The sequence below is a fragment of the Ylistrum balloti genome, unplaced genomic scaffold (assembly GCF_031769215.1).
Source record: "Ylistrum balloti isolate Yb309-2 unplaced genomic scaffold, AGI_CSIRO_Ybal_v1 Utg370510, whole genome shotgun sequence".
In the NCBI taxonomy this organism is placed as follows: Eukaryota; Metazoa; Mollusca; class Bivalvia; order Pectinida; family Pectinidae; genus Ylistrum; species Ylistrum balloti.
Window position 1 is genome coordinate 1,133,255 of NW_026782329.1, and position 59,358 is coordinate 1,192,612.

General features: G+C 36.4%; 2 protein-coding genes across 2 annotated transcripts; one reads left to right on the forward strand and one right to left on the reverse strand.

The window, feature by feature from the left end:
- Positions 1-5,606: 5,606 nt before the first annotated feature.
- LOC132555680 (uncharacterized) lies at positions 5,607-7,226 on the reverse strand. Its single transcript, XM_060220035.1, has one exon. It carries the CDS (start codon positions 7,224-7,226, stop codon positions 5,607-5,609), a length of 1,620 nt encoding a protein of 539 aa, XP_060076018.1.
- A 6,304-nt stretch (positions 7,227-13,530) lies between these two features.
- On the forward strand, positions 13,531-56,746 carry LOC132555681 (putative neural-cadherin 2). The gene is made up of 35 exons (XM_060220036.1): positions 13,531-14,599; positions 21,923-22,105; positions 22,834-23,065; positions 23,982-24,216; positions 24,511-24,619; positions 25,074-25,179; positions 25,998-26,275; positions 26,659-26,936; positions 27,990-28,445; positions 29,493-29,852; positions 31,059-31,271; positions 32,115-32,295; positions 34,458-34,601; positions 34,817-34,941; positions 35,699-35,866; positions 36,500-36,821; positions 37,213-37,661; positions 39,039-39,277; positions 40,000-40,145; positions 41,876-42,127; positions 42,939-43,142; positions 44,182-44,296; positions 44,680-44,876; positions 46,651-46,880; positions 47,166-47,428; positions 47,735-48,083; positions 49,065-49,280; positions 49,798-49,981; positions 52,964-53,142; positions 53,555-53,855; positions 54,072-54,261; positions 54,635-54,867; positions 55,318-55,455; positions 55,821-55,928; positions 56,490-56,746. Exons 1-35 carry the CDS (start codon positions 13,531-13,533, stop codon positions 56,744-56,746), a joined length of 8,709 nt encoding a protein of 2,902 aa, XP_060076019.1.
- Positions 56,747-59,358: the final 2,612 nt, after the last annotated feature.

Below are 59,358 nucleotides of genomic sequence, written 5' to 3' on the forward strand. Positions count from 1 at the left end.
CAAAAGTATTTTTTGATCATGAAAAATTCTTAAACAGATAATACATCTCCATCGCTGACATGAAACTGAAGTACATGTACATTGGATGACAAATGTTAATCCGAATGTTCCACAAATTCGGACCGAGGTAATTTCTCTCCAAATTTTTCACATGGAAAAAAATGCCGTAAATAAAACTTTCTACGATCCAGAACACAAAGTTGTACATGGCCAGTAACAGTAGCAAAGACCTGAGGGACGATAGCTTCTGCGGCGCATTTTTTCTTCTACAACGCTTTGCATGAAGTATGAACACGGTTTGTGTGTACGAGATAACTCCAACGATTACACGTGAGATTATGTGCAACTCATAATAAGGGGGCTTAAAGTGCGAAAATGTTAAAACAGTTAAAGTACATGAAAATAATGAACCGATTGACGATAAAATGAAAATGTATTCGCTCCCGGTGATGGGGACTGCTTCAGTCATTGGTAGCGTGTTTTTCGATAAGAGATAATAACCAAAATGTACATAGATGGACATAAGCAATGTACCGATTGTCTCGCACACATCTCGTACTTTTAATGTACTTTGGTCGGTACTTTCACTATTGATTTGTACTAAGTAAGTTATCAAAGTAGCAACGCCAATCATCCAAGAGAATAGCATGTTAATGTAGAATAGGAACGATGGCCTGAAGTCATCTTTGTGAGGCTGGACAGTAGTATGCGAGTTTATAGATGCGTGAGAATTTCGTAACAAAGGGGTCCGTTGATTAATTTCGAGTAAACATGTACTATTCGCATGATCATTTGTGCATTCCTGTGATCCCGATGAGACAGAGGATCTCCGTCTTTCAAGAAGACAAGGGCTCGTACCATTGCTTTCCACTTCAGTGTCGCTTGCTACAGTCACAGTAAGATTATCCCATACATTGGTTTTGTTGACTGTGTTCCAGTAAGAAGACATATTCTGGATTAATGTTATCGCTAGGAAGGAATATTCTAAAAAAGCTTGGATAAGGAATTTATCAGAAACATTAAGCAGTTGTGAAAATGTTTGATTAGTACAATTCAAAACGATCCATGTGTTATTTCCAGTATATAAAGTTTCGTTGTCCTGGTCTTGGAAAGCATAGGCGCATATCGTCAGATTTGCAGCTATTATCATCAGAGTCCAATATTGAAGTCGCAGCGAGTTTTTCAGCTGGAAATGTTTTAAAAAAGTCAGCCATAGCATCTGTATGATTAGGAATAATGTGATGATAATGTAATATAGACAATCAATTAGGGCAATAGTTGTACCGATACTGGACTCGGACACCGAAAGTTCACACTCAATCAGCCGCCCGGTCTTCAGTGAACAAATGACGACGGCTGCAACCCCAAAAATCCAGAGGAAGATGATTTGAAGGTTAGGTGAATTTCTTCTATGTTTACGCTCCAAAAGACTATTGAAGCCTCTGGTTTTAAGGACAGTTATAAAAACCGTATACAAGATTAAGCCAATTAAAGCAATACTTGTCAAAAACACATGGAACCAGCGACAATGAAACATAACTTCGGAAGGACTCATCATCGATTCCGCCAGCAAAAGGATGTAAGAGAAAAGGAACGTGCTAAATACTAAAAATGATGTTTCCCCGCCGATATGGCTTGGTTCATTTTGCGTTCCTTTCGTATTCCCGGCAGTGAACGGGAGCAAGAATGCAGACTGTAAAACCTCTGACCACGTCATTTTCTTGTTGTTCTGTATGTAATAAAAACAAAGGTTCGTTTAACAGTCATAAGAAATAGCTCCCAGACTACCACAATTTCTGCCAATCCAATACTAAAATGTCTTCTTTTGAACATGTAGTACTTGACGAATTAATAGACATACAATCGTTGTAAGAAATAAAACAACTGAAATGACGGACAAGAAACCAGTAAATGAGTTGCATATTAGAAAACATTCACTTTGATCAACGAAATCAAAGAGTTAACATGTATTTACAACTGAATAGATGTACTGTACCATGTTTGACATTAAATTATTTCATCGAATATAATTCCATGTCTTGTACTCAAAATATAATCACTAATCACACAGTCAGACATCTCCAAAATAATAATTCAAATCTTCAAAAGCTGATATTTCAATTTCTACTCAGGTTGGATTCCATGACACTAATAATTTCATTTGCCCATGAAAATGACAATATTAACATTAATCTTAACGTATGAATACATCCATTACAGATGTAAGTGGAGAACCCTATTTGATGCTAAATTTCAGTCAAAGTAATCAGATTTTGCAGAATATATATCGATAAAGATAAATATATAGTTATTATCAAATAAATCAAAATAAGACATAACAATTTTTAACAGAACGGCTTTGTTTTCCATGTTTTAATATCTGGTTGAGATCTTCCAAATAACTGCAGTAATTTTTTTAACTTTCCGCTGCATGAAAATGAAAATCTCCCAACGCTACTACAAGCGTCCATTTAGCAGTTTTCATACAATAAAATTACTGAGAAATGCCACCAAACACACCCCTTGACAATTGAAGAATGACTTTGGAAGTCGGTTCAGACGTTCTTCTTCCTCGTAGTTGTCGGATAATTTTTTTGTGATTTCTAAAATATGTTGCCAAAACTTTGCAGTTAATTAAACTTGCCTTAAGAGCAACTCAAGCATCAAACCATGAAATCGACAAAAGCAAGATTCAATGCTTAAAGATAAAAATTGTTGTATAATGATTTTCTTATATACTATTATAATACTTACGGTCTCTGCTGTTCAGATAATCAAAGCAACGTTTATCATACACACGGTAGCGAGAGAGTGGGAACACCTTCCGAGTTTGTGACGTTGATATAGGTTTGAATTGTCACTGGCAAATCCTTCCTTATTATCTGGTGGAAAATAAACAGTTTTCAAGTGAATCATGAAATAAAATGAACGTATTCTATTCATGTTGAAAAATGTTTATCTGGGTCGTCATGTGTAAAATGAGATGCTATCGAATTTGGGTTTTAATCTTAAGATGCCATTGACATGTCAGTACTTTGTTTTGTCTTGTTTCCCTACCCAAATATATTGAACAAATAAAGTTACCTGTGGGTTGGTGTTCAAAAACATGTATATTTACTTAAATGTTCCTTAAGCAGATACTGGAAGGAGATACAAAGCGTAACAAATATAATTGTTGTATATCACAGAAGCTCGTCTTCTTTGGTGTAAATATATTGTTACGTTTCTATATTCACAATAACATTAGGAAAATGGAATTAGCTTTTAAATCAATGCTAATATAGGTATAAACTATGGTCATGAACGATTAGTAAAAACAATCAACCGATGCCGTCAAATTATGGCTAATTCTTGGGCAGAAATTGACTCAAATATTGGAGATTTCGATTGACTTGCTGATGTAAAGTTTGAATAACTTTCCCGCTATCATGTCATTCATTATACCGTATAAGTCCGTCGTATATACCCACAAGAATTAGAAATCAAAGACACGACAGACTCTTCTGCATCACTAGTTTATCTCGATCTTTACCTCCAACACGGACAGCTTTCCAGCAAGCTTTATGATAACCTTGACGATTTCAATTTCCCTATGTGAATTTAGATTTTTGGACGTGTTTGATGCTCGTTAGTTTGCCTGTTGGTTCCGTTCCTATGTACCTTGTTTTCATTTGAGAACGTGACATTACTTGCTTGGATTGACCAAGGTTTGTATGACGGGTGTCTTCCGGAACACCTGGTCTTATTAACTTTTAAGGAGTCTCCTTGTAACTCTTTCGTTTGTTGATATTTTAACCCTTGTTTTATTGAATTCGAGTTTAGATTATGATCATGTTGACATGCTGGTATTTTCCTAATGCCTACAAGGAGGTCTCGTTTGGTGGCGTTTTACACATTGATTTAAGATCTCATTGAAGTTTTAATAAAAGATAAAAACGTGATCTATTTTGTTTCTTTTACTAAAAATGATAATTCAGTTTACAATGCTGTGCGAAAAGGCCGTAAGAAATTTTGAAGTTAAAATCATATGAGAAGTTACATCGATTTAAACCCAAGCAAATATTGTACAAAACACAGACAAGTGAACAGCACTTTTCAGTACTTTAAGTTAGATACAGTAGAGCCAAACAATGAATTAAACTGCACCATACAGCTGTTTCGTCCGTATAGGACTCGTCAGCGATACTTAGAGCCTAAGCCTAGCAGGCGATTGAGGAAAATCCAAAGTCATCGAACGAAAGGTCAAAATCCAGTTTGGGAGGTGCACTAGCCCCATAATTAATTAAAGCTGGTAATTTAAAAGTTCATTTACAATGTAAGATGGAAACGAAATATGGGTCTTCTGGTTGGTCAAAGGTTGATATTGTGAGTTTTTCTTCAAGATTGGTCAGTTATTAGACTTCTTGAAACACTACAAACTTCCTGTCTAAAACCGTCATCATTGAATGACTTACATGTATATAAAAAGTGATTTCAATCGCAAAAAAAAAGACATTTTATTTTTATCAACATATTTTCGTTTTGTTTTTGTCGTTGTTTTCATTCTATATTTTACTTGGTTTAGTCCTTTTTATCTTGTGACCTTTTGTTGAAAGACGGTGAGAAGAGGAAATAATCAAATTTATACTGTTGTAGACTAATGTATTCATTATTTTTTTTATCAATTCTACTCAATATAATTCAATCATTTACAAATAAGAAGGAAGTTAAGGTGACCCCAGGGGTCTCCATAACAACAAACCCTTTTTAAAGAGAAATATACTGTAGAGATTCGGTGCATTAACCAACAAATTTTGACATGTTATAGACTGAACGTTCTCACTGACTACAGTTTTGTTGCATGTATTGAAATGTGCAAGTATATAATTCATTGAATACTTCGACTGATATTCGGCATAATTAAGCAGAGTTGGAACGTGATATTTCTTTTTCTTTCCTTTCTTTTTTGTTTTCGTCTTTGCATCTTTGAACTGTATGGTATCAATTATTCACATGACCTAAAAGCAGAGCATTTACTAAGTGATAAGTAGAATTATTTCATCATTAGTTCTGTTGTCAAAAATCTTTTGTTCAATAAATCTAAAAATCATATTTATCGAAAAGACAATGTTAAGAACTTCTGGGTTTTCAAGATTTGTCAACTAATACTTGTACCTCAAGGTATTCCAATTAAACATGAGCTAGTGTTTGCCTTTCTGTGCTGCCTAAAACACGGTGAAACTAATTTGCACGATGAATTCTATAAATATAAGTGGAAGTCATTAAAATGTGATGATTTATTTGAAATTGTGATCATTTAAATATTCAGTTATCACAATCTTTCCTTCATCATTTGTCTATATTAGTCTACTTATCGATCTGACGTTCTTTGCAAAAGTTACAATCCCACAGACTACAGAATCATCTTAACTGTAATGTAAGTGTGATATATATTCATGAATATATCCGATTAAACAGATATTATAAAACAGGTATTGTCTCAGTACATGGATTTCATATGTATTCAGTATAATTAAATATTATAGCAAGTGTTGTCTTTTTTTTGTACAAAAAATCATAATTTACGAAAAATGAAATAAAAATGTGCCCCATGTGTGTATATGTCTTTATTTTCCGAATTTCTTAAACAACTCGTACAGTTCCAGTGCTGAGGCGAATCTGAAGAATACATTCAAGGGATGACAAACTTGGGTACTTAATTCCAACAAGCTTGAACCTAGTAGTTGTTTTTCCTCATGGTCTAGTTCAGGAAAACTGCCTATGATAAAACTCTCAACGACCCAACATCCACAGTTATACAGAGACAACAACAGCAATACACCTCTCAGGGACGCAGTGTAGCCGTGACGCTTAGGTCTGCAGCGACTTACATGAAGGATCAGGACAGTCTGTAGGTAGGATGTGGCACAAAAAATCACACGTGAAGGTATAATTAGATACATGTAATTGTTATGATTTATTTTTAGGGCAGGTATGATACGAAGCACACTTCCCATTAGGGATCCAACCGATGAAATGATAAAGACGTATTCTCCCGTAGAAATGGGAGCAGACTTGAAGGGAGGATCTGTGTCTCTGGTCGCAAGATAATATGCAACAAATGTACATAAACTCATGATCACAGCAAGGACCAACTCTAAACCGATGAGCCAGTCTTGTGACGTTTGGATGTGGCCGGTAATTCGGACAATATATCCGATAAAAATACTAATTGCTAGCAAACAAGCCAATAATAGAATGATGTAAAACAGGAAAGATTGTTTTCGTTTTCTCTGACTTGATCCTGTGGTCAATTCGGGAGACAATAATGGAGTTTCGGCATTGGGGCCGACGGCTGTGTTGAAGGAAGATTCAACTTCATTTTCATCAAAGGTTCTTGCAGTGGTTTCTGTCGAACTTTGAATTTCCAACAATTGATTTTCATCACTGCTATTGTTTGTTTCCCATTCCACTGATAAATTTTGTGTCAAAGTTATTGCTAGCAAGGAATATTCCAGAAATATCGGGAGGAGAATTTTATCTGTTACATAAAGCATACGTGTAATTGTCAAGTTTGTACAGTTGTTGTGCCAAGTGTCGTTTCCATGGGTAACCTTCGAGAAATACTGATTATGTTCTACAAGACCGTAAACCCACATTGTCATATTGGAAGCCACGACCAATAGTACCATATACTGAATCCGTAGGAAGCTTTTAAAACGATACGGCGTAAAGTAGGTAACAGATAGCATCTGGACAGGCAGGAACACGAAAATGATGACGTAGTAAACACATTCCATGATTGGGATGTCGCCGATGAAATTGTGTTTTACGGTGTAAATGCATTCAATTATATGGCCACTCTTCAGAAAACAAAACATAACAGACAGAATTCCAAATATCCACATCACAATCATTTGAAGACGAGAGGTGGTGACCTTCTGTCGTCGCACCATGATGGAGTTGAATCCCTTGACCTTGATGACAATGACAGCGGTCATACACGACAGCAAACCAAGGAGGACAACGATGGATAAAATAATTTGTATCCCGGTAAATTCAATCAAAGTGCCTTCTTGCTCTGTTGTAGTTTTCACCAGCAGAAAAATTAAGGACAAAAATAGTATTCTGATAACAACAATAGACGTGGTTCCGTCTAAATGAACTGTTCGATTCCGGACATTCCTTGAATTTCCTGCGGTGAATGGCAGTACAAAGACAGCTTGCAGTACGTCTGACCACACCATGTTGGACTATTATTGTAGTTGCTTTTGTTACGGCATCTAAAGAACAAATAACAATAATATTGTATGTTTTCCCCAATCCATTACCTATTAATTAGTCTAAGAGTGACAATCACTTGTTTTAGTGATTGAAACATTTTCATTTGATAAATATTAGTATATATAAGTCTTTAACGAGCTCTTAGTCAATTTTCAAGTTTATAATTGTTTCCATCCGGGAGGATGCTACATGTTATTGAGTTCATCAATAGAATGTTCTTATCATACCAATTCTTTTATTATCATTATTTTGACATACACTGTAAAATTAAAGAAGAAACATGCGTAATAGATAGATAATTATAACAAACTTAATTCCAACATACCTATTTTGTAGCGCCGAAATCTCGTAAAAACTAACTACGTGCAGGGCACGTGGTTACAGAAACCAATACTAACGATTTCCTTATGAGCTTCTCTACATTCTTCCGTGTGTTCGAGGTCCTTGTGATTAGATAACAACCATTTCAATAGCAGGTAAATTGGGCCTATCGGTAAGGAAATTGTGCAAGTGTAGAGACACTCAGTGTTAAGATTCTTGGAAATCTCGTGATAGGGTCATTATGCACCAGCGATTAATGCACCAGCGATATTAAGAAAAAGAATACTATCAAGGATAAAATTCAGAAAATCTTCCGTCTACAGTTAGATAGTCTTCAGATTACTCAGAGTGTGGCAGTACAACTGACAATGTTTGTTCTCAATGATGAACTTTCCGGGTTCATTACGCAAGTCAAGTCGTGCCAAGAACACAAAACTTCATCGAACAGTAAAAAAATGTTTCAACAGCAGGTATTTTTTCTAAACGACTCGATGTTTCGAAGCTAATTACTGTATATAAAGATTCAAGGGTAGGACCGTTTCGTTTACGGTCCAGTACCTCTCCTGAAATAGGAGAGTATTGTTCTGAACACCTTTGGCTAGTGGAGATGGGGATATAATGGCGAGGAGGGAAGTACCTCAAGGTGGAACGCCCCGCTATCCTTTTCATATATAATATGGAAGTTGGCGAAACAGTTTCTGCGAACATCTATCAATGTTGGGCATTCACACAAATAACAAATATGACATAATAAAGGGTACAGAGCTTATCTTATAAGTCCGTTTAATGAAATAAAGAAATTCTGAAAAATGCATTCCGAGGAATGTAAGTCAAGTCGCCCCTAATATGTAGGGGGCGACCTGTATTGAGATAATAGGGGGGCGACTTGTCTTGGGGGCGACTTGACTTGATACCATTCCGAGATGTGAAGCGACAAGCCTCTGATGTATGTAATCATTTTTAGCAGATAACGCTGGTGGTGCTTTACTGTGCGAACCGGTGTAGAAATTTTGTAAACGAAATTACCGACATTACTTTTGTTTTTGCCACATTGCTTTACTAAATTCGTCCGTGTAACAAATCACTCTAAAATCTTTAGTCATGTCAGTCTTGTCAGTCTTTTAGTGACTTTTCTGGTATTACCAAACAACATGCCCAACAAGCCGGAATCTCTCACCTGGTCTCTAGCTTACAGGGAAGATTTTGTAAAATTGTCAGGTAAATTTGAAAGGAACGAAATGCAAAGAACATTTCCCAAGAATGATCAACACTCAATACTTAGCTAATGGGTTAACAGCTCGCTCGAAGATTTTAACACATTTTACCTCTGTGACCTTATAAGTGATAAAGATCCCATCTGTATATATTTGACAGTCCTGCCTTCTATCATGGAACTGGTGTGACGTCATAACAATAGACCACTCGGTTATTGAGAATTTGTCTAAAAATTAATCACACTTGACCCCTGTGATCTTGAGGTTGGGTTAAGTTCATTTCTTTGAACAACGTAGTAACTCTTCATCCAAGCATGCAACAAGACTAATATCAGTACACTACGCGTTTCGGTTTTTAGGTTGTTAAAGATTTAATTATATTAAACCCCTGTGACCTTGAAAGAGGTTCAAAATTGTTAATTTGAATAATCTTGGTAGCCCTACATCTTGGTATGCGACAGGCCCACGGTATCAATACTTTGTGCCGTTTGCTTACTGAGAATAAGTTACATTTATTTGAAGATTTTAACACATTTGAAAGAGAGTCATGGTCAGTTGACTGAAAAATGTGATAGACCTTAATCCCACCAGGCCACAGTATCAGCGCCCTGTATCTTTTAGTCATTAAGGAAAGAAGTATAGTACAGTGCAATTTGAAGACTTTAACACGTTTGATATATTGAACTACATCTGAAAGTATAATAATACATACTATGTTTAGGAATTACGACAAGCTTTTTGAGTTCAGACAACGTGGTGACTGTTGTACCTCGCATATAATAACTGTGTTGCAAGGGAAACAACTCGTCCGGTTTTGCGTTTATCTATAACTAGACTAGTGTTCGGGACGAAGTTGACCATGGGTCATCAACGGGAGTTAAGCCTCAATTGTTGGTTTGAAATAGAGTTGAACAGGGAAAAAGATTCCATATCACGGTGGGTTGATTGTAATAAAACGGGAAATATTACTTGTTAACCTATGGGATGCAATTTCATTTCATATCTGGAAATATTAATGAAATAGGATAACTTACAGCCGATCTTAGCACAGTGGTGACAAGAATTATATTATCAAAATTTTAACTAAAAACCAAGCAATGCTCAGCGGACAACCACGATACAGGATAACATTGTAAGTAAGGGGGTTCTAATCTCACACAGACATACACCTCTACTGTAATCAATCACAGGTGGTTTACAGGTGAGTCAGCAGACGACATATGTAAGTCTGTGCCTCCGTTCTGTTAGGTCAGCATCACACAAAGACCTTTATCATTTCCGGTTGATGTCTACATTGGTTTTATATCACGTGTCTAAAAGTTTTCTTCGTGATTCACGCCAGGACTAGAAGAGATTTACCGTGAAATACCTACAGTTACTTCCGTAATAAATTAGAGTTTTATTAACAAGTTAATGATAGCTACGCCTAATATAATGTTTAATGTCCGTGGGTTTTGAGGATCTCACTGAAATCTCCACATATAACAACAGCACTGGGTCCTATAACAATGTTTCGAAGGGCGAGGGCTGCTAGTTCGTTGGTCTCCTTTACTAGTTATAGTACACTATAATACAGGTCCCTCCCACAGTGTTGGAGTTATAGGTCTGATAACACTGGATTATGTTATTAGTCTGATAACACTGGATTATGTTATAAGTCTGATAACACCGGATTACGTTATTATCCTGACAACACCGGATTATGTTATTAGTCTGATAACACTGGGTTAAGTTATAAGTATGATAACACCGGGTTACGTTATAAGTCTGATAACACTGGATTATGTTATTAGTCTGATAACACCGGGTTACGTTATAGGTCTGATAACACCGGAATACGTTATCAGTTAAATAGTTATAATTATTTTGGGGAAAAGTTCGTTATTTACATTTTGTATATCATTTCTACTGACAGTGACGGTATATAGGAAATGTCCCTATGACACAACTTTCATTTCTACTGACAGTGACGATATATAGGAAATGTCCCTATGACACAACTTTCATTTCTACTGACAGTGACGGTATATAGGAAATGTCCCTATGACACAACTTTCATTTCTACTGACAGTGACGGTATATAGGAAATGTCCCTATGACACAACTTTCATTTCTACTGACAGTGACGGTATATAGGAAATGTCCCTATGACACAACTTTCATTTCTACTGACAGTGACGGTATATAGGAAATGTCCCTATGACACAACTTTCATTTCTACTGACAGTGACGGTATATAGGAAATGTCCCTATGACACAACTTTCATTTCTACTGACAGTGACGGTATATAGGAAATGTCCCTATGACACAACTTTCATTTCTACTGACAGTGACGGTATATAGGAAATGTCCCTATGACACAACTTTCATTTCTACTGACAGTGACGGTATATAGGAAATGTCCCTATGACACAACTATCATTTCTACTGACAGTGACGGTATATAGGAAATGTCCATATGACACAACTTTCATTTCTACTGACAGTGACGGTATATAGGAAATGTCCCTATGACACAACTTTCATTTCTACTGACAGTGACGGTATATAGGAAATGTCCCTATGACACAACTTTCATTTCTACTGACAGTGACGGTATATAGGAAATGTCCCTATGACACAACTTTCATTTCTACTAACAGTGACGGTATATAGGAAATGTCCCTATGACACAACTTTCATTTCTACTGACAGTGACGGTATATAGGAAATGTCCCTATGACACAACTTTCGTTTCTATTGACAGTGACGGTATATAGGAAATGCCCCTATGACACAACTTTCATTTCTACTGACAGTGACGGTATATAGGAAATGTCCCTATGACACAACTTTCATTTCTACTGACAGTGACGGTATATAGGAAATGTCCCTATGACATACAACTTTCGTTTCTATTGACAGTGACGGTATATAGGAAATGTCCCTATGATACAACTTTCATTTCTACTGACAGTGACGGTATATAGGAAGTGTCCCTATGATACAACTTTCATTTCTACTGACAGTGACGATATATAGGAAATGTCCCTATGACACAACTTTCATTTTTACTGACAGTGACGATATATAGGAAATGTCCCTATGACACAACTAGACCGCCTTCTGTATTAACCAGGTATAACGTTGACAACGGAGAATGGAAAAAGTAGGCAATTTAATGGTTGTCCTGATCGACTTCTATTAAAAGTTAAAAGGAGAAATAAGTAGAGGGCTTTATAATACATATATATACAGTTACTGTATAGTTACCTTATAACTACTGTATATTTATGTTACCCGTCAGTGATCCTGGCTGGTAAGAAAACCATTTACAACGTATTTTATTTCAATTTGTGTTGTTTCTTTGTTTCAGAAAGGTACCACGTGATCTCAACACGTTGCCGCTCTTATTTTGTTACATTTTAATGATCACGTGATAATGACATAACTATGTAGATTGATTGCTGTTGTCATCGTCGTGTTATTACTCAGTATACTATAATTGGGATACAAGCTCGCGATCGGTGTGTACCAGTGGACCGTTTAACACCCACGAGTTCGTCACACAGGGACATGGTAGTTGTTACAATCAATACAAACATGTATATATGTACATTTTAGGTGAATTTTTGCATATTCCGGTAGATATGATATACCTACATTTTACGTGATTGAGGGGTGTATGTTACCGATTATGAATAGAACACCCTAAAACATTCATAAACGTCTAATTAAAGCAGAGAAGATTGTTCCATATTCACATATAGACTGACTCTTCACATATCACATATAGACTGTCTCTTCACATATCACATATAGACTGTCTCTTCACATATCACATATAGACTGACTCTTCACATATCATATATAGACTGACTCTTCACATATCACATATAGACTTCCTCAAATTATTATGTCCCTGTAGTAAGATTTTTCAAAACAACTTTTTTCATTTTTTAAACACTGCATTAGCTTACTACTCTTATCTCAAATAGTCACAAAGCGCATACTTCTTCAGGAATTTATAAACAATAACAACTCTATCTACAGTATACATTGTTTACACACACATACAGGTAATATGCCCCTCAGGTAAAATCTACACAGGTAAAACTACAGGTACGCTCCTTCTCTTGATTCACCTGTATTAGTCATCAGAACTTTTGGAGAATGTTCACCCGGATCGATTCGTTAGACATGCGTCCTAAGGCCCTTTAGTATTTATGGCATTTCTATAAATAGATAACGTCCGCTACCCTCACACACCTTTATGGTATACACATACACATGTAAAAGAGACTGTCATACCGCTAGTGTGCGCCGGATCGGAAGTTTAAACGTTAACAATCTTAATACCCGGATTAAGTATAAGGAGAAGGTGAAATTATACCGATGTGATCGAATGATTAGTCATTCGAATATTTGAGCAGAGGGACCGATTTCTAACACCTGAGCGGTGACGCGCTGTAGTGCATACCTGGAATACATCAATACGGCACACGTTTCCGCCATAAGCCCCGAAGTCAACAACACAGCGATATATCGACTATAGGCGTGGGCAAACCATGGCACAGAAACCGCGTCCAGACGTTTATATTCAGTTTCGATGGATCTAAACACCACAATGTAGATTCTGTGATACATTTTTATTGAAGTTTTCGTGGTGCGGATTACTTATCTGGAGATACAAGGTGTGAGTTTGTATACAAATTTTTAAATTTGATTGGTTCACCTTTAAAGAATTCCAAGATGGCGACCGCCATACAGGTAACTTTGTGTCTAATCATTAATGTCTGTATCTCCGTCTCTCTTGGTCGGTCCACTGGAGTATCAGCCGTTTTAGTAGAGATGGAGATACCCAGCAATGCACCGAAAGGTTTTAAAGTGACAAAGTTAGGCTGTAATGGAAGGGACTTCTTTCTAAACGTCCCTGAAAATGAAATCCAACTGTTTACTGTATCGGGATCCGGTGATTTGGTTTTAAAAGAAAGTGTGAAAGGTTATGAAAATAGACAGTTGACCGTTCATGTGACAAGGTTGGCTATTACCGACTGTCCACAATGTACGGACATACCAGAAATCTCAAGACTGACCGTAACGGTTAAACCCCCGTCGCATTTTATAAGATTCCCAAATGAAATCCGAGGTCATGCAGACGTAACGGGATCCTCCCAGGTGCTGGGAGAGGACATGAACGCCCTATTCAAAGCTTCCCATGCCCTATACTCTCTCTATACACTCATCGGAAGTGAGAAATCAGTGGGCTTATTTGAATTTCAAAAAGACACGAACGGAAACCTCCAGTTACACCTAGCCGATGTCCCATCTTGTCGGGTTTACTATCTTCTGTGTAAGGTGGTCAGTTCAGACCACCAAGTGTTGTTTACTAACCTCCGTATAGATATACGTAATGGACAAAACACCACGACAACTGTCAAATCTGACGTTTCCGGCGCGCGAGAACCGTCAGTATACATTAATACTGACCAGAAACATGACCTCCGGAGACAAGGCCATGATTTAACTGTCAACTTTCGCCAGGACAAGAAACAGACCATCTTCCACCACAGATACAGACGACAGGTGAAAACAGCTGCTGTCACCAAAACCATCGACGAAGGTTCAACGGGAGTGCTCTACCAATTCACCAGACAAGGTACCGGAACTTTTTTCGACTTAAAACAGGCGGTACCGGATGTAGTGACGGTGGACCAAAATGGTCAAGTTGAGCCCAAGCCAGGCTCGGTTTTAGATGCTGATAACGGGACAACATCGATCCTGGTGGAGGTGTACGAGAGAACCGGAAATTCTGAACCAGGTAAATAACAAGACTCGTTTGTGTTGTCAACTGATGGTAATTGTTGACGGTCACTGGTCATGCGTATGTAGAGTTACAAACAGAACAAATCTCTTTTAATTTTTGAGATTCAAAAATTTGAGTTCTGGACTCATGGTTTTCCTGTGGCATTCGCTTAAATTTTAACTCGCCATACCTCTTAACTCATCAGAATTGGTATTTTGGACTCGCATAAAAAATTGCACGAATTACTGGGTACAAAACTAGATACTGGTACACATAGGTAATATATATATACAGGTATACAAATAGATACAGGTACACATAGGTAATATATATATACAGGTATACAAATAGATACAGGTACACATAGGTAATACATTAAAGGCAAACGAAAAATACACTTAGTTATGTAATATATACAGGTACGTGTAGGTATTAAATTCAGGTACAAGTAGGTAATATTTACAGGTACATGTAGGTAATATATACAGTTACACGTAGGTAATATTTACAGGTATATGTAGGTAATATTTACAGGTATATGTAGGTAAAATATACAGGTACATGTAGGTATTATATACAGGTACGTGTAGGTATTATATACAGGTACGTGTAGGTGTTATATACAGGTACGTGTAGGTGTTATATACAGGTACATGTAGGTAATATTTACAGGTACATGTAGGCAATATATACAGGTACATATAGGTAATATTTACAGGTAGATGTAGGTGATGTATACAGGTATACATACGTAATAAAATCATGTAACTCTTATTATAATTTGTGCCTTCTATTGTATAATGGCGAAAAATGAACGTGTTCCAAAGTTGAAGATACGCTCTCTTCTGCATATGTTTGCCGTTTGGTACATTGCGCTACACCAGTTGTAATCCTGTTAAACACAATATAACACGAGAATGTGCTTTACCAACCACTTTTTCAGTTAAAATTAAACTATATTAAAAGTTACTGCTGAAAGCGAACATCGCACATAATATTAATAGCAGGCCTGTACGATAGGACTAGTGCCAGTTACACGGGTACTTAAAATCTGAACATTTAGCATCACCTGTCGACACGGAAATATTGTTAAAAGTTTACGTTGTACTGTTGCGCGATAGAACACCGACAACAATGAGGGATTATATGCTGGGATCTTGAAAAGGGGCAAGATATGTATGTAAAGTAAGACATAAATCTGATGGGCGGAAGGAGGGGGTATTTTTATAAGTGTGGGAACTGAGATATTTTTGTACGGGATGTTGAGGGGGATCACAAGGAGAAACTGGGATTATGTAGTAGGTAACGTTGAGGGGTTCACCAGGAAAACCAGAGATATTGTAGTGGGTAACGATGAGGGTCATTAGGCGATTCAGGAATGGTATGGTATTTACGTATCATATACTCTCCCCAGTACAATTCATATAATATAAGACAACATTTTTGACGGTTACCATAAGCTACAGGTAATCGGGACCAAAACAAAATTGATCAAAAATGACTGGATTTGTCTGTTTTCATTCCATTAACAGACATGCATTTTAAACAATGGTGACATTATGTAACCTGTTATGTCACAATTTCAGACAGGAGAACCCTCAGTATTACAACACAATTGACATGATACTAACCATATATGAAAGCTGACAGTTAAATATTCACATGCGATGAACGTGACTATTGAAACGGTAAATATATTTAAAATTGATATTTCATGTTAATAGCAGTTAAGTGTGTGTGAAATCGAGACTTCAGGTCACGTGATCATAAATTATGTAGTAAACGCGAGTGTCATAATGTATTTTATACTTAACCGCGAAGTCGTGTCGCTATATCATTTACAATTACCTCGAATGCCATTTACAATTACAGTGAAGTCGCGTCATAACCTCATTCATAATTACAGTGAAGTCGCGTCACAATGCCATTTACAATTACAGTGAAGTCGCGTCACAATGCCATTTACCATTACCGTGAAGTCGCGTCACAATGCCATTTACAATTACAATGAAGTCGCGTCACAATGCCATTTACCATTACCGTGAAGTCGCGTCACAATGCCATAAACATTTACAGGGAAGTTGCGTCACAATGCCATTTACTATTACGGTGAAGTCGCGTCACAATGCCATTTACCATTACCGTGAAGTCGCGTCACAATGCCATTTACAATTACAGTGAAGTCGCGTCACAATGCCATTTACATTTACAGTGAAGTCGCGTCCCAATGCCATTTACATTTACAGTGAAGTCGCGTCACAATGCCATTTACATTTACAGTGAAGTCGCGTCACAATGCCATTTAAAAATACAATGAAGTCGCGTCACAATGCCATTGGCATTTACAGTGAAGTCGCGTCACCATGCCTTTTACAATTACAGTGAAGTTGCAACAGAATATCATTCATACGCAACCACAAAGTCGCGTCACAATGTCATGTTTTACACGTTAAACCACGAAGTCGCGTCACAATGTCATGTTTTACACGTTAAACCACGAAGTCGCGTCACAATGTCATGTTTTACACGTTAAACCACGAAGTCGCGTCACAATGTCATGTTTTACACGTTAAACCACACAGCGCGTCACAATGTCATGTTTTACACGTTAAACCACGAAGTCGCGTCACAATGTCATGTTTTACACGTTAAACCACAAAGTCGCGTCACAATGTCATGTTTTACACGTTAAACCACAAAGTCGCGTCACAATGTCATGTTTTACACGTTAAACCACGAAGTCGTGTCACAATGTCATGTTTTACACGTTAAACCACAAAGTCGCGTCACAATGTCATGTTTTACACGTTAAACCACAAAGTCGCGTCACAATGTCATGTTTTACACGTTAAACCACACAGTCGCGTCACAATGTCATGTTTTACACGTTAAACCACGAAGTCGCGTCACAATGTCATCTTTTACACGTCAAACCACAAAGTCGCGTCACAATGTCATCTTTTACACGTTAAACCACAAAGTCGCGATTTATGTTGTAATTGTGACATCATGTATTTTACACTTAGAGACTTACTTGTGTTTTGAATAACATGCCGTTACACGATTGCAGCACACGGCTTCTGAAGTTTATTTATTTCAACTATGTATAATATTACATCACATGCATGTAATTTAGCAGAAAGTTTGTCTGGTTGTGGTCAAGTTATGCTATATATGCACAAGGCCTTGCGTAACACCTGGGGCTATGTCCATAGTTATGTGACGCAGTATACGGTCTCAAATCCCCTCTGTTGACACGATAACGAATCGCCAGCTGACTAACCAGTGCCTTTAAGGTCATCATATCCCTTCAAGGTTTACGCATGTTCAGATTTATCCAAACTTCCCTAATGGTCAGAAATTATAGATCAGGTTCCTAAACAGTGTTATTGTGCTGAGAACTTTGGGATATAACATTGAAAACCTTCGTTTCCTGTAAAGGTTTACTGGGATATATGCACAATAGATAAGAAAAATCGCACAGCCTTTCCAGATGGTGTAGAGCTGTGATGTGTGCATATATCGTACGCAATATATGTTACACAGAAAAGTCGTTATTTGTACATTTTTATATGGTTTATTGTCATGATTTTACTGACAAAAGGAATTTGGCAACAGGCAAAGCCTATAAATGCTCCCACCCACCCCCGCCTCTCTTTGCTGTTACAAACAGATTTGTAGAAGATCTTAAATATTTTGGAACATATGTCATTTTGGGTGTAAAATAAATACCCTATACTTAGAGCTTCGGAAGTTTTATTGTAACTATTGGTTTGGTATTTACTCACATCCCTGCCGAATGATTTAGTTTTAAAAATAATTTTATTATCTTAATTTTTTGTAAATTTATCCGCTGAATTACTTTTGTTAAATTTTCTTTAGATAGTAATAAAGTGTTATGATTTTAGGGTCTAATTTTTTGGTCTATTAGCGTTTGATCGTGTACACATACCAGACCAGGGATAATTGACTTATATATAATAGGATCAGGGGTGTAGCGTTATGTCTAACAATGTGTCGGCGATCATTGTCGACAATTCTCAGGACTAGAGATATACATTCCTTTGTAAGTTTCCGGTCAGTGCTGTTTATTTCTTGTCATACAGGTTTAAAACCTGACATATATAAGTACACAATGGAAGGATGTACAGGTATATATACATTGTATCATTACCATTCCACAGGTAATATACGCCTGTATATCATAATGTACAGGTGTACAGAATAATAAAATGTAAATTAAACACAGGTACATTGTATATGTACACAAATGTACATGTACGCACGTGACATAACCGCCTACTCGTACAAATAAGACGATCATTCAGGAATTCATTATATAACTGTACAGCCTTTATAATATCTACTATTACCAATGTCAAGTCAATCTTAATTCAATATGTTCTTTACCACTGCGATGAGCCGTTAGTAAAGGTCAGGTATAATATCTGTGTACACGTGTAAGTTAGGTCAGGTATAATACATATGTACAATTTGTACTAGAAATGGTTTTAAAATGATCATAGCGGTAATTTATATAAATTTATATTTTAATATGATATGTGATTATATCTTGGCACGGTTCTTAACTTCATGCAAACTCAGTTCCAGTGGCCGAAATATAGGTGTCACATCAGGACACATCAGAAAAAAGTTAGACACGCCTACAGAATAAACATTATAAAGTGAAATATATTGTTTAAAGCATTGTTAACGTAGAATACAGAAGGAAGTATTATCAAACTCATTCTTAATTATTGCCAATTAATACACAATCAATTGTTTTTTAAAACCATGAGACAACAATCGAATGACGTGTGCCAATTCAGTGTGTCGTAGCTATCAGACATCTTTGATCACACAAGGTGTTTTAAATATATATTCAAATACTAACTATTGGCTTTATAATAATGACTGGGTTATCCGTTATCTGGAATTACGTCATTTTCCCTATGTAGCCTTTAGACATTCCGCACATTCCGCCCCTAGATATTGCACCGTGTCGTTTATTAGTTTAGACTTTTCCTTTGTCAGTCTGCTTAGAAAAAACTGTTCCCGTGTATCCCAAATATAACACCGTCCGTGGGAACACTTAATATGAAGTAGAGAACTTATTTTCTGTGAGACTGGTACCTGTATAGAACTTGTTTGTGGGAGAGGTGTTATCAATAAGTCGTGACTATAAAGCTGTAAATTTTGTTTTAAGTAGACTCAACCAGGCAGTTGTAGGAGATGTGACGACCGTCTAAATTCTGACACTTGCATTAAACATATAGATTATCCGGTTCTACATTGCCCTGTCGACTAGCGAGAATCATACACACTTACACACATAACGACAGTACGGGCAAGTGAATGGTCAGATAATCGAGGCACTCTGTCCCTTTATCAAGACACAAATATTACATCAATTACATCACATACTGAAAACAAAAAGCAAATACAAAGTTATAAGTAAAATCGAGAGCGGTAGAGAAAAAATAGGTCTCTCGATAATCCCATTCGGCCGATGACAGCACCAGCGCATTCCAATGTGAGGTCGTTATTACTTCATTGATCATATATCTATTCCAGTATGTTAGGATCCAGTACCAATATTGGACCATACCGTCGATATCACTTACTAGATTATATGTAAATTAAAAAACAAAAATTAAGGAGTGTCCCGTTTAAAAACAATATAAATTCGAGCTATATTTTGTACAAATCAGATTTAGGTTATGTGTACAATAACAGACATTTGTATTTAATATAAATCATTTAAAACATTAGATTTAGAAGTGATTACAGGTATTTTCGAATACCTGAACTTTACATTTAAAAAAAAACCTGGTATTGGTTTGTTTCGCTGGATTCGTCGCCTCGTGAACAATCGGGGTCATCCTGACGCGGAGACTTTGAAATAGTGATAGTGTTGTAAATAACGTCTAAAAAGGATAAGATTTTTACGAGAGGAAAATCCACTGGATGTTTAAGCATAGCATTATCACGATATGGCGTTTATTATCGTTATAAATGACAATTCTTTGCAAGCAAATAGGTAAATATAACAAATAACAATGCTGTTTCTATGTGTAATGTAATGATGTTAGACGTCGACTTACATTTTAAACTATAATTGATAACGAGAACACGGAATGATTTCCCCAATGAGCTGTGTGTGATTTCCCCCGCTCTGGTCGTGTAGACTCTGTCCCACAAGGTTTCTTTTCATATCCAGTTTGCATTGAAACATAATGATAAATATTTCTATGTAATATTTTGTTAATCGCTTCAATTTATTATGAAATCAATCTAGACTAAGTGAAAATCCCAGTAATTTCAGAGCTAAATTATTTTAGTGGTGTTGCACATGTTAAGTATTAATTTAAATGCCAATAGCGGGACTACCGATTTAAACACGTGTGATGTATGTTGACATAAAGCTAACGCCGTAGCGAAAACTGTACGATGAACAGACTAATGATGAGGATAGTAATATTAATGAGGGGGGATGGTCGCCACCCGTGACGGGGCGCTAAATAGCGGATCTGTATAGACTTGTCCCAACATACGAAACATAAAGCTACCCATAGACTATCAGCTGCTCCAGGTAAATCTTAACAAGCGTTTAGTACACTGGTTCCATACAAGTACCTAACACGTATCAAAATGAAAGGACATTTATGTTCAGTTTACATTTATATGTTCTGCTAGAAAACTCGCAATAAACTGGGAATTTGTTTTAACATGTAAACCTTTGGAGATAAAATTATTGGTAAATAACTAGGCACATGAAAAGCATGAAATCTTGACAGTTGTAAAACGTAACACACATATGCAGACACGCCACGACCTGTGAGTAACTCGGATCAGTGCCATTAAATAGCCAGTTTTGCAGAAGTTGCGAGAGCGGGAAAATTAACCCACTGACGTCATTCACTGCGTCACGGGTCTTTATACATACATTGTACTTTTATCTTCAGTATATATTTCGTCTTCCTGTCTCCCTTGACACCTCCTCTATGTTTTTGGCCTAGGATGAAACCTGTGGGTTCTGTCCGTTGGGCGAGACATATCCGGGTTTTACATAGTAACGACTACTCCCTGCTGAACGTTCATCGTGTAACGACTGGTCCACCTAATTTAAATGTCCTGTCGGGGATCTTCAAAGTAAACTACACTACACAATGCTTCCACCACGTATACACAAGGGAGGTTGTCCGCCATTGATATAATTAAAACCAAACTATTGAATATAAAAGCTCACTTAATTTGAGATTACGTTACTCATTAATCAAACCTTAGTTGCTGTGTTGAACACATATATGATTGTTTATTTTCTCCCATTTTTTTCAGCTGAATATGAACACACATTAACTTTGGTATTAAATAATATCAACGATGAAGTCCCGAGGTTCACGAATATACCGAGGCCGATGCTTGCCACCGTAGATGCTTGGGCCTCTAATTGGACCACGTGTTACACACTGACCGCGCTCGACCCAGACCCCGGCAGTCTGGTCGGCTTCTACATGAAAGGTAAGAACCACAGCTGATGAAGGTAAAAAAACCCAGCTGATAAAGGTATGAACCACAGCTGATAAAGGTAAGAACCACAGCTGATAAAGGTAAGAACCACAGCTGATAAAGGTATGAACCACAGCTGATAAAGGTAAGAACCACAGCTGATAAAGGTATGAACCACAGCTGATAAGGTAAGAACCACAGCTGATAAAGGTAAGAACCACAGCTGATAAAGGTATGAACCACAGCTGATAAAGTTAAGAACCACAGCTGATAAAGGTAAAAAAAAAACCAGCTGATAAAGGTATGAACCACAGCTGATAAAGGTAAGAACCACAGCTGATAAAGGTATGAACCACACCTGATAAAGTTAAGAACCACAGCTGATAAAGTTAAGAACCACAGCAGATTAAGGTAAGAACCACAGCTGAAAAAGTTAAGAACCACAGCTGATGAACGTAAGAACCACAGTTGATGAAGATAAGAACCATAGCTGATTTTTGTCTAGCAATAGTTTTATGGCACATTCTCTTTTTTAAAACCTTTTGACAATGCTAAGAACAGGGGATTACGTAATGACCATGAATATGATAATTACCGGTCACGTAAATATATATTGTCATGATAAAGTGAATGTGTTATCGGAATGGCCATCTCACTTATCTCTGGGAAATGGTAAGCAGCTTGATGAATTGGCATCAAATTAAGACTGAGATTAAACTTCTTATGTATTAACTTCACAGGAACCAGCTCGAAATTTGAGGTTGTTGAGCTGACAGGAGAGATCAAAACAAAAGCACCTCTGTTACAGAATTACGATGAGGAAATTACTGTATTCTGTAAGGATAAAAATGCACCAACGGAACAAATCAGTAGCGAAGAAAAAGTTTTCATCACCACAAAATATCGTGCTCCTCAATTTTATCTTCCTGAATACAAAGCGAGTGTTCCTGAGAATGCTCAAAGCGGACAAATGTAAGTTTCTTATTTATTGTTTATGTAGAAATAAACCATATGTGCCCGGTACTGATAAGTACTAGGTACATTTCGGTATAATAGGGTATATAATTGATGTACATGTGCTATTTTCACTCTGAACCTTAAAAGTATGAAATACACAGCTTTAGGTAAACAACATACAGGTACTAAACATTATACAAATAGTTATATGTACAGGTAAAATACTATGTACAGGAAATATTCTATGTACAGGTAAAATAATATGTACAGGTAAAATACTATGTACTGGAAAATACTACATACAGGAAATATTCTATGTACAGGTAAAATAATATGTACAGGTAAAATACTACATACAGGAAATATTCTATGTACAGGTAAAATAATATGTACAGGTAAAATACTACATACAGGAAATATTCTATGTACAGGTAAAATAATATGTACAGGTAAAATACTACATACAGGAAATATTCTATGTACAGGTAAAATAATATGTACAGGTAAAATACTACATACAGGAAATATTCTATGTACAGGTAAAATAATATGTACAGGTAAAATACTACATACAGGAAATATTCTATGTACAGGTAAAATAACATGTACAGGTAAAATACTACATACAGGAAATATTCTATGTACAGGTAAAATAACATGTACAGGTAAAATACTACATACAGGAAATATTCTATGTACAGGTAAAATAACATGTACAGGTAAAATACTACATACAGGAAATATTCTATGTACAGGTAAAATAATATGTACAGGTAAAATACTACATACAGGAAATATTCTATGTATATGTAACATACTATGTACATGACGTATGAAATGTATTTATGTTTTGTAAGGTCAGTCCAAAATGATTTATTACAATGAACAGAGTATGGACATGGACATGACTTTTACAACTTGATGTTTTCAGCTTCAGTCTTCAGAACTCTGATTTCAATGATGTAGATCTTCAGAGTGTCAACTTTCAAAACGGAATGACAGTTTATTCTGTAATCAATCCAAGGACAAGAGGACATAGTTCATTATTTGATATCAAAGATGGAAAACTGTTAACTTTGGGAACTTACGATCACGAGAAGATGTCTGAGTATCCACTGCTTCTACAGGCCAAAGATAGTACTTCTGAACTCACCAGTTCTGTCAGTGTAAGTCAGGAATAGTGGCACAGTCAGTCATCACTCACGTTTCATTCAGTTCCATGTTCACTTAACATTTGTAATATTATTCACTTCCTTGTCAGCTTATCATCAGTCCAATAGCACCTAGTATTCTACCACTTATTAGATTTGTCATTGTTTGAATATTCGATACATGTATATAGTACTGTACTATAGCTAAGATGACTTATTTATGGTCCATTAATGATAAATAGAATTATTTTTCTAACTGTATTTGAATTATCTCTTTAATTTGAACTATTTATCTCTATATTTTGACAGCTGATGGTACGAATCACGGATGTGAATGAGTTTGATCCAGTTTTTGATGTGTCCCCAGACTTTGCTGAAGTTAGCGAGTCCCTGAGGGTTGGAGAAACAGCAATGCAAGGTAACAAAGACATATGACATATTTGTTTTATCATTTAAAGTGTGTCATTGAAAAAAAAGATACATAGATAAACAAATGATGAGTTTTGATAAAACAGAGAAATCAACATGATTGCAACCCCCTGTTTCAATAGAAACTGTAAACAAAAATTGAAAACCTGAAGAAAAACCTTACGAACCAACTTCCAATCAGTGCAGATAAGGGAAAGTTCATCTTCTAGGTCCAAGCAGCATACCATACGGTATGCAGGGCACTCTTAAAGGGACATTTAAAGGAACAGATTTTAAGAAGAAGATTAAAATCAGGGTGTAAAAAAGAGCAGCGACTCCTGAAAAACACCTTGAATGATTAAAAAACAAAAGTTTATACATTGTTGGTCTGAAAAGTTCCCACCTTTTGTTTTTTCTTATGGAAAGTTTGATACTGTTAATGGTGATTCCTCTGCCAATTTTAGTGACTGTTACGGACAAGGACACCAGTTCAACCATTAACTACCTACTGAACGATGAATATTTTGACGTTGAGAGCGTCAATAACATCGGTAATATCCGCGTCAAAAAGTAAGTATGATGCTTGAAATATCCTCATCATTTAGTATGTTGTCCCTTCAATAAAGAGAGTCAGCTTGTCTATGTTCATTGGTCATTTGATAAAACAGGATTTTTTAATATTGCTGGATAAAGCTGCAGATTTTATGGGGAAAAAAACATGTGGTTCCATCAGTTTTATCATTAAATTCTACTTTTTTAATTGCAGTCTAGCTATTTTTATGGTTATTTTCAAAATTATCACCTAATCCTAGTGTGGGTGATTCCCCTTATAGGTTTTGTCCTTCTATGACCGTGTATACTCACATGTTTTATTGAAGTTTTGTTGTGTGTATTATTATAAAAAAAGTATCAACATTTTATTTGCTTCATAGAAATTTAAAAAAAAACCCAAAAATTCTGATAAAGAAATCATATCTAGTAGAATTCTCACAAAAACAAATAAACTTGTTGTTTGACTTAGGTACAAAAATTAATGGATATCCTCTAGATATTTATTTTACAATGACTATGACACATAGCAAGTACCACATATTTGGTATAAATTATACTTAAATTCAGATGGTTTCACACACTTGATAAGGATATAATTATTTCACATATAATGCAGATGTCTATTCAAATGCAATTAAAGAATTTTTGCTGAATTATATTATCGTAAATAATGTTAAAGAAAGTATTTGCTGCAAATAGAATATGTTTACTCCAAGAACCAATATCAGTGATTTAGAACACTTTCAGTTAACTTGGGGCTGTTGATTGGTTTCTTTGGTTTTTAGGCAACATACAATGCTGCATACGTAGTGTCATGTTTTTATATTTTTACGTAGGGCTCTTGACTATGAAACAGCTCCAGATCACATGCACAGCTTCACCGTGTTTGCAGTGGATGATGGCGGGGTTCTAAACATGAAAAGGACCAGTTCAGCCTCAGTCATCATAAAGCTTGACAATGTTAACGATCTAGAACCAGTGTTTGTTGATTCGTCTATATCGATGAAAGTTCTAGATAATGCTGACGCTCCAGGTGCTGATGTGGATCAGAAGCTTGTCCTCGATATGACAGCTTACGATGCAGATGGTGATGTAGTCACGTACAGCTTGGGAGGTATACCAATATTGAAACATCTTATTTATCATGTCTAATAGACAGTAGGGGGTTGAATAGCTGTTACTCAGATTGGCCATCTTAGATTTAGAATTTCATGGCTTTAACCTCCATGCATCATCAGAAATTAATTTGACAAAAATCAGAAAACAAAACATGAAAGATTTTTAACTTAAAATCTCATTATTAATGTAATAAATAAACTACATGTTGAAATTATTGGGCTTTCCAACTGCAACTCTTTGCATTATAAGTCAAGAAAGACAACTCAATATTATATACAATGCATTTATTAAAACATACAGAAAAAAAAATTGAGAAAATTATTCATTTTAATAAAAAGTATTTGTTTCATATACAATCATGCTTTTGTTCTTTTTAAGGAGGCAGTCATGAGATTTTTGAAATAAACGCAGACACAGGTATTATAAGATTAAAGTCTGGCGCCAACATTATTCCTGATGATGTCAGTGAGTACAATTTTGATGTTTTGGCTGTGGATGATAACAGCTGCTGTAGTGACAAGACAGTTCCTCTCCATACAAGCACTGCTTCTGTGACAGTCTACATTGTGGATGCTGTGAACCGGAAACCACGGTTCACATGTAATTACAAGCCAAGCGTGTTGGAAGAACAACCTGTAGGAACCGATGTTGTTACAGTAAGTAGCTTGTATTGGTGTATTATTAGGAATGCTTTCACGTAAGTGACTGGAATGGCTGGATCAGCTGAACTAGCAAAAAATAAAAAAATGACAAGCCCAGATCAGGACCGAAGCAGCACTTTTGAATATTTTGTGTATAAAATTTGAGAGGTCTAACCTTACCTGTCCAAAACTAAGTGACTGAAGGTTATTAGTTAGGCTCAAAACAAGGGTCTATGTGCATGCATATTTTTGGATTTGTTATATTATATAGCTAAATAAAATAGAAGAAATCATATTGGACATGAATTGTTGAAACTACATTGTAACGTCACATTATAACATTTCCAACATCCAATATTAGTATGTTCATTTATGTCAAGGATTAATTCTGTGCTGCCTCAACCAGTTCAGCCAGGGTAAGTGAAAGCTGTCAAGGAGAACTAATGTCAGTGGATAATTACCAATTGTCGTAGTATTGTTGAATTTTCTGAAACAAAAGCAAACTGTTACCTGGATCCAACATCTAACCAATACTGTTAGAGTCCATAGCCACAATGAAAACTTAATTGAATGAAAGTTACTGAAAAATCACATATTTCTGTTCAATTTTTTTTCATTTCTTTATGAATAGCCTGTTTTACATTGTAATTTTAACTGATAATAGGTGATTGCCTAGCAAATATATAAGAACCTGTCTCTATTCTAAATTTACATTATTCTTCATATTCTGTTATTCTATACTGTAATGCTGACAGTTATCTCCCTTTCGGAGCAACAATGCATTCTTTTTCTGGGGAAACAACTTGCTGTTTACAAGTATTATTGAAAACAAAAACAAAAAAATTGAAAACTTAAAAACATACATCAACACTTTGTTCTTGAATAACTGAAAACAAAACTTTATTAGGGCAACGTTAATAAAGTAAAACCATCTAATTGACATCACAACTCAAACGAACAGTAGATTTTACTGGTATTAAGTGACATGATGATCAAAGTTTTGTGGTAAATTTGTTATGTTTGGTGAAGAATGAAACACTGTATGGTCCTCTATTATGTTGCATTTAGGTTGAAGCAGTGGACACCAGCCGCGGGGAGAAAAGTGAAGTAGAATACTCATTAAGAAGGGACAGAAACTTTGACTCTTCAAAGTATTTCAGTATTGATAAGAAGACTGGTAAGATAACAACAACAGCACGTCTTGATAGGGAGCTGTTTTCTGATATAATGTTTATCACAGTGCAGGCGACGGACCGAGGAGACCCACCCCTTAGTGATCTTTGTACCTTTGTTGTGAATCTGGCCGATACAAATGACCACTCTCCTGTGTTTACATCCACTACCTACTCTCAAACTTTATATAGAGATTCTCCAATTGGAACTGTCGGCATTGTTGTTCTAGCGGAGGATGATGACAGTGGTGTGAATGCTGATGTTAAGTATAGTTTCATTCAGAATCCAGGCAATTATTTCAACATCAACAATAATGGAGTGATAAAAACTGCTGCGAATCTTGGTAATGCTGTAAGTACTTTTATGCTGAAATTTATAGAGCCCAAAATCTCTCTTTATTTTCATTAAAAAGATACCTAGGATTGGCAGTTTAATGGTATAGAAATCAAGAATTGACAAATTAGTCTGCAAGATGGGAATTATTTTCTTAGATATAGTTCATAAAATACAAATGTGTATTAGCGAAAAAAAAAATTATTTCCTGTACCTTAAACTTTGCCTGAATGTTTTTGTTTTGTGGATGAACATTTTTACTGTTTCCACACTTTTACAATTTACAATCCAACCCAGTTATGATGAATTCTTGAGGACTGCTCAAATGCTTTCATCCTATACAGGTTTCATACTATGTGACAATGTTAAGAAAGCTAATCTGTGTCACACATCACAATTTGCTGACTCTGAATTGGATAGTTTGTATTATGTTGATTTAAAACCTCGCAGTGTTCAAGAGACTTAAATATAGTTGTGTATTACTCTGGTTTTGTTTGTAACCAATAAGCAGGAAAACAATACTGAAGACATTTTGCAAGGAATTTAATTTTCATTGGTATTGAGCGAGTTTTTATATTATCAGGATTTGTATATGTTTTGTGATAGAATAGACAACACCACAAAGCTTTAGACCACACATGTAATGATGTAAAGGCCACAGCCTATATTTTTAATGAGACACACAAGTGAAAGGCACCTTTCATTGAAAATTAAGCATAGATATACTAAAAACAAATAATGTATTTAACTGCATCATACAGCTGTTTTGTCCTTTTAGAATTCTTCGGTGATGTTAATATTCTTAATCTTGAAGCTTAGAAAGCAATTGAGGAAAATCACAATAGGTAAAATCTAAAGGGGAGGTGCACTAACCCAAACATCAATCAATTTAGTAACGTATCAATATTGAATAATTTAAATAGAATGCCCAGTACATGTGTGTATTCTGAACTGTGCCAATAGGAGATAGAATTTAGTTTAATTAAGATGTCAGCTCATTTTCTAGGTACATTGATATAAGAATTACATACTTTGAATGAGTGTGTGATGTTCTTTCAATTACAGCCACCCTCTATTGTGTTGGAAGTGATGGCTACAGACAGTGGAAGTTCTCCGCGGTCCAGCTCTACGACCATTACCATGACATTGCAGTCAGACTACCGTCCACCCAGCACATCTCAAGCTGAATACACCTTTGGCATGTCAGAAGTGGATGACATCGGAACTGTTGTAGGAAATATAGTAGTTTCCTCCAATGCTGATCAGGCTGCCGTCAGTCTTCAGATTGTTAATAACGTTGACGGCCTGATTATTATACGTGAAGTAGATCCCACCACAAATATTGGACAATTTGAGCTGGTGATTGCCAAAGAAAGGATCAGATATGAAAAGTATCCGGAGATGAAGCTAGTGCTGCGAGCCTCCGTAAGTTTTTATGTTACATTTTAGAACATCTCATTTAGACTGCAGGGTGATTCTGAGGCTTCTCTCATTTCACGGTTTGTGAGTCTGGGTCGTCATTTCGTTATTTTCTGTTCATTAACTCTTTAACAGGAAGATTAGAACTTGTATTTGGTAAGTAGTTCTATAATGATATTTAAGTCAAGAAGTGATTTGGTTATGATCAAATACATTTTCTAGAGCTATGACCATTTTCAGAATTTGAATTAAAATTTTCAGTAAGATTGATATTGGAGAGCCTTGCACTACTACAGTGGGAGCTTAAAATAATCTGCCAGAAGAACTTCAGTTTTATCTTATAAGTCCTGAATATACATCTTAATATAAAGTCAATAACACTGAAGGTGCCCACTTCTCCCTGGTTACCGGGGCATTCATGTCTCTCCGACAAAACCAGTTTTAAAAGTTGGTCCTGTTTTATATCTTACACAGATAATAATTCAAGCAGTTCCTTTAAAATTGTTTTTTGTAACCCCATATTATTTAAGCTATAACCCGATGTCAGTTTTATTGCAAATTCAGGAAAAATGCGGATGGTATATCATTGTGCTGTGTTAGTCAGATTTTTGAATTGAAGGTCCCTGTATATATTTTAGTTGTAATTCTATTGAAGTGTTTTTCATGCTGAACATATTTCACTAAAATATAATTGCACCAATAGCAGTGTCTTGTACAGCAAACCTGGCATGTCTTTAAATGATCCTGGCTGTTAATAGGACATAAAGCAATAATGAACAATATTTGTATAGCAGTTATTGTTGATACGCAAATTTATCATTGCCCTAATTTGTCAAAAGTTGATGATATGCCAAAATTTAATAATAGTTGTGCTGTACTTAAGTATGTTTACACTATGTGTTCAGCCTCTATCAAGATAGCCTTTCAAGCACAGTATGCTTCTCTCATTATTACATCGACTGCAAAGTAAAATTTGACATTTCAAACGACATACTAATAACTGTTAGATGATTCAGATTTTAACATGACAAAATATTTACATCTAAGTTGAAGAATGAAGCAAATATCTTAAGTGGTTTACGTAATTTCTCTAATGACGTGGTTCTTTCTGTAGATGTAATTCCAGGAACTCTACAAGTTTTGGTCATCCACTTTATAACATGGAAATATATTTTCTTTGTGTATTTTAATCTTTTGGTTCTTCCAAAACAGAACGAGCAACCAGAACCACAAAATACATATATTTTTGCGAAAATCGAAAATGAAGACAAAAACATGCTGAACCCGGAATATATTGGAGAACCGTTTATCAGTGCTGATAACTACAATATCAAGCTTGATGTATTGGAAGGACTTGATCCTCAAGAGCCTGTTGGTTTTGTTGTGGCCATAGATGGTGATACCTTCACTCCAGCCTACAGCAATGTAAGTATCATCGACAGCAGGGAAACTTTATATTTAGATTTTATCAACAGTTGAATGTTTTAAGAAGCTGAATTACAATCTCTTTTCATTTTGTATCCTCTTAAATCTTCTCTTTAAAAACATTTTTCTGAAGGACTGTTGCATAAGCATAATTTTGTCGATATTCAACTAAGATATTTATAGTTATGTGATAGGTTAGTCAGTAGATCATCAGACAAACTAAGGTGAAGATCAAGAGGAAAATCTATACTCATGACAGATTCTGTTTCTCAGGAAGCTGAGAATGTAACAGGCCTCCGACATGATGTTCAGTGAGGTAATATCAGGTGTTTTGTTCAGCCTCTACCTATGACAGATTCTGTTTCTCAGGAAGCTGAGAATGTAACAGGCCTCCGGCATGATGTTCAGTGAGGTTATATCAGGTGTTTTGTTCAGCCTCTACCTATGACAGATTCTGTTTCTCAGGAAGCTGAGAATGTAACAGGCCTCCGACATGATGTTCAGTGAGGTTATATCAGGTGTTTTGTTCAGCCTCTACCTATGACAGATTCTGTTTCTCAGGAAGCTGAGAATATAACAGGCCTCCCACATGATGTTCAGTGGGGTAAGCACAAGCATCTTGAACACAAATATTGATAAGGTTCCCTGAGGGTCTCAGATCTGTATAGACCAATGATTGTCAACTCACAACCAGCATAAGCTGATCAGAGTCACACAAGATGTATCACATTCTGTGTCACCTGACTGCAGCCTCTAGTGTCATATTTCCCGGATACAGCTTACACCTAAAAAGGTAAAGATTTGTTGTTCATTATAATGCAGTTTTTTTTGTATTCTTTACAGGTAACTTACTATGAACAAAGCAGCAGTGCCTTCTTTAGTATTGACAGTGTGTCAGGAGAAATCAGAACCAAGAAGGTGTTTGATGCAGAGGAGGAACAAATTTACTACTTCAGTCTTATTGCAAAAGATGGAGCACCTTCTGCAACACCAAACCATCAGCCTCCAGGAACATCAAATAGTGGTGGGTACTTTGTATACTACTGAGACAGTTAGCTGGCTAGCAGTCTGTGGTGGTTGTTAGTCAGCTGGCCAGTCTGTGGTGGTTGTTAGTCAGCTGGCCAGTCTTTGGTGGTAGTTGGTCAGCTGGCCAGCCTGTGTTGGTAGTTGGTCAGCTGGCCAGTCTGTGGTGGTTGTTGGTCAGCTGGGCAGTCTGTGGTGGTAGTTGGTAAACTGGCCAGTCTGTGTTGGTAGTTGGTCAGCTGGCCAGTCTGTGGTGGTATTTGGTCAAAAGCCAGTCTGTGGTGGTAGTTGGTCAGCTGGCCAGTCTGTGTTGGTAGTTGGTCAGCTGGGCAGTCTGTGTTGGTAGTTGGTTAGCTGGCCAGTCTGTGGTGGTAGTGGGTCAGCTGGCCAGTCTGTGTTGGTAGTTGGTCAGCTGGTCAGTCTGTGGTGGTAGTTGGTAAACTGGCCAGTCTGTGTTGGTTGTTGGTCAGCTGGTCAGTCTGTGGTGGTAGTTGGTAAACTGGCCAGTCTGTGTTGGTTGTTGGTCAGCTGGCCAGTCTGTGGTGGTAGTTGGTCAGCTGGTCAGTCTGTGGTGGTAGTTGGTAAACTGGCCAGTCTGTGTTGGTTGTTGGTCAGCTGGCCAGTCTGTGGTTGTAGATGGTCAGCTGGCCAGTCTGTGGTGGTAGTTGGTCAGCTGGGCAGTCTGTGGTGGTAGTTGGTAAACTGGCCAGTCTGTGTTGGTAGTTGGTCAGCTGGCCAGTCTGTGGTGGTATTTGGTCAAAAGCCAGTCTGTGGTGGTAGTTGGTCAGCTGGCCAGTCTGTGTTGGTAGTTGGTCAGCTGGGCAGTCTGTGTTGGTAGTTGGTTAGCTGGCCAGTCTGTGGTGGTAGTGGGTCAGCTGGCCAGTCTGTGTTGGTAGTTGGTCAGCTGGGCAGTCTGTTGGTAGTTGGTCAGCTGGCCAGTCTGTGTTGGTAGTTGGTCAGCTGGCCAGTCTGTGGTGGTAGTTGGTCAGCTGGCCAGTCTGTGTTGGTAGTTGGTTAGCTGGCCAGTCTGTGTTGGTAGTTGGTCAGCTGGCCAGTCTGTTGGTAGTTGGTCAGCTGGCCAGTCTGTGTTGGTAGTTGGTCAGCTGGCCAGTCTATGTTGGTAGTTGGTTAGCTGGGCAGTCTGTGTTGGTAGTTGGTCAGCTGGCCAGTCTGTGGTGGTAGTTGGTCAGCTGGCCAGTCTGTGGTGGTAGTTGGTCAGCTGGGCAGTCTGTGTTGGTAGTTGGTCAGCTGGCCAGTCTGTGGTGGTGGTTGGTCAGCTGTCCAGTCTGTGGTGGTAGTTGGTCAGCTGGCCAGTCTGTGGTTGTAGTTGGTCAGCTGGCCAGTCTGTGGTGGTAGTTGGTCAGCTGGGCAGTCTGTGTTGGTAGTTGGTTAGCTGGCCAGTCTGTGTTGGTAGTTGGTTAGCTGGCTTCTTCAGTTATAGTTAGACAGCCTGTGTATCATGTTTCCTCTCTATAGAATGATTAAATAATTAAGATAACTCGCTGTTCATTGCATTGATATCATAGATATTGTTCAGGTTTTTACTTTGTTTTGGGTTTTGCTGGAATGTTGGAATTCTGTGTAAAACTTTTATCATATCTATAGGGAGGTTAGTGTGTCATGGTGAGATGATGAACAGAATGTTTCATGGCTGTATTCCATGGACAGGTATATTTCAACTCTGACTGGTATAGTTTGGCTATTCAGCATAAGGCTTGCGAATGCTGAATAGAAAAAAAATACTTACATGAGGACAATTCTTATGCTTACTTGCCAAACTCTTAAACTCTGGTTGAAATATCCCTGTCCACAGAACAGACCCATGTTTTATAATTTTTCTTACATACTGTAAAGAATATAAGTAGAAAATCTGAAGTTATTCTGAAATCTATTTACCATTCCATCATCAATATTCCATTATATGTGCATCGAAATTGATGATATCAGGTTGCACCATGGTTATGCTTCATAAAATAATGATGCTACCTTGATGTGAGTAGTGTTATGGTGCATGCTGGCCATCATACCTTAAAGAGTGACAAAGACATCATGAACTGGTAAAACTGTGAATGATGGGAGTGCTGTAGATTATTACAGCTCCCTTAGTCAGGTATACTACAATAAACTCAATGATATAGATAAAATGTTTTAATCTCACTTCAGCTACTGCCACTGTACAGATACAAATCAGTGATGCCAATGACAACACACCAACATTTGACTTACAGCAATACGCATTCACTGTCCCCGAGGATGCAGCTCTGGAATCATCTGTCGGGGAACTCAAGGCAACAGACCTAGACTCAGGTTTGTAGACCCTAACTCAAACTTAACACTTATGCTGAGTTCAGACTTGTACATAAAATTTAGATCAGTATCAGCTGTTTAGGGAGTTGAAATCAAATATGATACATAAATAGTTTAAACCAAGTTTAATAACCTGTTAATTTGAAATTAGTTTTATAAGGAGTTAAATTTTTTTAAATGTTTTTATATCTATTTATGTTATAATTGCTCAACAGGTCATGTGTTTCGATTTACCCTGGACTGCAATATACCAACTGGAGCTGTGATACCATTTTCTGCTAATTGGACCACTGGAGTGATCTATGTTTCTGGTTACCTTGACTTTGAATCAACAGCTAGTGTAAGTGTTAAACCTGAAAGGAACAAATCAAAAGCTGACCAGTTTCACTAGCTTATTAGGGAGGACAATTCAACATTAATTTGTTTGTCCCAGCCCATTAGTGACCTATCTACCATTAATCTTGTTGTCCCTATATCCTGCATTAGTGACCTAGCTACAATTAATCTAGCTATGCAACTCTCCTGTGTTGTAAATCCATCCCCCATTAACCTAGCTCTCCGTATATCAACCTAAAGTGAAGGTCTGAGGTTCATGGTTCAAAACTCTCCATCCTTGGTGAAGCGTTTCTTAGGAAGCTGAGAGACAGACCGGTCTGTGCTGTTGTGTGTGTGTCCTAGGGCGAAATACTTTATGGTAGTTTCTCAGAATGGCATATGAAAGACCTCCAGTATGTTGTTCAGTGAAACAGCCACCAGCTATGAGGAGAATTTATCTGAAAAATACCCAGCATTCAAATATTCTAATTATTGAAAACTTGATAATGATGCAATTTCATTTGAGGGTCAATCAATGCTTAAAGTTTGGTTGATAAGTTATGAAGTGTAATTTCATGGCATAATCATCATATTTTCAAAATTTTTTTATTTATTTTAAGATCATATTTTTTTAAAAAAATTTATTAATTTTAAGATTTTTTGCTAAATTTTCAGTCAAAATTGATTAAATCTTATTCTTTTACAACTATTCACCACTGTAAGAAGTCTATCATGAATGAGTCAGTTGATTTGTAAATAAATATGTGTTTTCTTTATTGTAGTATTCATGTACAGCAAAAGTTTTTGATGGGAAATTCATCGCACAAACCAATGTTGATATAACGGTATTGGATGTAAATGACATGCCTCCTGTTTTCTCCCAATCTACGTACAATTTCGACAATGTCAACGAGGGAGACTATAGCAGTAATCCCTATTTGTTTGGTCGGGTAAGTGTAGAGTATACATGTATGAGCAGTACGATCTTACTCAAAGCAAAATATTACATGTACACAATTAACATAGACTTGATAACGTTGTTAGCACAGGTTCCGTTGTTGTAGATAGTTGTTACATAGGAAACACTCTGAAGTTTATAGATTGTACTTTCGTGGTGCTTACAGCTCAAAATAATGCTCGTGTATTTTCCTAGCAATCATGTTCTTCAAACTGTTTGATTACTAGTCTTATGTCATCAAAATGTTTACTTTATACCATTGTCAAGTGTTTTGAGTTGATGTACACATGATACTGATTTCTAATCTTATATCACCAGAATGTAGCTTCTTATCGTTCCTTCTGAACAGCTTCTGGTAACTTGTTCGGAAATTATAGGAGATAAAAAAGTGATATTAATAACTGCTTTCTAGATATTTGATGTTTGTGCTGTAAGAGATAATTTCTGATTGTTATTTGTTGAACTTATTTACCTTAATTACTGAAATATCTTTTTGACTCATTTATTTTATGTTTATTTGTGTATTGTCTTACTTAAGTGAATGAAGTGAAAACAACTTTAGAGGTATTTTGTATTGTCTTTATCCAAATTTCGTTTTTGAAAGAAAAACTCTTGGTAATTATAGGTGCTGGCTGCTGATGGGGACACAGGCAGGGTAACACAGACAAATATTAGGTACAGCATTCTAACAGACCCTGGGGACACGTCCATCAGCAGCAAATTTGAGCTTGATGCAACCACTGGCAACCTAACAGTGAAGGGAGAGTTAGATAGAGACACTCAGCCTGTCGTTACTTTTATTGTGAGTGCAATAGACGAACCTTCCTCTAGCAACCCGAGGACAGGTTATGCAACGGTCAAAATTAATTTGCAGGACATGAATGACAACGACCCAATCTTTGTTGAAGGAACTCTGGTAGGCAGTGTAGTGGAGGAGCAGCCTGTCGGTAAGATATTATTTAACCCTAAATCTGAAGTCTGAGTCATGGCCATTCCTAGGTCAACAAAAATGTCTAGGCATTTCAGGTCTTTTTTCCTCATGTATATATTAATTATTTGTAATATTGACTCTTGGCCTAGATGTTTTGGAATGTGGCATTGGTGTTATGAATTGAAATTGTTAAAATGGAAAGTAGTTGCAGCAGGATTTCTGTCACAAGAATTCCTCAGTTTATTGATATATCAACTCTAAAATTTGGTGTAAAACTTTGAATTTAAACAAAAATAAGTGACATATTCAAGCATTGGCATAAGTCACCCTTTGAAAAGAAGATGAGCTTAAATTTGTCTTCGTAAATGGAAATAGATGTATAAATTCTGGAAAATTTTGTGTTTCAGGTACTACTGTGATGAGGGTCATTGCTGATGATATTGATGAGGGTCCAAATGGAGAAGTGTCCTATAGCTTAGTCCCAGTCACCAACCCTTTTTTCAGAATTCCAATCAGGAGTTCTGGTGTGATTCAAACCAACGTTGTAATTGATCGTGAGCAGAATGACCAGTTCACTGTTCTTGTGTCTGCCCAGGATGGTGGCACTGGAGGCACTGCCAGATCCACCACTGGTACAGCCACTATCTATGTTATAGACATCAACGACAACAATCCTCACTGTAACGATAGTCTACAGTCTGTTACCATTAAGGAGACTTTGGAGGGTAAATTCATAGCAGTTCATGCGTATGATGCAGACACATTGGACATCTTGTCCTACAGGGTTTCAGATTCAGATTTTGCACACTTTGCCATACAACAAGAAAACAGTGTGGCTAACGTCATTGTCCATGATGTAAGTATACTTGTGTCAATATCAAATATTGTCATATCCTCAAAAATATCTGATAAACACTGTTATCATAATTTTATCACTTCCACAAACTTGTTGATTTTTCACTCACCTTGCCCAAAGGATCAAGCCAGCTTATGCCATGGTGTGGTGTGGTGTCTGTCTGTCTGTCTGTCTGTCTGTCTAATGTCAACCTTTCCACATAAGCAACTTTTTATCAATAACCAAATGACCAAATGTCATTATAGTATTTGACTGGTTGGTTGCTGGGATGAAGCCCATCAAAATTTGCGAAAAGAAATGACCTTGACCCTTACTCAAGATCACAGGGGCCAACGGTAGTAAAACATGTAAATAACCACTTCTGACCAACAAATATGTGCAAAATCATGGTGTTTTGCTGATAGGTTTCTGGGATGAAGCTTGACAAATTTTCTGAAAAATAAATGACCTTGAACCATATTCAAGGTCACAGGTCCAATTGTCAAAACCTGTAAAAAAAATTCTTTCTGTAAACTAAAAGTCAGCAAAAGTGTTTCTAGGTCAAAGGTCAAATTTGGAGAGCAAAAAAAATGGTGATTACCTATAACCTAGGTCGAAAGTGTCATTGTTGAATGTTGGGTATTAGAAACTGTTTGTTGTGGAAATTGATTAGAATTGGATGTGCCCACTTTAAGTACCATAGGTTAACATGTTCATGTGATTGTGATAAACACCGATTCTAATTTTGATGAACGTTGAATATCAGGTGAGTGATGCAGGCCAGTTGGACCTCTTGTTTGTTGGACAACAGTGTGTGACCTATGGATGAGTGATTTTGTTTTTGAAATAAAGAGTTAAAAAGTGAAGTGTTACATTTGATCATTTTGAATCATTTCCTGTCCAGGTATAATGTGGTGACATTATGTTTTAAAATTTTCGAGGGTATATATTGTGATGAAACTTTCATATCAGTGATGCTATAATTCACAAGTAAACAATAAAGTACTGTTGTTTTTATTTTTCATTTATTTTATTTTTATTTTTTTAAATTTATTTTTTTTTGTTTTTATGCATTATTTTTCAGGAAACTGAAAACTGGGTTTCCAGAATCAGGATTTGTAACAATAGTAAAAAGCAAAATGAGGCGACTATTTGGGGTCATGCTATTGTTCCTGACATTATTTTCATGATGTGTCATAGGTCTTCCACATCATTAACAATTGTTGTCTGGGTTAGAAATTCAAATGAGAAATTTGTTGACAGTATGTTTGCAGTTACACTGTTGTGAATTATTTTCACTGACCAATCAAACATATTTTGTACAGGATATGTGTTTGTATTAATGTTTGGATCTCATTTTCACAAATAATCTTTTTCCTTTTTGATTTTGGTTTCCAGAGTCCTGATTTTGACATTGGTGAGACATTTTTCAACATCTCGGTAACTGTGACAGATGGAACTAACTCAGCTATATGTTATGTTGAAGTAACAGTGGAAGATGTCAACGATAATGCTCCTGTTTTTTCTGACATCCATGTTCGTCAAGGGGGCAATATCTCTGAAGATATTAGTGTTAACACAGAAATAGCAAATTTTACGGCAACTGATATTGATTCTGGTGACAACCAGGCATTTGAGTAAGTGTTGAATTGTTTAAACAACAATTCTGTTAGATTTTTTGTCAGTTATAATAATGTAGAATTTTTTTAGCTCATCAGGTGTGAGCTGCCAACATCTGACAGGATTCTGTGGCAGCCATTGTCTGTCTCTCAACTTTGTTCTAAAAGTTGCTAATAGAAATGAACAACTGAGCAGGCTTTGAAAAATGATAACATTGAACATTGGCTATAAAATATTTCATTTTTGATAAATTATTCTGAATTAAAGTATCTAAATTTACTGGGTTATTTTATAGGTTAGTTTACTGGGTTATTTTATAGGTGAGCTTATTGGATTATCTGGGTTATTTTATATTTGAGTTTACTGGGTTATCTGGGTTATTTTATATTTGAGTTTACTGGATTATCTGGGTTATTTTATATTTGAGTTTACTGGGTTATTTTATAGGTGAGTTTACTGGGTTATCTGATATGTTAGTTTATGGGATTATCTGATATGTGAATTTACTGGGTTATTTTATAGGTGAGCTTATTGGATTATCTGGGTTATTTTATATTTGAGTTTACTGGGTTATCTGGGTTATTTTATATGTGAGTTTACTGGATTATCTGGGTTATTTTATATTTGAGTTTACTGGGTTATTTTATAGGTGAGTTTACTGGGTTATCTGTTAGGCGAGTTTACTTGATTATATGATATGTTCTGTGTAGTGTTTTATGTGACCTCTAATTCTTTTCAGATTTTTTATCCTTCTGGATACAGACATCAACAAATACTTTGCAATTGAAAATCTTCCTCAAGGTCAAGGAAAGATAAAGGTCCAGAGAGCGTTGGATCGAGAGACTGTACCTGAATTTGATCTTACTGTTTTGGCTATAGATTCAGGTAAGAAAATCATATAGAAAAGCCTTGTAATGCACAGAATATGAAAATAGGATTTTTATGTCCTGCATCTACTTTATGGATGTCAATATTGATTGATAAACTGTGACATGAAGACTGAAGGATGTATGCTACCTTATGACATGGAGACTTAAGGCTGTATGCTACCTTATTATGATATGGAGACTTAAGGATGTATGCTATCTTATTATGATATGGAGACTTAAGGATGTATGCTATCTTATTGTAACATGGAGACTTAAAGATGTATGCTACCTTATTATGATATGGAGACTTAAGGATGTATGCTATCTTATTATGATATGGAGACTTAAGGATGTATGCTATCTTATTGTAACATGGAGACTTAAAGATGTATGCTACCTTATTATGATATGGAGACTAAAGGATGTATGCTATCTTATTGTAACATGGAGACTTAAAGATGTATGCTACCTTATTATGATATGGAGACTAAAGGATGTATGCTACCTTATTATGATATGGAGACTTAAGGATGTATGCTATCTTATTGTAACATGGAGACTTAATGATGTATGCTACCTTATTGTGACATGGAGACTTAAAGATGTATGCTACCTTATTGTGACATGGAGACTTAAGGATGTATGCTACCTTATTGTGACATGGAGACTTAAAGATGTATGCTACCTTATTGTGACATGGAGACTTAAGGATGTATGCTAGCATATTGTGACATGGAGACTTGAAGATGTATGTTACCTTATTGTGACATGGAGACTTAAGGATGTATGCTACCTTATTATGATATGGAGACTTAAGGATGTATGCTACCTTATTATGATATGGAGACTTAAGGATGTATGCTATCTTATTATGATATGGAGACTTAAGGATGTATGCTATCTTATTATGATATGGAGACTTAAGGATGTATGCTATCTTATTGTAACATGGAGACTTAATGATGTATGCTACCTTATTGTAACATGGAGACTTAATGATGTATGCTACCTTATTGTGACATGGAGACTTAAAGATGTGTGCTGCCTTATTGTGACATGGAGACTTAAGGATGTATGCTGCCTTATTGTGACATGGAGACTTAAAGATGTATGCTACCTTATTGTGACATGGAGACTTAAGGATGTATGCTAGCATATTGTGACATGGAGACTTGAAGATGTATGTTACCTTATTGTGACATGGAGACTTGAAGATGTATGCTACCTTATTGTGACATGGAGACTTAAGGATGTATGCTACCTTATTATGATATGGAGACTTAAGGATGTATGCTATCTTATTATGATATGGAGACTTAAGGATGTATGCTACCTTATTGTGACATGGAGACTTAAGGATGCATGCTATCTTACTGTGACATGGAAACTGGAAGATGTTTGCTATCTTACAGTAACAGGGGTCTTTAGGATGTATGCTACCTTAATTATTGCTTGTCATGAATATCATACCATTCTGGAATGAAGACAAAGAATAATTTCCCATACTGTATATAACATTGGTGTAAAGAATCATGTTGTACTCGACTATTATTCTTGTGAAAAGTTTATTACAAAAAAGTTTAATAGATTTCAAATCTAAACTTAATGTAGATTAACAGATTCATAAGATCATGCAAGCACTACATGTATACAACTGGTAAAAATGTTCCACCTTTGTTATAACTGAGGATACTATTTAGTTTCTGGTTCTAAAGGCTGTAGTTTTCTGTGTATCTGCTGTTGTAGGTTCACCTCCACAGACAGGGAGCACAGTCATCAGGATCATTCTGGAAGATGTAAATGACAATGGACCTATCCTGAAGAAAACACAAATTTCTATAAAGGAGAATATTCCACCCCAGCCTAATTTTGAAACACTGTATGCACAAGATCCAGACAGCCCAGAGAATGGACCGCCATTTAGTTTCAACCAAGTTGTATGTGACTCCAATTCTCCATCTGTGTGTGGCAAGTTTGAGTTTAACATACAAGCTGCTGGTAAGAATTTCAAAAGGTCTAATTTCTTAATAAATACCATTTGTTACGAAGTACCATGAAATACTTTCAAAGTTTATTTTGTTTCATTTTTGGCCCACCATCATCAGATGACGGATTATTAAAATTGCCTTACGTTGCGCATCGTTCATCCATTAACAGTACTTTGTTGCTATTTCTTGAGTAGTAATGGATGAATCTTTGTCAGATTTCATGTGCATAGGTTCCTCTAGGTCCCTAGCTTTGCCCTTTTGATTTTGGACTGAACAGGAAAGCAAAATGGCTTCCAAGCGCTATCTCAGATTTTGACAATGAAAGTTTGTTAATGCTCTTTCTTGAGAAGTACTGGATGGATCTTTCTCAAATATAATATATAGGTTCAACTTCACCCTTAGTTGTGCCCATTCAATTTTAGGACTGGTAAAAAGAATAAACTGGCCAACTGGCAGCTATCTTGGATTTGGCAGTTTAAGATTATAACCACAATTTTAATTTTTTGGAAGAATTTTAAAATTTCATAGAATTAAGAGCACAAACAGAGGAAAGAAAAGAAGGGAAATCCAATTTTCAAAGAACAAGAAAGATCAAATGATGGTGGGTGCCAGGATCCTGCTAGGATCTCTTGTCTTTTTAGTTTGATAAAGAGGGAATCTAGAATGATATAAGGGATTATGACTACCATTAGTAATGATACAAATACTTTGTCACACCTCATAATGTTGGCATCTACCAATTTATATATTTATACCAATGTTTGTGCCTTCAGTGAAATCTTACTGTCAGCATCTACAAATGCAGTTTGTGTCTGTTTCAGTGCCATCTGAAGGTGGCCAGGCCTTGTCATGTAGCTCCTTGACATCACTGGACCGTGAGGAAGCAAGCTTTTACCTCGTTGATGTGGTGATACAGGACAAAGATGGAATGTCTGCTACCAGCACCCTCACAATCCTTATTGAGGATGAGAATGACAACAAAAACACAGATGCTCAACAGTCACTTTTTGCTTACAATTACAACGGTAAGTGTACTTACAGAAGTTTTTCTCGGATGAGTAACATGTTTCAGTTTTGATACTGTATAAGGATGAAATATGAACAATTTTCAGTACAGCAAACAGTGGATTCGAAACTTTTTAACTGTAATGTGATAGAAGGTATGATTGTATTAGATGTTCCTCGTACTTCTGACTATGACGACATTTTTTATGCGGCCTGAACATCTTCTAAGGAGCATATAGATACGCCTTGTTCGCCCGTTGGTCTGTTTTGCCGTCTGTTCTTCCATATTCAGAGCAGAGCTTTGCCAACAGTTAAGCAAAGATCATAAAATTTGGTGTACACATTGTTCATACTAAGGTGGTGTGCAATGTACCAAATTCAGGGCACTCAACCCATTAATTACAGAGTTATTGCCCTTTGTTAAAATTCAGTGTCTAGAGCAGAGCTTTAAATTGCTTGCATTTAAACTAGGGTTATGAAACGTGTTAGTTACATTGATCATAGACAATGTGCTGTGTACCAATATTAGGGTCTGAAATCCCGTTATTACAGAGTTATTGCCCTTCATTAAAATTTAATGTCTGGAGCATCACTTTGCCTACATTAAACTAGGATACTGAAACGTGATGTATACATCAGTCATACAAAAGCATGTTGCAGTGTAGCAAAATCATTGCCTCTGACCCCTCGGTACAGAGTTATCTGCATTTTTCAAAAGTTTTTGTCAAAAGCATAGCATTGCTTGCATTAACACTAGGATCATGAAACTTTATGTATGCATTGGTAATACTAAGAGATTGTGCAGTGTACCAAATTCAGAACCAACATTGTCTTCTATGTAAGCTGTAGTGTAGTAGTTGAGCATTTTATTTTAGGCTTATTTGGCGTCTTTCATATTTAAGTTTTTATAGTCAGATGACCATTAAGGCCCATGGGCCTCTTGTTTTTTTCATGAGCTTGTGACTAGCAAATTGTAGATCACTTTAATGTTGAAACTATCTGATATCAATCCAATGTTTCTATTTTTTATGGATATTTCATTGTATTCTCTATTTACAGGTATACTTAAGAATGTTGTCATAGGCCGTGTAGGTTTCAACGATCTTGATGGAGATGAGGACAGAGCTACTAAAACCTTTTCTAAAGTATCAGACTATACAGATTTCTATGTGAGGTAACTATAAAGGACTAGAAGGGTTAGATAAAGAAACATATCATTCGTAATGGACATCTAGTTACCTGTCTGCCACTGCTGATTATAAGTTAAAACCTTTAAATGACTTCTTGTCATGAACTATAACACCTAGAGGCATGATAGTTGGCTAATGTAGTCCTAGGATGAATTCCAATAATACTGTCCAAAACAAATGACATTGACGTATATTCAAGGTCACAGGGTCAAATTTGTTAAAACATTTAAATGACTTCTTCTCATGAACTTAAAGGCCTAGAGAAAAAATATTTACCTGTTATATTCCTAGGATACTGCCTGACAAAACTTGCGAAAAGAAATGACTTTGACTGATATTTAAGTATCTCTTGATTTCTTTTATACAGAGTCGAGTTGAATGGTGATATTGTGATATTATCAAATGTTCCATATGGCACATTTGATTTCAAAGTAACTGTGGAGGACACAAACGTCAAAATAAATGGTGTGGTCACCACAGTTGTCTCCACCACAACAGTTACAGTAACACTGGAGGAGCTTGATGCTGAGGCCCCCTACAAGGCGGGCTCTATCAGATTAAGTGGTTAGTATACCTTATTACACTGAATGATATGCATATAATAACATGTAAGTGGACTAACCTACATCTACAGTTGTGGTCTGAAACATGGAACATCCTCACATTACAGGGGTGGTCTGAAACATGGAACATCCTCACATTACAGGGGTGGTCTGTAACATGGAGCATCCTACATCTACAGTTGTGGTCTGAAACATGGAACATCCTCACATTACAGGGGTGGTCTGAAACATGGAACATCCTCACATTACAGGGGTGGTCTGTAACATGGAGCATCCTACATCTACAGTTGTGGTCTGAAACATGGAGCATCCTCACATTACAGGGGTGGTCTGAAATATGGAGCATCCTCACATTACAGGGGTGGTCTGAAACATGGAACATCCTCACATTACAGGGGTGGTCTGTAACATGGAACATCCTCACATTACAGGGATGGTTTCTGTATAATGGAACATCCTCACATTACAGGGATGGTTTCTGTAACATGGAACATCCTCACATTACAGGGGTGGTCTGAAACATGGACATCCTCACATTACAGGGATGGTTTCTGAAACATGGAACATCCTCACATTACAGGGATGGTTTCTGAAACATGGAACATCCTCACATTACAGGGATGGTTCCTGTATCATGGAACATCCTCACATTACAGGGGTGGTTTCTGTATCATGGAACATCCTCACTTTACAGGGATGGTTTCTCACATTACAGGGATGGTTTCTGTAACATGGAACATCCTCACATTACAGGGATGGTTTCTGAAACATGGAACATCCTCTCATTACAGGAATGGTTCCTGTAACATGGAACATCCTCACTTTACAGGGATGGTTTCTGTATCATGGAACATCCTCACATTACAGGGATGGTTTCTGTAACATGGAACATCCTCACATTACAGGGATGGTTTCTGAAACATGGAACATCCTCTCATTACAGGGATGGTTCCTGTATCATGGAACATCCTCACATTACAGGAATGGTTTCTGAAACATGGAACATCCTCACATTACAGGGATGGTTCCTGTATCATGGAACATCCACACATTACAGGAATGTTTCCTGTATCATGGAACATCCTCACATTACAGGGATGGTTTCTGTATCATGGAACATCCTCACATTACAGGGATGGTTCCTGTATCATGGAACATCCTCACATTACAGGGATGGTTTCTGTATCTTGGAACATCCTCACATTACAGGGATGGTTTCTGTAACATGGAACATCCTCACATTACAGGGATGGTTTCTGTATCATGGAACATCCTCACATTACAGGGATGGTTCCTGTATCATGGAACATCCTCACATTACAGGGATGGTTCCTGAAACATGGGACATCTTAACTTAACAAGGATGGTCCCTGAAATATTGGTCATTCTGACTTTATAAGGATGATAGCTGAAACAAGAACATCCTAATTTTATAAGGATGATAGCTGAAACAAGAACATCCTAATTTTACAAGGATGATGGCTGAAACAAGAACATCCTAATTTTACAAGGATGATGGCTGAAACAAGAACATCCTAATTTTACAAGGATGATGGCTGAAACAAGAACATCCTTATTTTACAAGGATGATGGCTGAAACAAGAACATCCTAATTTTACAAGGATGATGGCTGAAACAAGAACATCCTAATTTTACAAGGATGATGGCTGAAACGTGGACATTCTTACTTTTCATGTGTGATCCTTGAAAAAATATCTCTCCAAACCATTATTTGTATGAACATGTAGTGAATTTTCTCATCAACTCTTTTTCAGGAATCACTGCTAAGGAATTTATCAGTACTCCACCTGGAAATGATGGTAAAAGTCATTATAGACTCTTCCGTGAAAAGATGGCTGAAAAACTAGGCAAACCTGTTGACAATGTACAAATAGTTACCATGCTAGATAAAGTGGATCTTTTAGAAATACGCTTTGCTGCCCATGGATCTCCATACTATACAAGTGCACGACTCAATGGAATAGTCACGGACAACAAAAATGAGGTATGGTGACCTTTCTCCTTGAATCATGTTCAGTTGTCATAAAAGATGTGTTACTTTGAGTTACACTTTCATTATAGGACTTAAAGTTTTTACCATAATAATCCATTTTGCATATGTTTCATTTTTCTTTCATATTTTTTTTTATTCCTCTCAATATATCACTGATTGAAATAATTGGATGATTTTAAAAAAAAGTGTAGAAATGTGTTTTAATAGCAGATTGTATGATATATGGAAACTTGTGTTGTTCTTCATTCTAACAAAAATGTTATACATCTATCACAGTTTGAAACTGCTTCTGGTGGTAAGATAGAGACAGTGGGTGTGTCAGAGTGCCTGCAAGAGTCCTGTGAAGGAGGCTGCTGGGACAAATTGGTTGTTGAAGAAAGCCCCAATGTGGTGAATGCAGGCACCGACACCAAAGTGGGTGTGGTCTCTGGTGTGGTTCCACAATGTGGCTGTCGTGTGCCTGTCAGTCAGACAGAGTGTACCCCAGATTATTGCTTCAACGATGGCCAATGTGTCAAAGATGACTACGGAATACTCACGTACGTCTTTATCTTCATTCTTCATGCTTAAGAATTGAATTACAAACTCAGAATCGTTTATGGTTTTCAATATTTAAAAACTTAAGACAAGTGAAATAAAAAAGATATGAAACGTGAAAAGCTGAGAAAACAAGAGAAAATTTCTTGTAGTGAATGTCCAGGTTAACAGTTTAAGTTGTCTCTTTGTTCAGATCAATACTTTTGGGTAGTAAAGACACTCTAGATGAAAGATGGAGGATATATGACTTGAGCCCACGAGAATGAATCAGAGAAATTTGATAAACAAAGAAAATTATTGTATTGTAGATGTGTGTGTACAGCCTCATTTGATGGTCCACGATGTCAAAACACCAAGAAAGGTTTCTCAGGAAGTGGTTATGCTCTGTTCAAACCCCTGGAACAGTGCCTCAGGTGGGAGACTAGTATAGAGTTTATCACGCAGAATGCCAATGGACTTATCCTATACAATGGGCCCCTAACAGCATTGTCCTACACTGATCCTACCGACTACATCGTCCTACAACTTAGGAATGGCTATCCTGAGCTCACAGTTGATCTTGGTACAGGTGCACTGACTTTGTACCTTGATGGCACTGGAGCTAGTACACTCAGCGATGGCAAGTGGCATCACATCAACATCATCAAGGATGGAAAAGTAGGCTTCTCTACGTCTTATAATACATCATTATACTTAATTTTCCATTATTTCAGATATTGTAGTAAATTGATGCAATACATTTGACTTTTATTAAAATTAATGTAACCAGAGACAACAGTTTATAAAAACATACAATGCTTGGATATACAGATAACATATTGGTTTGACTTTTGCCTATTGATGTTTGTAGATAATTAACCTGATGATAACAACCATCGGTAAACATTTCTATGAAAGTAGTTTACATAAAGAGCAATTAGCACAATTATATTTCATACTTTCAAATTGTAAAGCAATGTACTAAGATTGCACTTAAAGATGTAGGTTAAAAGAATATAAATGTTTATAGAGGATCACCGTGACGATGGACTGAACGTATAAATGTTTATAGAGGATCAGGGTGACGATGGACTGTACGTATAAATGTTTATAGAGGATCACCGTGACGGTGGACTGTACGTATAAATGTTTATAGAGGATCACCGTGACCGTGGACTGAACGTATAAATGTTTATAGAGGATCACCGTGACGGTGGACTGTACGTATAAATGTTTATAGAGGATCACCGTGACGGTGGACTGTACGTATAAATGTTTATAGAGGATCACCGTGACGGTGGACTGTACGTATAAATGTTTATAGAGGATCACCGTGACGATGGACTGTACGTATAAATGTTTATAGAGGATCACCGTGACGGTGGACTGTACGTATAAATGTTTATAGAGGATCACCGTGACGGTGGACTGTACGTATAAATGTTTATAGAGGATCACCGTGACGGTGGACTGTACGTATAAATGTTTATAGAGGATCACCGTGACGGTGGACTGTACGTATAAATGTTTATAGAGGATCACCGTGACGGTGGACTGTACGTATAAATGTTTATAGAGGATCACCGTGACGATGGACTGTATGTATAAATGTTTATAGAGGATCACCGTGACAGTGGATGTGTATGTAAATGTTTACAGATGATCACTCTGACAGTGGACCACTGTCGAACAGCCTCGGGTACAGACAGAAGTAGCTGTGAAATGACTGGCTATACCAAGAGCACACATATGTACCTCAACATCAACACACCACTTCAGATGGGAGGAACATCTCCATCAACACTCCAAACACCACAGGGTGTCACTGCAGCAAAGTTTTCTGGATGTATGAGGAATCTACGACATAAAGGAGAGGTAAACAGAATTGATTGTTTGTGAGCTTGACAAAATGTTTGACGGAAAATCTCCTCTCCGTTTTTGACTCATTTGGCTTTGTGAATATAGCAAAACGTGGTTTAGAATTTTGATATATGAAAATTTTGGAACAGTAATGTCCTTTTTTTTTCTATCATGGTGATCTTGTATTGACCCCACCTCTCTCATTATATGACTAATTGTTTTAGAAAGGAAATAATGTTGTGTTTTCATTTATATTAAACAATATGTTACAAGATTTATTTCCCTTTTCACATCATTTCAATCTTGTCTGAAGATCTCTCTCAGTTTTCCATCTCTAGGGACATGTTTTAATTATTTGTTGCTTGTCCATGTATTTATATACAGATTGATATATGATTTAGAATTTATGCAATAATACAATTCACTTTAGCATGGGTGAGATAGGTCGTTTCACCATGCAGCAGTACCCTTGTTTTCATTGATGGAAACCTTTAGTATTGTAATTATGTTATTGTATATTGTGACCTTGCAGTTATATGACCTTCACACGGGAGGTGTGTATGATGGGACCACAGACAGCTGCCCAGAGGAAGACGAAGCCTGTGGGAACAAATGTGGTGACCATGGAGAATGTCGTGTCACTGACATTTCTGTTACGCCCAAGACCACTGAGTGTATCTGTGATGGTGGTTACCGTGGAGATAACTGTGGTACAGGTAAGACTCCTAATTTTGATTTCACTTCTCTGGAAGGGCTTCTAACGAATATTTGGATATTAGAACTTGCTTTTATGAAGATATTTAATAAATGTACTAAATCAAGCTACAATTAAGATATTTGATAAATGTTGTACTAAATCAAGCTACATTAAGATATATGATAAATGTTGTACTAAATCAAGCTACATTGAGATATTTGATAAATGTTGTACTAAATCAATACATTAAGATATATGATAAATGTTGTACTAAATCAAGTTACATTGAGATATTTGATAAATGTTGTACTAAATCAAGCTACATTAAGATATATGATAAATGTTGTACTAAATCAAGCTACATTAAGATATATGATAAATGTTGTACTAAATCAAGCTACATTGAGATATTTGATAAATGTTGTACTAATTCAAGCTACAACACAACTAGACAGATTTGATGAATGTAATTGGGCTGGCTTGACAAACAATGTCGCCAGTGTGCATTCTTTTCCTGTCACTTGTCCCCTACCTGTGACTCTGAGCACAGCACCATCATTCCAGCTGTCATTAGGAAGTCATATATTTAATGTAATAGTGGTATTGCAGACTCCTTTCATGTGCCAAGAAAAAAGATTTGGAACTCAGCCAACTGGTTGTCTGTGTCAATCATTATCATGTGAAAGGTGTCAATATCCCATTGCCTCTGCTAGGATTTGAATGTGACAGCTGGAGTTTACTAGTCCCATGATCAACTGATCAAGCTAAATAGCAGATCTCTCAAACCAAGTTGTACATTACCAGGGTTAATTACCAGGGTTACATAAATTATCCTGCAGGAAGGAACTTGTCCTCGAGTTTCTAGGTTGTCAGCACAGCTGATAAGGCATGGCCAAGTATTATTCCTGCATCCCCAAATGGGTGCAAGTGTAACAGAGGTCATTCTTTATTTCATCACCTCTTCGAATACTCAAACCCTGTATCAGGATCGCATATAGATTCAGGACTGTTGTATATGTTGTTTTGTTATATGTGTAATAACTTTGAAGTGTACATTGTTCTGTCATTCACCTGTGGGCATATCGGTTTTAAATATTCCCATGTTAATAAAGGTAAGTATGCGTGTTTGAGAGCGTCCGTGAGTAGAAACGGGACTACACGAGAAAGTGGCAAATCAAAATGGTCGTGTATGTCACTCACCGTTAGAATCCTTCCGGAAGCAGGCACATACATACCTCAGTTGCAGTAAGTAATTATTGTATTCATTTGACTTTTAGTCATGTACACAATACTTGCTGTCAAAAACTTCTGGTGAATGACCGCAATAAGCTCGTTTTTGTGCACATACTGTATATCTTCAGTATAAAGGTGCAGTTCATATATTCATGCAGAGGGTATGTTTGGTACAACATTACACCCTGGACCTATGGTTTACTAGTGTTAACCCAGCCATGATGAAGATATCTGATAAATGCTGTATGTTACCCAGCTTTGATGAAGATGTCTGATAAATGCTGTACTTATCCCAGCTGTGATGAATTTGTCTGATAAATGTTTTACTTATCCCAGCTGTGATGAAGATGTCAGATAATGCTGTACTTATCCCAGCTGTGATGAATATGTCTGATAAATGTTGTACTTATCCCAGCTTTGATGAAAATGTCTGATAAATGCTGTACTTTACCCAGCTCTGATTAAGATGTCTGATAAATGCTGTACTTTACTCAGCTGTGATGAAGATTTCTGATAAATGCTGTACTTTTCTCAGCTTTGATGAAGATGTCTGATAAATGCTGTGCTTTACTCAGCTTTGATGAAGATGTCTGATAAATGCTGTGCTTTACCCAGCTTTGATGAAGATTTCTGATAAATGCTGTACTTATCCCAGCTGTGATGAAGATGTCAGATAAATGCTGTACTTATCCCAGCTGTGATGAAGATGTCTGATAAATGTTGTACTTATCCCAGCTGTGATGAAGATGTCAGATAAATGCTGTACTTATCCCAGCTGTGATGATGATGTCTGATAAATGTTGTACTTATCCCAGCTGTGATGAATATGTCTGATAAATGTTTTACTTATCCCAGCTGTGATGAAGATGTCAGATAAATGCTGTACTTATCCCAGCTGTGATGAATATGTCTGATAAATGTTTTACTTATCCCAGCTGTGATGAAGATGTCAGATAAATGTTGTACTTATCCCAGCTGTGATGAAGATGTCTGATAAATGTTGTACTTTACCAAGCTGTGATGAAGATGTCAGATAAATGTTGTACTTTACCTAGCTTTGATGAAGATGTCTGATAAATGTTGTACTTTACCAAGCTTTGATGAAGATGTCAGATAAATGTTGTACTTTACCAAGCTGTGATGAAGATGTCAGATAAATGTTGTACTTTACCAAGCTGTGATGAAGATGTCAGATAAATGTTGTACTTTACCAAGCTGTGATGAAAATGTCTGATAAATGTTGTACTTTACCTAGCTTTGATGAAGATAAATGTTGAACATTTACCAAAGCATATAAGAAATGTAATTATGATGAAGACGTCTTTCATATCTTGTATTTTGCCACAATATTGATACAATGAAAACCATATACAACAGGTTGAGGGAGACTTATATGAAATACACTTTGTATGTCCCTGCATGTGTGTGTATGTGCATCTGTGTGGGTCCATGATGACTGTGTGTTCATGACATCTCATGAACCTATGGACAGATTTATTTTGCATTGCATCACCCCACTAAGGTCTACGCCTGATTAGATTTTGGTTGTTATCAATCAAGGTTGGGGATGGAATTGGGGGGATATGGTGGGGCGGGGGTGGGGCGGGTATGTTTAAGTGTGTCATCACTCGCTTTGCTTTTGTCTTCTCTTTTCTATCGAGTATGAGTTGGGTTTTTTTCAAGAAGTAAATGTGTCCTGATTAAATAATAGTGGAATCATATGAAAAATATATTTGTCAATTAATATGTAGGTATTGTTCTTTTTCAGTTACAACCACCGTGGATTTTGGTGCTAACAGTTTCATGGAGTGGTCATTAGTTGAATCGTTTGCTAATCAGTTGTCAGTCAAGGAAACTGAACTACAGATGATGTATCGCTCAAGAGATCAGGAAGGTATCCTTTTCCACTTGACTTCGTCAGAGGCCGACAAGTTTATCAGATTACAGGTAAGGGAATTATTCTGAAACAACAACAGAAAAATTACTAAATTAAGTACTTTTTTTTATACATTTAACATGATAGCAACTTTTTCTCATCTACTAGTTTTCCAAGCAGAAGAATAATATAGGCAATTCTTAAACAAAATGGGTATCCGTTTTTTTCCCGAGAGAAGCCATTTAGAAAGTCATTTACACAAAAATGTAATTTAACTTATCAATGGGAAGAGATGATATCACAGGATATGAAATAGCATTTGTTGCTGTTTCTGTTTATCAGCAATAGATAAAAATAAATGTTAACTTTATTTCACAATAATTCTGAAACTTTAAGCTTATATTGTCAGCAATAAGGGTCAGGCATTGATGTATTGCCAAAGTGATACAATTTTTTTGATATATTGCTGTTTGGTTTCCCCAGATCATCAATAATGAGCTGATGTTGGTTTACAACCTTGGTGGAGATCAAGGGTCACTGGCCATGCCTGGGGTGGAAGCAAGTAACGGGCGATGGCACACAGTCAACATCAAGCGTGTCAGCAGGACCTTTGTGATGGCCGTAGATGGTGGAGAAGGACTAAACTATGTCACGTCATCTGGCCCATTAAATAGTCAGGGGGAGATTACTCTGTTACAAAGACAGATCTATGCTGGAGCTGAATTGCTATATGATGACAATTTAGACACAACTGGAACATTTGATGGCAAAGATTTCAACAGCTGTGAGTAGATATTACTTCACCATCAGGTGACTAACATATACATCTGATAACAGTCTGGATTCAGTCAAAATTTTGCTAAAACACCTTGGTGTTGTTGGTTATGTCTACATAAAAGAGTTCTGAAAGTCTCTTTATCAGAGCTCTACAGTGTATGGGAAGCTTGTATGTAAATGTTGTGTTAAGAAGTGTAATATATAATTAAATGCTCTGTTGCAGCCTGTTACAATGACATTCGGCTTGAAACTGCATGGTTCCCCATGACAACTGCAGAATCCAGTGAAAACACCCTTGTTAACCTTGACAGACGTATATCAGTTCAGAATAACTGTGTCAGAAATGATTGTGTGGGAGTGTCCTGCCCAGCTACCTTTGTCTGTAAGGGCCTGTGGGAGGCATACAAATGCATGTGAGTATGCCAGTCTTCATAATTACAGAGCAAACAACTTGATACAGTGGGCGTTGGCCTTACAAAATTGTAAATTGTTTGAAATCGCTTTGTGTTAATGCAGTTGACCTTGTGCTGCACTGTATTTATGATCTAATCCACCAAACAAAGTGAAAGGTGAGTCTTTAGATAAATAGGTTTGTCATTTTCAAAGCAAGATTTTTAATTGATGGGAATTAATCCATATAAAAATAAAATTATTACAAAAATTTTATATTTTATTATCTTATATATCATACATTTATCCTACTGTCAGCACATTTACAAAATGATCTGAGAGTGGAGTAACACAACGTGTTGTGGTGGAAATCATATATCTATTTGTATGTAACAGATGTCCTAGTGGGAAGGTGGAAGTGGGCAACACCTGCGTAGATATCAACTACTGTCTGGACAGTCCGTGCATGGGCTCCGCTACTTGTAGAAATGGAAACGGCACCTTTATCTGTGACTGTCCTGAGGGCTGGAAGGGCAAGCGATGCAACCTGCAAGCCATTGTTGAGGTTGTGCCAGCAGGTGGTACTAATGTTGGACTCATAGTTGGTATCATTGTTGCTGTGGTCCTAGGTAAGACTTTGAAAAGTTCAATATCATTTTAAACAGAACTGTCAGATCTATCCTCTGCCAGAAGTGATAATTAAGAACCAAGGTCCACGTCAACTTATCTGGGTATCTTCTTCTATAGAACCTTAATGCTTAAGAGTCCAAATATATAGGCATATTTCCTACAAAAGTCTCAGACTTGGAGTCAAAATATTCCTTTGTATCTTCTAGAGAGCCTTTTGACTTTATTTATTATCATAGCCTGATTTCGAATAAAATGTTTGGTGTTAAATGTTCCCAAATACCGCATTTAAGTCCTGATTCACTAAGTCTATAATCACTGAATGATCTCAATCCAGTATTGTGTCAGCAATGAAAGGTTGTAGCATAAGACTGATGATTTAATTTATGGATATAGTTTGCTGTAGACACAGGATTAATTAAAAGTACATGTATGTATACTTCCTTTTTCAGTACTTATCATTGCGTTTGTTTTGTTCCTGCTGTACAAACGTTGTGCTGGCAATGATGACATGGCTAACTTAGTAGAGGATGAGAAGGAGGATTACGACATTAGGGAAAATATTGTGGCTTATGATGAGGAAGGTGCAGGTATGTCTAAAAGATATCAGAATATTTTAGATAATGATGAGGATGGTGCAGGTAAGTCTAAAGGATGTCAGAATATGGCAGATAATGAGGAGGGCTGTGCAGGTCAGTCTAAAGGTTATTAGAATATGTTGGCTTTTGATAAGGAGAGTGCAGGTAAGTTTTTGAGAGTTTGGTATTATATTATAATGGAAGATGCAAATACATTTGAAGGTAGGAAAACAGGAAAAATATTGCTATGTCTGGGGTGGTGCAAATAAATCTCAGCAGGGTTTTTAACTGTAAAGACTACAAAATTCATATGAAATAAATGTAATTAAAAGCTTTATACATATGCACAGTGACTACATTGACATTTATTTATCTAGGTGAAGAAGACCATGAGGGGTATGACCTTAACAGACTACGGAAGCCCATGGACATGTCCAGAGCTGATAAACCCCTAATGAACATGGAAAATGAGAGACCCGTGAAATGTGAGTAGGAATACTAAAACATAATCCTGTTGACACTTCTTGTAATCAAAATGGAGGCAATTCAATTTTGTAACTCTATGAAGATGATAGTGTTATCTAAAATATAATGACCATTCTTGGAAGAAAATTGATACACATGAGGAGTGTCAGACTGAGCTGCTCTTTAAAAATGTAACATTTATACTGTTTGAAAACGAAGGCTTATTTGAACTTGAGGAAAGCATGTTAAAAGATTTGTTGTGTTTCCTTAATCATAATTGTGCAAAGTAACTAAAAACTTGAGCAAAGGGAGACAATCTAAATACAGTTTTAATACGGTGGTATAAAATAAGCTATTAAAAGGTGAATTTAATGAAATAAATGTTTTGTTTTCTACCAGTATCAGAAATGAAAAAGAGGGAAATTTTTTTTATTTTATTTTGTTTTAAAAAGAGTTAATAAAAGAGATGATAAAAGTCAAGTAATAGACTTGCTACTCTGAAGTATGTAAGTATTTATATTTATCTAAATAGTCTCTAGAGATTAAGAAGAACTGTAATATAACTTGATATGTCCTTACAGCTGGTCCTCCACAAGGTCCTGGTATTGGAGAGTTCATTGGTGATCGACTCGGAGATGCTGACGATGATCCCGGAGCTCCCCCGTATGACACACTTATGGAGTTGAACTACGAGGGAGGTGGCAGCTCAGCTGGTTCTCTTAGCTCGCTCAACACATCGTCCAGTGGAGGCGACCAAGACTATGATTACCTTAACAACTGGGGACCCAAGTTTGCTAAATTGGCTGATATGTATAACCAGTATGAGGATTCTGATTAAGCTCAGTAACACAGACAACGTGCACAGCTTTCAATGCAGTGTATGAAGAAATATAGAAAGGATTCTGCAGATTTACAGAAATTAGGTGGCTTAAAACTGCTTTATTTTCTTTCTGTTGTGCCAAAAACAGTTGAAAAAAAGACACTTGTTTTCAATGGCCATTGAAGTAACAGAAAAATTCCATTTCCACAGTTACCTGGTATGATTTTGATATTTCCTGGAACACAATCCTTACAAATGGATCATGCCAGCTCATGTGTTACCATGCCTCATTCCACTCCAAGGATCAAGTGAAGCGTTTTTCTTCATCATTTTCAAAGACGATTTTTTACATAAAACAGGAAATTTTTCCTTGAATAAGTCTGACATTTGACATAAATGGGTTTATCTCAAGGCAGGGGCTTATGAAATATGATCAACTTTATTTTCAAACTAAAGAGATATCATTTCGGTGGAAGATATTATATCTCAATAACATTTTTCAAACCTACAATAGGTTGAAATCTGACCTAGTTCACAGAGGATGGATTGTTGTGTATCCAAATCTTCATATATTTGTTACATGGATTGTTGAAATGTATTTTATCATTTGAATGAAATTAATTATATGCAAAATGAATAGTGATGAATTATTTTTATGATATGATGGTTATGTTTCATAGTTTTTCTATTCCTAACAAGTCATCATTGTCAGTTGTTACAACTTATGCAACACTATATGACAAAATCGTGGTCTGAATTTTTTTTAAACTCTCGTAAAGAGTATAATTATGTAGAATATACTGCTAACTGGCTCTGCTGTGTACACATTCAAATCCCACAATAAGGTAAGAGTCCAACACTTCTAAAAGCCAAACATTTTTATCATAACAGATACTAGCCAGCTTAAATCATATCGGGTCCGATGTTTAAATATTTTCTCAGTATTGCCAACGTGTCATAACTACAAACATGTCTAACAGGACGGAATCATCATTTTTTTTATTAACGATTGAATACATTAACATAATGTGACTTGATTTATGTGTAATTATGTGTTATTAGTAAGCAGGCTAGGTACAATGTTGGAAGGAAGGCATACTTTTTATATATTTAGTGTGAGAAACAAAGCCTATATTCCAGGTAGGTAGCTAGCTATAGCTATATATACTAGGCTAACACACCTGTACACTAAATACAGGTGTTTCAGTTCATATAGGTGTAACTAATACTAATCACATAAACACTCTGCATCATCTCTTAAGTCACCTAACTAATTCACTCTCATTATCGGACCGTAAATTTATGTTCCTCGTTCATCAGGTCATCGTGTGAATTCTGATTTAGACAGGGATTTGTATCCTTATTGGAGACAATCTTGATCTTATCAGCTTCATAAGTGGACATAGTAATATGTGTTTAAAACCAAAAAAGCATAAAACTTAAGTTTCCTGAAACAGTATTGAAACCGGAAGTTATATATATTGATGTATATCTTTGTAATATATTCTAAATATCCTAAATTACAGGTACAGGTTTCTTGTAAGTCCTGTGAAATAACTTGTCTTTTTATTTGGACAAGTCCAACCATAGAGATGCATTTTTTGGAGAAAAATAATATAAAGGTAATATTCAACAGATTCTGTATATAATCTAGTAATTTGAAAGAGTGCTTTGTATTGTGGAAAAAGAATAGGAGTGTATTGATGTGTACTACGCATAAATTATAGTTTCCATGACAAATAATTACACCATAAAAATTATATATATATTGCATATTCTAATAATATTTTGCTAGCTGCTCATTCCAGTCGGAATCACAACCTAGTCATTATGGTATTGTGAGGAGTTATCTACCTTTAAAAAGGATCAGTTTTGTGTAAAGTATTGAATATTCATAATCATTCCATAGACATTCTATATCTATATAACCATGAGACGAATCATCACTCAGGAGTTGTAAAATCTCGACATGGAATACAAGAATAATTATCATTATCATATTTCCTTTTTTCTCATTTTCATATTCTTAATGCCGACACTGCCGAAGTGTGCTAGTACAGAGCCTATATATAACATATCACTTATTCTAGGGTTGTGATTGCTGTAAACAAATTGTTTGTGTTGATCAGGTTAATTTCATTCCTATATATCATGTATATAAGGAGTATTTTATACCTGTAATGATTGTGTGTGAATGTCTTTCATTTTTGCATTTTTTCTATTTAACACATGATGTGTTGTACTGACTAAGGCATTTTGTTGTCATATAAAAAACACAAATTTATTCTTAGTAATCAACAATTTTGTGTTTCAGTGAGGTTATGACGTGTCTGTTATTGCACAACAAAGATATGATCTAGGTGTCAATATGGCCACCTGTCCAAAACATTAAACTTTAGTATTTATTGTGACTTTGAAGAGTGAATGCCAGTTTAGACCTTAAATATCAGTGATTACAATGTTTCCAACTTTGGTTAATCTTTATCTTGTACTCGCTAGAAACAAATTGTTAATGATCATTTTTATTCTGGAACACAAAAATTGATGTATCTTGCCACAATAGAAATTGAAATGGCCAAATAAAAATTCATATGTTGTGCATGATTCACATTAATGCCGAATGATTTCGT

Coding starts and splice junctions, on each gene's coding strand:
- LOC132555680 (XM_060220035.1), bottom strand. CDS start 7,226: ATGGTGTGGTCAGACGTACTGCAAGCTGTCTTTGTACTGCCATTCACC.
- LOC132555681 (XM_060220036.1), top strand. CDS start 13,531: ATGGCGACCGCCATACAGGTAACTTTGTGTCTAATCATTAATGTCTGT. Junction 34,942..35,698: donor ACTTTGAATCAACAGCTAGT/GTAAGTGTTAAA, acceptor TCTTTATTGTAG/TATTCATGTACAGCAAAAGT. Junction 48,084..49,064: donor ACATCATCAAGGATGGAAAA/GTAGGCTTCTCT, acceptor AAATGTTTACAG/ATGATCACTCTGACAGTGGA.